General features: G+C 57.6%; 3 protein-coding genes across 15 annotated transcripts; 2 read left to right on the top strand and 1 right to left on the bottom strand.

Moving 5' to 3' along the window:
• Window positions 1-18035: 18035 nt before the first annotated feature.
• EVI5L (ecotropic viral integration site 5 like) lies at window positions 18036-47858 on the top strand. Of its 6 annotated transcripts, none has more exons than XM_053898046.1 (21): window positions 18036-18212; window positions 22489-22543; window positions 30269-30452; window positions 31624-31813; window positions 32192-32416; window positions 32520-32594; window positions 33204-33329; window positions 34675-34818; window positions 34955-35044; window positions 36170-36267; window positions 36349-36409; window positions 39673-39726; window positions 40677-40709; window positions 41789-41929; window positions 43735-43881; window positions 45196-45336; window positions 45425-45580; window positions 45684-45830; window positions 45918-46013; window positions 46094-46189; window positions 46364-47858. In XM_053898046.1, the coding sequence occupies exons 3-21, from the start codon at window positions 30316-30318 to the stop codon at window positions 46646-46648; spliced, it is 2442 nt and encodes an 813-aa protein (XP_053754021.1). In that variant the 5' UTR covers window positions 18036-18212; window positions 22489-22543; window positions 30269-30315; the 3' UTR covers window positions 46649-47858. The 6 variants fall into 6 exon arrangements, with proteins under 6 accessions (XP_053754021.1, XP_053754020.1, XP_053754024.1 ...); XM_053898047.1 differs by lacking the exon at window positions 18036-18212 and adding an exon at window positions 21385-21493; XM_053898045.1 differs by lacking the exon at window positions 22489-22543.
• Window positions 47859-50720: 2862 nt separating this feature from the next.
• PRR36 (proline rich 36) lies at window positions 50721-56032 on the bottom strand. Of its 3 annotated transcripts, none has more exons than XM_053898041.1 (6): window positions 55380-56032; window positions 54555-54829; window positions 54336-54435; window positions 54020-54132; window positions 51771-53918; window positions 50721-51587 (listed from the first exon to the last, which is right to left on the bottom strand). In XM_053898041.1, the coding sequence occupies exons 1-6, from the start codon at window positions 55727-55729 to the stop codon at window positions 51061-51063; spliced, it is 3513 nt and encodes a 1170-aa protein (XP_053754016.1). In that variant the 5' UTR covers window positions 55730-56032; the 3' UTR covers window positions 50721-51060. The 3 variants fall into 3 exon arrangements, with proteins under 3 accessions (XP_053754016.1, XP_053754018.1, XP_053754019.1); XM_053898043.1 differs by having other exon boundaries at window positions 50721-51572; window positions 55380-55785; XM_053898044.1 differs by lacking the exon at window positions 55380-56032 and adding an exon at window positions 55244-55336.
• Window positions 56033-60118: 4086 nt separating this feature from the next.
• LRRC8E (leucine rich repeat containing 8 VRAC subunit E) lies at window positions 60119-66507 on the top strand. 6 transcript variants are annotated; one of them, XM_019427917.2, is made up of 3 exons: window positions 60119-60211; window positions 63219-63361; window positions 64122-66507. In XM_019427917.2, the coding sequence occupies exons 2-3, from the start codon at window positions 63224-63226 to the stop codon at window positions 66363-66365; spliced, it is 2382 nt and encodes a 793-aa protein (XP_019283462.2). In that variant the 5' UTR covers window positions 60119-60211; window positions 63219-63223; the 3' UTR covers window positions 66366-66507. The 6 variants fall into 6 exon arrangements, with proteins under 6 accessions (XP_019283462.2, XP_019283463.2, XP_019283465.2 ...); XM_019427918.2 differs by lacking the exon at window positions 60119-60211 and adding an exon at window positions 62227-62832; XM_019427920.2 differs by lacking the exon at window positions 60119-60211 and adding an exon at window positions 62227-63051.
• Window positions 66508-67578: the final 1071 nt, after the last annotated feature.

Below are 67578 nucleotides of genomic sequence, written 5' to 3'. Positions count from 1 at the left end.
GTGCACAAACCCCTGTGCGTACAGGTGACCTTTCAGATCCCAAGAATATATCAGAACTTTTCAAAGCCCCAAGGACATCTCTCATTCCTTAACTTTTCCTTTTGAGACTTTTGACTAGGCTGGTATTTGCCTCATTGCCTCAGGCAGCGGTCCTGTTAAAACATTTGAGGAGAGTCCCCTGGAGAGAGGCTTTTAGCACTGGGCAAGTTCAAGCAGGGTCAGTTAAAGACTAGCCTTCCAAGTGTGGGCTTCCAGGGAAATCAGACAGATCAAATGATGACTCCTGCTCAGCAGTGAGGATTTTTAAGAGCTCCAGCTGTGTTCTTCTCCCTCCAGAACCAGCTATCCAGACTGTTACTTTTCAGGGCTACTTCTGAGTTGGAGGGTGGGGAATCGAACCAGAGTAAGTTAAGATTCTCCTGAGCTCACTGTTCTTTACTGAGATTCAGCTCTTTTTCTGGACTACATGCTCCCTGAATTATTGTGAGATTTTGGTTGATTTCCAGAGTTCTAAAAATGCTGATTCTGACAAATTTTGCAGTTTATTCCATCGCTTTCCTAGAAGGACAAAACTTACTGTGGCATTTTTGCTGATGCTGCTTCTTCCTCCCATATTTTTGATGCTTAAATTGTCTTTGATTTGGCCAGTGGAAGCCTTTCAAACTGGCTTCTGTGTCCTCTTGACATCTGCTTATCCGTTTTTTTGCCAATCAGTTTTCCTTCCTGTTGGTCTGCAACCTCAGGACTTTCCCTGGGTGAAATCTGAAACTAGTCCCCATACATATAGGGCAGGAAGAAAGAAGAAGGCCACTCCAGATCGGTAGGTGGCAGTTTTAATAAGCAAAGGAATGACATTTGAGGCTTGTCTTGGGTGTCTGCAAGACGAGTAGATCTCCACACCTGCCCACCAGAATCTTAAAAGTTTATGTAGAGACCTTAATGGGACCCATTCGGGGCTCCTGGGTGGCTCAGTTGGTTGAGCGTCCGACTTCGGCTCAGGTCATGATCTCGCAGTCTGTGAGTTCGAGCCCCACGTCGGGCTCTGTGCTGACAGCCCGGAGCCTGCTTCGGATTCTGTGTCTCCCTCTCTCTCTGTCCTTCCCCTGCTCATGCTCTGTCTCTCTCTCTCTCTGTCAAAAATACATAAACATTAAAAAAAAATTTTTTTTTAAGGGACCCATTCATATATACCATCCAGATGGTATATCTCAGCACCACATCGCTATCTCAAGGCTATGTCCTTGGGGCAGCCTCTGGGAATAGAAAAGGCAAGTGGAACCCACATTCCAAGGATTGAGGAATGGGAGAGGAGCCTCTGAGTGCCCAGGTCCGGCTCACAGGTCAACCAGTGGTCCTCCTGATGACCTACTCCAAAACTTCCTTTCTATTCTAACTAGATGTTCCAGGCTTTCCCTGTCCCAACTCTGGAGTCAGCCATTTCCCAAAGAGGCTGGGTTGCTTTTAAGCGGAGAATGGCGTTTCAGAAACCAGGACCTGGATGTTAAGTGTGCTCATTTCTTTGAAGCATCACTGGTCCCAAGACCCCTCAGTAGACAAATGGGAACACACACACGCGTGCACGCACGCACTTCTCTAAATATTTTGAAAGCCATGATTTTATACCAACACCTCCAATTAAGTACAATGGGGTTCATTCTAGTTTTCTTTCTGTTCAACTTGGCAGTACCCTGATATCAGGTGCTGATATCTGATATCGGGAAACCTGATTCCCATTATCCTGAATGAATGAATGCCCCGATATATAATCAGTCTCCCTTTCTGACACCATTCCTCTACCTGTATGGATGTCTTCCTTACTTTGCTTGGACATTGACTCCTCCCACCAGGTAGACTGACCACCGTGTTGCCCTTACCTCGCCTGGGTTCTGACCCCCCCATACCAGTACAACCCTCCATGTGGATGTCCCCCTCACCAGGTTTGGACTCCAACACTCTAGTGGCCGCCACTTGAAACGTTAACTCTCGTCTTCCAGTAACTGGCTGATTTCCTCTGTCCCTGAAACATGTCCTTATCTCTGCAAGCCTTCCCATACCCAGAATTGGCGTCCGCCTGCCCCTGGGTATAGAAGATGCCACTGCTCTTGACTCACCTACAAAGGGCTCATTTTATCTCTGAAAACCAGCTCATCAAAACTCCCTTTCATCCACCACTCTGAACTAGCTCCATCGGAAAGAATGGGTTTTTCTAGTTGTCGCCATGATAGTGAGGGTCTTTTGGGTTGTTCTACATTTTTTTAATTTTTAAAAAATTTTTATTTTTTTAGTGTTTTTACTTATTTTTGAGAGAGAGAGAGAGAGAGAGAGCACAAGTGGGGGGGTGGGCAGAGAGACAGGGAGACACAGAATCCGAAGCAGGCTCCGGGCTCCGAGCTGTCAGCACAGAGCCCGACGTGGGGCTCGAACTCACAGACTGCGAGATCATGACCTGAGCCGAAGTCGGACGCTCAACTGACAGAGCCACCCAGGCGGCCCTGGTCCTTCTGCATTGTAACCAGAAGTGAAAATCCTACCAGCATTCCTTGAGCACTTAGTGCTAAATGCTTTTTTGGACGTGATCTCAGTCAATTCCCATTACACAGCCACTGTTGTTCCCAGTTTACCTGGGAGTAAAAAGAGGACTGTGTCACCTGCCCATGAATGCTGGAACTGCGGGACAGATCTCCTCTTCATTCGGCTCTGTGCCCCAAACTCCGACCAGCTGAAAAAAGCGGGAGGGGGGATTTGATAGTGCTGCCTCTCAGACTCAGGAAGTCTGAGGGAAGGAGGAAGGCAGGGGGAGGGGAGGCGGCAGATTCAGGCTCCAAACTTGTGTATCTGTCAACTACCTGTCTCCCCCAGAATGGAACTTTCTAGACCAAGGGGGCACCTAGTAAATACTTGCTGGCTTTGCAAGGCATACAGTCTCTGCCACAACGGCTCAGGTCTGCCGCTAGGACGAGGAGGCCCCACTGACAATATGTCAGTGAATGGAGAGGGGGCTGTGTTTCACCAAAGGATTTATAACAACAGCAGGGGGCTGGCTGTTCAGAGGGAGGAGACTGAGTCTGTTTTCTTCACTGCTCTGTCCCCAGGGTCAAGAACTCTCATTCCATCCGTGGCTGTTAAAGGTCTGCCTAAATGAATTATTATCGCTTGTACATTTCACACATGGGGACGGCCGGAGGCTCAGAGAGTGGAGGAGACCTGCCCGTGGCTGCACAGCAGGAGAGGCAGGGCTGGGGTCCAAGTCTGCCTCCATTAGGATCCTCTTGGTGCCCAGCTGGACTTTCAGAGGAGACGCTGACTTCCCATCTGCAGACACACGAGCGGAGCCGTGACATCAACCGCTCGTCCGAACGCCAGACAAGATACTCTCTCTTGGGCGGACCAAGTCCTACCATCTTTGTGATTAACCCTTCCGTCTGCGGCTGAACACCTCGTGATGGATCCCAGACTAGTCATCCAGTTTTCCCTCCTGGGACTTGGAGTCCTGCTGAAAGACTTTCAGTTCCCCTGGGAAGTCACATTCTGCCTCACTTCCTGATCTTTGCATGTGCCAGTCGCCCCGACGACACTCCTCCTCCCACCTCCCCATTCCGTCTCTGTGCAAGCAGTTCGCCCTTCAGAGTGTAGCCTTTCCCCCAAAGCACAACCGCCTTCTTTCTGGAAGTTCTGCGTGTGCTCCAGCGTCACCAAACTGTGTTCTAAGTCTCAGCCGACACCAACTGGACGTCCCACAAATTTCACTCCGTGATGACATTATCAACCTGGAGGTAGCATCGGATCTGATTAAAAAAAAAAAAAAATTCAACTGAAGACCTTATTGCCTTTTATCCAATTATTCATGAATTGAGCAGCATCTAATATGGGGGATAGAAAGGAGTTTTGAGGAGCTTAAAGGGCAAGAGACTTTATAGGCAGAAGAGGGCAAGAACAAGGAAATTGTGCCAGGCCAAAAAGCAGGTTGATTAGGGGCAGCTGGGTGGCTCAGTCGGTTAAGCATCCGACTCTTGATTTCAGCTCAGGGCATGATCTCACAGCTCATGGGTTCAAGTCCCGCATTGGGTGCTGGGTACTGACAGTGCAGAGCCTGCTTGAGCTTCTCTCTCCCTCTCTCTCTGCCCCTCCCTCACACACACTCTCTCTCTCAAAATAAATAAATCCACTTAAAACAACAACAACAAAAAAGTAGGTTGGTTGCTGCAAGTTTCCTTGCCGTGTAGGGGACAGCAGGGGTCCATGAAGCAGGTCACCTAACTAGTACTGATCAGGTGATTCTGGACTGGCTGGTTAAGATGCCACTTCTGAGATGGGGCGCCTGGGTGGCTCAGTTGGTTGGGCGTCTGACTTCCGCTCAGGTCATGGTCTCACGGGTCATAAGTTTGTTTGTTTGTTTGTTTTTAACGTTTTATTTATTTTTGAGACAGGGAGAGATAGAGCATGAACGGGGGAGGGTCAGAGAGAGGGAGACACAGAATCTGAAACAGGCTCCAGGCTCTGAGCTGTCAGCACAGAGCCCGACGCGGGGCTCGAACTCACTGACCGCGAGATCACGACATGAGCTGAAGTCGGCCGCTTAACCGACTGAGCCACCCAGGCGCCCCTCACGGGTCATAAGTTTGAGTACCGCTTGGGACTCACTGCTGTCAGTGTGCAGCTTTCTTGGGCTTCTCACTCTCAATCTCTCTCTCTCTCTCTCTCTGCCCCTCCCCTGGTGGATCTCTCTCTCTCTCTCTCAAAAATAAAATTAACATTGAAAAATTTTCCACTTCTGAGAGAGCAAAACAGTGATTAAGTTAAGCTTCCATCCCGTGCCGTGGGGCTTGGCGTGTGTGGGGCCTGTTGCCTTGTTTTTAACAGATCCCACAGGTTAAGGGCTCAGTGCCACTGGACTGTCCCCAACTTCAGACACCAATTGTAAGCCCAGGCCATGCATACCTCTGAGCCAGTGGCTATAAATCAGGGGTTCCTATGACCCCCTCCTCAGGACTCTTCAAATAACTTGCCAGAACGACTCATAAAACTTAGGGGGAAACTTACATATACTTCCTGGTTTATTATAAAGGATGTTATAAAGGACACAGATGAGCAGGCAAACGAAGGGGTGCCCAGAATGAGTCCAGAGGGTCCCCATGGAACTGAGCTGCACAGCCTCCCACATGCGGACACCTCACTAACCAGGAAGCTAACCAAGTCTTGTTGTTCAAGGATTGTTGTAGAGCTCAACCTCCAGCCCCTAGAAGCTCCAACCTTCAAATCCCTTGACCTTCATGGGGACCAGGCCCGTCCAGGCCCTCTGCTGAGTCATCTTGTTAACATAAACTCAGGTATGATGCAAAGGGGCGCCTTATAAATAACACATGATCCTTTTATCACTCAGAGAATTACCAAGGTCTTAGGAGTTTTCTGCCAGGAGCCAAACACAAAGACTAACTATATTTCTTCTTCTATCGGAGAAGCCATCTTAGATGCCCACCAGGCTGGGGCAGGTGCTTCCTCCAGGCTCTTCCTGGATCTGTCTTTCAGATCTGCCCCCCCCCCCCCGCCCTGCAGACCGAGTTCCCTGTAGAGAAGCTGGCTCAGATGAGGTGTTCCATAAATGACAAACGGAATGAGCTAACGTTGGCTCTCTCCACTGCCCAGTTCAACTTCAACACCTCACGCGGCTGCTCAGTCCTACATCCCCACCCACATTCTCACCGCTCTTCCACTAACGAATCTCATCACCTTTCAATTCCACCTCTTCCAGGAAGTCTTCCTTCCCTACCTACTTGCAGCCCATTCCCAAACTAACCGGACTGCACGGACTCTGACACACTCTGTAAGCTTTGACTTGATACAAAATCTTCCCCCGAAGATCTACCCCAGGTCAGAGCCCACTTAACCTCTCATGGCTCAGACAAGTGACACCTGTGCTTTCAGAGATGTCATTCTCTCCTTCTTTGAAATGTTGGCCAGGCTGGGGCTGGCCTCTCAGGAACTCGCCAGCAGCAGAATTCCGTGAACCTCAGCTAACAGCCACAGACCAGAAGGAGACCACCGAGGGCTGGGGTCAGGAATCAAGAAATGGGCAGCCCGCTGGGTGTCTCACCAGGCTGGACAGTGCCACCCAGTGCCCAAGGCGGCTTCAGTGCTGGTTTACAGAAGGCATGCCACACGTCCCTGCCTCCTTGCCTTTGCACTGGCTGGGACCCCTTCTTCCTCCGCGTCTCCTATGTTTGCAAGTTCTTGAGAGTGACGTCACAGTCCTCTGGGTCTGCTCATTTTCCATGAGCGTTAGTCCTTCCTGGGCACTGCTGCCCGTGACAGCACCAGGAAGAAGGGCGTGGCCCCACTGCAGAGCTCTGCCCTGCAGTGAAGCCAACGCCTGGGTCCACTCTTGCTTCTGTCCTGAAAACTCGTTCCTGGGGATGCGGATGATCTGTGCCTCATGTCTTGGAACAGAGAAACTTCCAGGAACATAGGCCTGGCTTCTCTCATCACCTTTAGTCCTCTAGGTGTCACCAAACTTCTTGAAAAAGGGTTTTCTTCACTGCTGCCTCCCCTCACTCCGTGAACACGACCAATGACAGTATCTACTTTTGCCTTGGGAAAACCAACAGACCCATTGTTGTCGTGGTCCCACCCCCTAAGAAGAGCTTCTTCCTTCCTGCTTGAAACTCCACTCTCCCAGGACTTCCCTCCCTGGTCACGTCCTCTCTGGGGTCTCCTCAATCTCCCCAGCCCCTCCTCCATCCCCTTCACAGGCTCCTCTTCTTCTGCCTGACCTTGAAATGCACCTGGCATTCATGAGTCTTTGCTCTCCAAATCCCCTTCTGCTCTTGGGAGGTTGAGGACAAAAGGCGGCCAGAAACTGGTCCGGTTTCCAGAAACTCCAGTTTCTCTAGACTGAAGTCAGCCTGGGTCTACAGGGACAGCAAAGTCAGAGGGAGGCACCAAGGCCATTACTGAAGGAGAAACTCTCCAAGATCCAACAGGTTGAGAATGAAAGTGCAAACTGGTCATAGGAATCAAATGGTGAAGCTAGGGTATAGGGAGACCAGGGTGAGGCTATAGAACCACCTTGGCCCAGTGCTATTTCACATATGAAATCTTCAATTACCTTCCTTTCCAATGTTTCCTGTGATGTTTAGTCTGTTCAGGTTTCCCCATTTCTTGGGTCCTTTGTTTTGTTTTTAAGTTTATTGATTTATTTTGAGAGAGAGAGAGAGAGAGAGCAGGAAGGGCAAAAAGAGAGGGAGAGAGAGAGAGAGTCCCAAGCAGGCTCTGTCAGCGCAGAGCCCAAGGCAGGGCTCGGACTCACGAACCACGAGATCATGACCTGAACTGAAACCAAGAGCCAGATGTTCACCCGACTGGGCCACCCAGGCACCCCATTCTTGTAGCCTTTGGATAGCTTGTATCACTCTGTGATTTATTTCTGAATTGTTCATTTATTTATCCCAACTCCCCTCACATTGTCCATTACTGTAAAAGAGATTGCTACAAACCAAATGGATTAAAACAACACACATTTATCGTCCCAGGTTTTTGTGGGTCGGGAATCTAGACATGACTTTGGGATCCTTTGCCTGGGGTGTTTCATGAGGCTGAGATCAAGGGAATGGCCAAGATTAGGATCTGATCAGAAGGCTCACCTGGGGAAAGATTTATTTCCAAGCTCACTCACATGGTTTTTGGTTGCATTCAGTTCTTGTTGCACTAAGGGGCTCAGCTCCTAGCTGACTGTTGGCCAAAGGATGCCTTCAGGTTTTTTGCCACATGAATTGTTCCAATGTGGCAACTTGCTTCATGAAAGCCAACAAGGGAGAAAACGTGCCAGAGAGATAGAAGTCAGAATCTTTTGTAACCTAGTTACAAAAATGACATTTCTTTCAATGATGAGGTATTATATCAGTTAGAAGCAAATCACTCCTTGGAAGAAGATTACACAAGGCCATGAATACCAGGAGGTGGAGACCTCTGGGAACAATTTTAGAAATTGCTTACCGTATCCCACCAGAATACAAATTCTATTACAGAAGCAACACTTTTTTCATGTTAACTATCACTTCTCCAGTATTTTGAAGGGTGAATGGCCTGTTGTAGATGCTCCTTTAATATTTGTAAAACAAAATACTGAATGGAGTAAGCTGTATGGACCAAGAGTAGAATGGTTAGGGATTGTTCAATTCAACGTATCTTTTATTGTGTTCAGGGGTTCTGTTAAAAGGATATTGAAATGAATCAAAGAACAGTGGGATGGATGGAGCTTTTACAGCAGTTAAACCAGGGGTGGCAGACTGTAGGGTGAACACAGACAGGGAGGAGCCACTGGCCTACAGAAGCCATGGGTCTGCTCACCTGCATCACCTTGTAGGGCTCCAGGAAGTGATCAGCTGATATTAGGCTTGATGAGTGTGATATACCTGCCAAGATGTGTCAGTTAGCTATTGCTGCCTAACAAACCACCCCCCAAATCAATAGTTCAAAATAAAAATTATTTGTTTCACATTGTGTGGTTCAGAAATTTGGGTCAGGCTCAGATGAAAAGTTCTGCTGAGCATAGCAGGGCTCATTCACACATCTGTAGGTTAGCTAAGTTTGTTTACTTAGCCAGTGAATTTTTTTTTAACTTTTATTTATTTTTGAGAGACAGAGAGAGATAGAGCATGAATGGGGAAGGAGCAGAGCGGGAGACACAGAACTTGAAGCAGGCTCCAGGCTCTGAGCTGTCAGCACAGAGCCCGATGCGGGGCTTGAACCCACAAACTGTGAGATCATGACCTGAGCAGCAGAAGTCAGATGCTCAACTGACTGAGCCACCCAGGTGCCCTGCCAATGAAGTTTTAAAACATAACTGAAAATACTTTGACCAAGAAAATACTTAGACAATCAAAAGAAGAGGTCACCTTGAATCTGAGTGTGGTTGGACTTCTTCAACCAATAGGTATATCCAAAGCAATACTATATGACTTCCAATGCTATATCATTAAAAACCATGCAAGCTTCTCCCTTGTTTGCTGGAAGATTCACTTTCAGAGGCTTGGGGCATCATGTAATAAGTCCAACTACCCCAAGGCTGCCATGCTATAGATGTCATGTGGGGAGACTGCATGGAGGTTCCTGAAACTACAGTGAGAGTAGTACAATGAGACCCCAACCATTTGAGCAGTCCCAGCCAGGAACCAGACATGTGAATAAAGATGACCCCCAAACAATTTCAGCCCCAAACCACTCAGGAACGCCAGCCCTTTGAGTCTTCCCAGCTTAAGCCCTAGATGCCATGGAGCCAAATAAACCATCCCCCGCCCCCCACCCCCCACAGAATTCTGTCCACAGAATCCACAAACATATTTAAAAGAAAAATGGCTACTGTTTTCTACTGAGTTCAGGGTGGCTTGTTACACAGCCATAAAATATTGGAATAGATGGCCTCATTCATAGCTGGAGGTTGATTGGCTGGTGATATATATATATATATATATATATATATATATATATATATATTTATATTGGCTGGTTATATATATATATATATATATATATATATATATATATATATAGGCTGGTCGTATATCTTTCATGACCCAGGCTAGCTTGGGCTAAATCAGAGTAGGCAGCCTTCATCCATCCCCAATAGAAACAGCAAAAAACAAGTATAAATTGTCATCACCAAATTTTCAGAACTCTGGAAAACAGTCAAAGATTCAGAGCAACCAAGTAAATCCTGAATTAATAATAATAATAATAAGGGCAACTCCAAAATGGTAAAAGGCTTTGTGGCATTTTTATTTGCCCTTGTCCCACCCTCTCCCTGGTATGGCATTGTCTTAAAAAGGGAAGCCCATGTTCCCAGTGTGAGACCCTTGTCCCTGGTTCTGGAGGGAACAGAGGAGGCTTTATTCAAAAATTATAATGAGTGCCTGTTCTAACCTGTCTGGAAACTACCTGAAAGACTGACACAAAGTACACATCTCTGTTTTACTTACTTGGCATTCAAGTAAACTTGGCTTAACAACCTGTAGACATCTGAGGCAAAGATTATGGTCAAACCATACACTACATTGCCTGGGGCTCAGGATCAAAAGCTGGGGAGAGTGTTTTTGGAAAACTGGGATATTCAGAAACACCTGTGTATCAACTGGGATGTAGAAAGTCTGGTGCATGCCCAAGGCAAAATACATGCTCCGAAAAGACCTGAGAAGACCCCAAGGTTTACTTCAGGCTGATTCTAGCCTCAGTGCAAGCCTGGCTAAGTGTTGAAGGAGTGCTCTGGCACAGAAGCCATTTGTGAAGACAGAAAGGTGGGGTTTTTGTTTTACTTGCTTGCTTTTTTAGCTCCTGGTGTTTAAAGCAAATCTCTGCAAAAACACCAGCTGAACCACAAACTAAGCAACAGAGACTTCAGTGACCATGCACATGAAGGAATATGGTATTTGCAAGAATTGTCAGAGGAAGTCACTTACTTAAAAAATGCATTACTGGAGCTCTCACCAATCAAAACACAAAAACAATAACATCCAACATCAAATTCTGGAGCCAAGGGAGAATCTGATATCCAAAGTTGCCACATTATAAACATACAAATGTCCAGTTTTCGACAAAAAAAAAATCAAAGGCATACAAAGAAACATAAAAGTATGGCCCATTCAAAGGAAAAAAACAAATTGACAGAAACCATCCCTGAAGAAGTCCAAATACTGGACTTACTAGAAAAAGATTTCTAAATAACCGTCTTAACTGGTCTCAACAAGTGAAAAGAAAATATGGATAAAGATTTAAAAGAAACGGGGAAAACAATGTATGAATAGAATGAGAATGTCAATAAAGAGATAGGAATTATAAAAAAGGAACCAAACAAAAATCATAGAATTGAAAAGTTCAAGACTGAAAATTAAAGATCACTAGTAGTGTTCTACAGTATATTTAAGCAGGCAGAAGAAAGAATCAGAAAAGTTGAAGATAGCACAATTGAGATTATCAAACCTGAGGAGCAGAAAGAAAAAAGAATGAAGAAAAATAAACAGAGTCTAAGGGACCTTTGGGATACAATCAAATGGACCAATACACACATTATGGGATTCCCAGGAGGAGAAGAGAGAGAGAGGTAGAAATACCATTTGAAAACAAAAACAAAAAGAAAGCAACAACAAAAAACAAACAAACAAAAATACACAATGATTGAAACTTCCCAAATTTGGTAAAAAACATGGATCTTCAAATCCATGAACTTCAACGAGCTCTAAATAAGATTAAACTCAAAGAGACTGAGACCCATCGTAATCAAACTGTCAGAAGACAAAGTGAAAATCTTGAGAGCAGCAAGAGAAGTGATTCATCATCTCCAAGGGATCCTCAATACTAAGAGCTGACTTCTCACCAGAAGTCATGGCAATCAGAAGAGACTGTGGTGACATATTTAAAGTGCTGAAAGGAAAAAAAAAAAAAACTATCCACCAAGAATTCTATATCTGGCGAAACTATCCTTCGAAGATAAAGAAGAAATCAAAATATTCTCAGACAAACAAAAGCTGAGAGAGTTCATGACCACTAGACTTGCCCTGCAAGAAATGCTAAAGAAAGTCCCTAGGGACTGAATCTACCACTACCTTGATCTAATTTCCAGCCTCCAGAACAAAAGAGATAAATTTCTGTTGTTTATAAGCTACCCATTCTATGGTATTTTGTTATGAAAGCCCAAAGGGACTACAACAATTCTCAACGGTGAGAGACCAAAAACTTTCCCCCTAAGATCAAGAAAAGGAGGGGCACCTGGGTGGCTCCATCGGTTAAGCACCCGACTTCGGCTCAGGGCATGATTTCACAGTCCATGAGTTCGATCCCCACGTCAGGCTCTGTGCTGACAGCTCAGAGCCTGGAGCCTGCTTCGGATTCTGTGTCTCCCTCTCTCTCTGCGTCTCCCCAGCTCACGCTCTGTCTCTGTCTCTCTCAAAAATAAACATTTAAAAAAATTGTTTTAAATAAAAGAGTAAAATACCTGAGAATAAATTTAACCATGGAGGTGGAAAGTTGTACATTGAAAAACTACAAAATAAGTTAAAGAATACATAACAGGTGGAAAGATACCCTGTGTTCAAGGATAGGCAAACTTAATATTCTTTTTTTTTAATGTTTATTTATTTTTGAGAGAGACAGAGACAGAATGTGACTGGGTTAGGGGCAGAGAGAAAGGGAGGCACAGAACCCGAAGCAGGCTCCAGGCTTCGAGCTGTCAGCACAAAGCCCTATGCAGGGCTTGAACACACGAGCTGTGGGATCATGACCTGAGCCAAAGTTGGACGCTCAACTGACTGAGCCCCCCAGGCGCCCCAGCAAACTTAATATTCTTAAGATGTCAATACTACCTGGGCTCAGTTGGCTAAGTGTCCAACTCTTGATATCGGCTCAGGTCATGATCTCATGGTTGTGAGATCGAGTCCTATGTCAGGCTCCACACTGAGCGTGGTGGAGCCTGCTTAAGATCTCTCTCTCCATCCGCCTCTCTCCTTTCCGGCTTGTGCATTCTCTCTCTCTCTCTCTCTCTCTCTCTCTCTCTCTCTCTCTCTCTTAAAAAAAAAAGTCATTCTTTCCCAAAGCTATCAACAGATTAAAAAATACCAACCTTCCAACAAGTCCTTTTAGCAGACTAGAGATGCCAATTCTCAAATTCATATGAAATTGCAAGGGGCCCCAGAAAGCCAAAACAATCTTAAAAAAAAGAGACACAAAGTTAGAAGACTCACATTTTCAGATTGCAAAACTTAATCCAAAGCTACAGTAAGCAAAACACTGTGTCCTGACATACGGATAGACATATAATCAATGGAATTGAAATAAAAGCCCAGAGACAAACCCATACATCTATGTTCGGTTGAGTTTTTACAATGGTACCAAGTCCATTCAATGGGGAAAAATAGTGTCCTCAATAACTGGTGTGGGACAACTGGATCTCCAAATGCACAAGAATGAAATTGGGCCCCTACTTCACACCAGATATAAAAATTAACTGCAAATTGATCAACAACCTAAATATAAGAACAAAAACCAAACAACTTGTAGAAGAAAATGTAAGGTTAAATCTTTATGATGCTGGATTTGGCAATAGATTTTAAGATACGATCTCAGAAGCACAGACAACAAAAAAGAAACAGATTAATTGGACTTCATCAAAACTTAAGATCCTTGTGCATCAAAGGACGTTCTCAAGAAGGTAAAAAGACAACTGACTGAATGGGAGAAAATATTTGTAAATGATATATCTAATAGGGGCTTAATATCCAGAATATATAAAGAGCTTCTGCAACTCAACAACAACAAAAAGACATACAACTCAGTTTAAAAAATGGGGAAAAGACTTGAACAACATATCTGCCAAGATGCTGTACGAATGACCAATAAGCACATGAAAAGATGCTCTCTCCCTGTTAGTCACTAGGTAAACACAAATTAAAACCACAATGAGATAACATTTCACACCTACTAAAACAGCTATAAATTTTTTTCAGTGAAAAAAAAAAAGCAAGTCCTGGCAAGGATGTGTGGAAATAGGAACCTTTGTGCATTGCTGGTGGGAATGTAAAATGATGCAGCCACTGTGGAAAAAACCCTTTGGTAGTTCCTCAAAGAGCCAAACACAGAATTACCATATGATCCAGCAATTCCACTCCTAGGTAGATAGCAAAAGAATTGAAAGCAGGAACTCAAGGAGATATTGGCATATCCATGTTCGAGGCAACATTATTCACAAAAGCCAAAAAATATGGGAATGCAAGCTGGTGCAGCCACTCTGGAAAACAGTATGGAGGCTCCTCAAAAAACTAAAAATAGAACTACCCTACGACCCAGCAATTGCACTACGAGGCATTTATCTACAGGATACAGGTGTCCTGTTTCAAAGGGACACACGCACCCCCATGTTTATAGCAGCCCTATCGGCAATAGCCAAAGTATGGAAAGAGCCCAAATGTCCATCGATGGATGAATGGATAAAGAAAATGTGGTATATATACACAATGGAGTATTACTCGGCAATCAAAAAGAATGCAATCTTTCCATTTGCAAGTACAGGGATGGAACTGGAGGGGATTATGCGAAGTGAAATTAGTCAGTCAGAGAAAGACAAAAATCATATGACTTCACTCATATGAGGACTTTAAGAGACAAAACAGATGGACATAAGGGAAGGGAAACAAAAATAATATAAAAACAGGGAGGGGGACAAAACAGAAGAGACTCATAAATATGGAGAACAAACTGAGGGTTACAGGAGGGGCTGCAGGAGGGGGGATGGGCTAAATGGGTCAGGGGCACTAGGGAATCTACTCCTGAAATCACTGTTGCACCATATGCTAACTAATTTGGATGTAAATTTTAAAAAATAAAAAAATTAAAAGCCAAAAGATGGAAACAACCCAAGTGTCCCTCAACAGGGGAGTGAATAAACAGCACGTCGTGCACACACACAATGGAATATTACTCAGCCACAAAAAAAGGAATGGAGTTCTGACACATTCTACAACGTGGATGAATCTTGAAAACATTATGCTAAGTGAAAGAAGTCAGGCACAAAAGGACAAATATTGGGTAATTCCACTTATATGAGGTAACTAGGAGAGCCAAATTCATAGAGACAGAAAGTACAATCAAGGTAATCAGGGGGCTAGGGACGGGGGGGATGGGGAGTTAGTGTTTAATGGGGACAGAGTTTCTATTTGGGGATGATGAAAACATTTTGGAATGATTTGCAATGATTGCGCAACATTGTGAATGTACTTGATGCATCGAACTGTAGTCTTAAAAAGGGCAAGTGTTGGGGTGTCTGGGTGGCTCAGTCGGCTGAGCGTCCAACTTCGGCTCAGGTCATGATCTCTGTTTGTGAGTTCAAGCCCCGCATGGGGCTCTGTGCTGAAAGCTCGGAGCCTGGAGCCTGCTTTGGATTCTGTCTCCTTCTCTCTCTGCCTCTCCCCACTTGTGCTCTCTCTGTCTCTCAAAAATAAATAAATGAAAAAAATTAAAATTACAATTAAAAAAAGGGTGTGTCGATATATATATATATATATATATATATATAATTATAATTAACATTTTTCAAAAAAGAAAAAGAAGTCACAACACCTGTTAAGGTGTTAAGGTCTAGGCTTAGAATTACCCCAGCCTTATTTCTGATGCATTCTGTTGGTCAGAGCATGTGACAAAGCTAGGTCAGAGTCAAGTGATAAGAAAACACACTTCACCTCTTCATAAGAGGAGCTACAGATACTGTGGCTTTCTCGGCTCTCTTTGAGACAAATAAATTCTAGGCTCCCATGGTCAGTATTCACAACAAATGAATTTTGAGTCCAAAGTTTAAGCCAGAAAAAAATTGTTATTGTGCTAAAACTGGTTATCAGAAAAATACTGAGCGAAGAGTCTTTTAATAAACTTGAATGTGCAAAATTCAACTCTGAAGATATGACAGCCACACACCAAAAAAATCACAGTGGTAGAATTGACAGTTGGTAAAAATTGGACAAAATGAGCCTCATTAATGAATCGAATGTTTCCAAAAATCACATGGTAAAAAATGTTCCCGATAAAGATGATTTCAATCAAGTAAAAATGAGCATAGGGAAAAAAATTGGGAACGGTTTAGCTCCACTAAATAGAAAAAGGATCCAGGAATCTAATTGGCTAAATGCAGTTTGTGATTCAAAAGTATTTTCCAACAGAAATGTGTTGGATTTTTTTCCACTGTGCTTATAAAAATGGAATCAAAGTGTCCCCAGAATAAAACCATCCTTTGTGAGAAAATGGCCATGTGAGGACAAGAGGGTCAAATGTCCTGTGCATCCTTCTTGTGTTTGACTTTATTCACCAGACACCAGATGCTGCTAATCTCCCAGGAAAGACCCCAGAAATGAACTGGTCATGACCCCTTTCCGGGGTACCCCGGACTCCACCCTGACATGTGCCTCCACAGACCTTTTTGTTTCTCACATCCTGGCTAGCTGTCCAGGTTTTTCTGTCCCTCGGAAGGTATGGCTCACACCAAACTGTTCTTTTCTGAGGGGATCACTAGTGGGGAAGACCTCTGGAAACCGGGGCAAATCCCAAGACTTTGGCCCTTATGATGGCTCCTCAGTCCTCCTCCCCCCGCCCCCACCCACTGAGGGACCATGGACAGCCAACATAAGGATTGTCCCTTGCTGGTCAATTGATCCTTATCATGTCCTGGCATTACTCTTACCCTCCTGACTTAACATCCTGTATCACATTTCTAACCATGTTCATGCAGGTCTGTGGCCCCCTCTCAAGCCCACCCAGGAAATCAGGGGACAATGTCGATGAGATTCATTTCAGCTTCGTACTCTGCAAGTCCAAAGTCACCTTATAACTTTGTCAAGACTATGAAATGCCCAGCACATAAGCTGACTTTAAACGAAGGGAGGTAAAGATCTGTTCTTTAAAAAAAAAAAAAAAAAAATTGGGAAAGGGGATATGGGCATGTGGGGAGAAGGAATGCATTATATTTATTTTTACCACCAGAGTTTTTAGAAATATGTTTTGGGGCTTTTCTTACAATTCCAGAATTTTAATAGATGTAATGTAGATAGTAAGGGAGAGAGAGAGAGACAAAGACAGTGTGGACAGAATCAGAGTGTTAGGCAGGGGCAGAGAGAATACACAGTGGCAGGGAGAATGCAGGCAGAAGCAAAATGTAGGTAGAACAGAGCGTAGACAGAGGCAAGGAGAGATGACCAGGGGCATGGAGCGAACAGATGTCAGTCATTGCTCCCAAAACCAGATAGAAGCCCCTGGTATTTAGAAGGTTGAAACCTCAGATCTTAGAAAGTCCTGATAACGGCCCACTCTCCATCCCAAGCCCCCCCATACCCATTTCTGTCTCCCCATTTTCAGCCCCCATTCGGAACCTACAATGTCACCCTCTCTTCGGTGACAGGGTCTTTCCCTGCCCCACCCCCTCCAGGGTCCATCCCTTGGGGTGGGAACGTGTCCTTTTTGCTAAGTCTTGCCTGCCATCAGTGACTGTCCCTACATGCTCCTCTTCAGCCTGAGTGACACTCCCCCACCGTTTTTCTTCCTTGTTGAGAGTCTGGGGGCTACCATTCATTCATCCCTTCATTCATCAAGCATTTATACTTAGTTTCCAGGAGCCAGGCCCCTTGCCTACGCCCTGCATCATCCACTCACGCCCACACCCCACGTGGGGCGTGGGAGGGCCGTATAAGCAGTGGTAACAGCCTGATCAGAGTTTTGATGGGTGAACATAAAGCACTGTGAGCCCCAGAGAAGATACTTAACCCGGCCTAGACCAGGTTCGGGAACCGGCTTGAGCCTTGGATGTGACCCCACCCCCAACAGTCCCGCCCCCCAGCATAAAGCCGGTCTCAAAGGTGCGGTCCCATCACCGCCCCCTCAGCCTGCCAACGCCCCTTCTCGGCCCCGCCCCATTGTTGGTCCAGGTCACGCCCCTCTCAGCCCCTCCCCTATTTCATTCAATCCAGGCCTCAAGCCCCACCGCCCGGGAGACCAACCTCAAACCAACCTCACGATCCCATTGGCCAGAGAATGTTAGTGCACCGCCTTCCATCGGTGTTATTGGGTCCCGAGGCGTCAATCTTCTTTATAGAGTCCCAACAGTTGCCATGGCCGAGATTTGAGGGGCAGATAATAATGGACGTCTCAAGACGTCTCGTTATTGGGCAGAAAGCCCGGCTCTGGGCGGGGCTTAGAGCCAAACGCTTGGCTGCCTCTGTCTGGGGTTCTTCAAGGCTGCAGCCTTTCCTCGGAGACACACCCCTCCCTCCTTGTTATTGGTGCCGCCAGGTGTTGCTCAACAGGATTCCACATGTCGATAGGAAAAACTGCCCGTCCTTCACAGCTTTCCTAATTTCAATTTGCTTCTCTCCTTAGAGGCGGCAACCTTCTGGCCGTAGCCAGGGCCCTCCTCACGGAATGGCCACGGATTGGCCCAGCGTCCCGTCACTCCTGGACCGTGGGCGGAGCCAGGGTGCCTGGGGGCGGCGAATTGGCTGACGGGGCCTCGGGGGCGGGGCAGCCGCTCCTGTCAGCGGGTGAAATGGCAGCGGCAGAACCGGCGGCGGCCGCGGTCCCGGGGGGCGGCTGAGGGGGCCGGGCCGGGGCTGCGGGGCGAGCGGCGCGGCGGGGATCCAGCGGCGCGGCCCGGGACGGTGAGGCTCGGCACGGCGATGGCGGCGCGCTCGGCGCAGGTAGGCAGGCGGCGCGGGCCGGGCCTCCCGGGCGCCTTCTCAGGCCGCCGGCTCCGCGCTGCGGCCCGCGGGGGGCCCGGCAAGACCGGGGCTCGGGCCGTCTCGCCGCGGAACCCGCGCCGGGGGCCCTCGGCACTCCCGGCACGGACCCCGGCCGTCGGCCTTGGGCCCCGGCCCCCGCCCACCCTCGTTCCCGGTGCCTCCGGACCCCTCGGGGCCCCTCCCCGGGCCCTTCCGGGCGCCCCCTCCCCCATCCCGCCCCCTCCCCAAGAGCCTGCCCCCCTCTGCCGCGAGCTCCCGCCCACCCCTTCCACAGACGCGCAGGACTCCTCCCGGACCCTTCGGGGCTCCCCCAGCCCCCACCCCGCAGACCCGCCCCCCACAGGCGCCCCCCCCCCTTCCCTGCAGGCCCAGGACCCCCGCCCTCCCTCTGTCCGGATCCCTCAGGACCCCTCCCATCTGCAGACCCCTTGCCACCCCTCCCTCCCCTCACTTGGCATCCTATCTCAGGGCCCAGGCCTGCCCCCAGCCCCAAGGGTGTTAGCCTCAGAGCCCTACCCCTCCCTTCCGACCCCACAGGACCCCTCCCCTAGCCTCTGTGAATCAGGATTCGTACCCACAGGCCTGACCTCGGCCTGCTGGCCCATCTCCCACCCCCAGCAACCCCATGCCCAAGGGCACCCGGAAAAATCACTCCTCGGGCTCCTCCCAGCGCGTTCCAGCAGCTGCACACACACCCCTGAGCCTGCTTCCTGAGCATCCACCCTCCCCTCATGCTCAGGACCTCCCAACAGATAGATATTCTGAACCCTCCTCCCCTCCCAGAGACACATCTTTCTGAGAGCCCCACACGCGCCCGTGCGCGTGCACACACGCACATCTGGGAGCCAACAGTTCTCTCGCGCAGAGAGATGACCACGAACCCTCCACAACGCGTCGGGACAGACATCCTGCCCCCGAACACACAGGCATCCAGGAGCCCCCTGGTACGCGGGCGTGCGCGCTCTCGCGCACACACACACACACACACACACACACACACACACACACACAGAGCTAGACACTCGGATCCCCTACGCACACGGAAAAACTTAGGACCTCCAACACAGACGCAGACAATTGGTACCTCCCCCCACACACTCGCACACGCAGGACTCCTTAGCACTTTCACACGCCTCCGTAGATGCCACCTGCCCGGGTCCTCCCGTAGTGCCCGAAGCTCCCAGCGCAGGCAGACTTGGAGACAGGAGCTGTTTGCCCTGCCCCAGGCGGCCAGCCTGCCCGGCGTCCCCGTTGGGGCCCTGAAGGGTGGCAGGGTGACCCAGAATCTCCCAGCACCCCTGTGGACACCTGCCCCGGGCCTCTCTCCCCGTACCCGTCTCTCCCTGCTTTGCCCTTCTTCAGAGGGAAGGACACTCACTCTCCCTCCTACACTGAAGTCTCCCAAAGGGAAGCCCCCCCTCCCCACTGCCTGCCCCCCTGATTTATGCCACCCCCCTGGTGGGGAGGGGGAGTTCAGGCTGCTCCTGAAGTCTGACCAGACCGGCAGGACCAGCTTCCGGACCCCATCATGCACGCGCCAGGGGCAGCCCCTCATAGCCCGCGTGAGTTCCTTCACCCACCACCCGCGTGTCATGCCAAAATGAAACGGCTCCCTTCTCCCCTGGCATTTGGGACCCGGTGGGGCCGGGCTGGGGCCTGCCAGAAGCACACAGCTCTTTGTTAAGGAATATTTTCAGAAGGGAAGAATGTGCTGAAGAGGCTCGGGTGGAACACAAGTGAGTAGTCAGCTTGGTTTGTCCCCGGGCCGGGCTTTGGTCAAGCTAGAGGCCCCAGCATCCACGGGTCTTCCCGGGTCATGTTGGTTCCCTCCGCCCGTCCTGCCACCCTACAGCTGTCACCCTCAGGTCCAACCTGTGGGCGCCCCTGGGCTTTTGTGGTCACCCCTGTGGGCGGTTTGGAAGGAGCTGCAGGTGGCTTGGCCCTGGCACAGAGATGAGGAAAGGAGATCACAGAGCGGGCACGATGGTGTGGCCAGGACTGCGGGGGTGAGGAGGAGTCTGGGTCCCGCCCGCGCCGAATCCAGATCAGTCCAGCCCCCGCACTGCCTGTCTGGGCTCCTTTGACCGACATTAGCCTGGAAAGCCCCAGAGAAACAAGCCCAGGCTTCTTTGTGGATATTCACCAGTGGACTCTGGACGGCCCTGAGAAGGAGCCCATATTGGCTCGGGGCGTCAACTTCTCCATCTGGAAAATGGGGGGAAAGATCCTTAGATCCTCGCTTTGTACTGCAGGGGAGCCAATGAGGTTAGGATGTAGTCCTGAATGTCCCCCTGGGCGCCATGTGGAAGGGGCCGGTGGGGTCCAGCAGGGCAGTCATCCATCCATGGGCGCTGGCAGGATCACTGGCCACCCTCGTCCCCTGGTTGTAATTCGTTGGCACCTCTCTGGATGATGGCCATCTCTCTGTGGCCCAGCTGCATCTCAGGAAGCCGGCTCAGGTGGGGGTTGAGAGATGGTCTGTTGTGGGATTTGTGGCCACACAGAAGCCTCCCGTGGGGATGGAGGGTAGGATGGGGACTGCTTGCTGGCAATGCCTCTGGCCCGCGTACACCTCTGATGCATAGACCTGGGTAGGGAGAGGTTTGCTCTGCCCACTTGCTGAAGGGAGAGGTGGTGAAGACTCCTGAAGGTCACGAGGTACACAGGAAACAGTCTCCACCTCCCCAGGGTGGGACCTTGTGCAGATCCAGTGGGCTCAGAAGGCTCCTCAGAAGAGGCTGGGTACGAACTCCTTGGGAAAACACGAGAAAGCTGCTTGTGAACAGCATCGGTGCACTCTTACCCTCGCTTGGGATACAGGCCTGTGTCTTTGTGTCTATGTGCTTTGGCAGGTGCAGGGGGGCAAGGAGGAACGTGATCTCAATTTCCTCTTGCAAAATAGAGGCGCTGATTGTTCTAGGTGAAGCCCTACCAAGTATTAGGCACCGAGTCAGCTGCTGGGGTATGAAAGAATGTCACATGTGGTCCCTGCCCCGCAGCTAAAGACCCTCCTGGCATCGGGAGGCAAGAGCTGAAACCAGCGGTGTGCCCTGCGATCAGGCCCGTGCCACATGCTAGGCCCTGTGCCAAGCTCCATTTACATATTATCTCATTTAATCTTCCGAACAACCTGGAGGAACCTAGATTCCAGTGTGTGCCCTTCCCACCACATCCTGCTGCTTGCCCTGTGGAAGCATGAGATGGAATTATGCACAGCGTGCGGCAGGAGCACAGAAAGGGTCCAACGCATCCCTGGGGCGTCAGGGAGGGTGGAGCAAGGATGACGTAGAGGCCCAGAGAAGAGCTCACCGGGCAGGCATGGCAGGGAAGGGCGTGCCAGGCAGGCAGAGTGCTTGGACAGAGGCCCACCAAGCAGGAGCCAGCGTGGTGCATTCAGGAAATCGTGCCTTGTTTGGTGGGCCTCATCCTGCAGGTCCTGTGTCCCAGATGCTATCCATGGGGCGTACCCTGTGTGCTGCTCCCTGGGAAAAGGGACCCGTAGCTGGAAGAACTTGGACAGGCAGCAAGCCCCACCTTGCCCAGGGGAGTCTGTAGCACATGGGCTCCGGTAGCCAAACAGGGGCAGTGAAAGGAGTGAGCACGAACTCACCAGACCCAGGGAAGCGATGTATCCCTTCCAGGGAGATTTCGAAGGCCCCATCCGCACAGCACAGCTCGCCTGCACTTTTCCTGCATGGCTCAGCGTGCTGTGATGTGTGGTGAGATGGTTTCATTGAGGTCTGCCTCCCACAGGAGACCACTAGTCCCACGAGGGCAGGGTGCCTCTCTGTTCATGGCTGAGTCTCAGGCGACTGGATGCTCGGTAAATACTTGCATCGTTTCAGGATCTGACAGTCTTCCCTACTCAACCCACTTACGAAAGAGCACCTAAATCTCTTCCCCAGAAAGAAGTCGACCCGTTGGCCTTGGAAAGCCCCCAAAGGCAGGGAGCACCCACCTCGCCCCTGCCCCCTGGCCCAGCGAGCCTGTGCAGCTGACACGGGCACCAGAAAAGCTATCATCCTGGCTTTGAAGAGCCAAGTGCCTTGCAAGATGTCACTTGTCTTATTCATGGGTCCCTGGAAGGCTCATAAGGGCTTTAAATGTTCCCCTTTGTCATTCTCAGGGACCTAGAGGAACGAGGGGTTTGCAGGAATGAAGCTGTTTCGGTGGCAGTAGGAAAGTTGGAGATGATACAGGGTAGTAAACATTTTATTTTATTTTTTTTTTTTAGGTCAGAAGGGATTCCACAGGTCATACTGGTCCACCTCTCAGATTTTAATCTGAAGGTATTTGCTGCTGCTATTATTACCAATAATGATAATGATAGTTTTACTGCGTTTAACTTTTAAAGAGGGCCACCACACTGGGGGTGGGCCTGCTGAGGAGGGGAGGTTTGGTTATTCATCCCACAAATATTGGATGCCTGATGCTGTGATGGAACTCTGGGGATCCAGGGGTGGGCTAGACAGCCCCGGCCCTCATGGAACTTTCCATCCCACAGGGAACAAATACTATGGGCCGGCTCCTGTCCTAAGCACTTGACAGGTTTAGCTCAGGTATTCCTCCCAACAAAACCTGGGAGGCAGGTACTGTTTAACAGTTAACCCTGTTTTCAGATGACAAGACTGAGGCAAAGTGTATCTCAAAGATAGAAAGGGATGTAGGAGGGATTTGAACGCAGGCTACTGGCTTTGAAGTTCTCCCAGGAGGCCAAGAGATCTGGGAACAGTTATACACACACCCACAGAGCCATGGAAGAAGAGACACGGATATGGAAACATCTAGAGCAGCATGGAGTTGCAGCGAGAACTGGGGGAAAGAGGAGGATAGACAGTAAGCCCTGAATTCCAACTGCTGTTCTTGTTATCCAAGGTTACAGATCAGTTGCCCGCCCCTCGCCAAGGGAAAGGGCCCAGACACCAGGCCATTTCCCCAGGAGCTGGAGCCAGCCAGGACCATGCGGTCTGCGGGCCCACAGTGACCGTCCTGGCAGGCTGGGCATCTAGGGTCACATGGCATCTCCTGAGGCATCAGATTCAGAAATTTTTCTGTGTCCCCCATAACCATTCCAAGAAGAGGATCACAAGCCGGCGGGGGGAGGGGAAGTGGGGAGCCAAACTGGAAGGAAACTTGGGGTCTTTATTCTTGCCTCTGAAAATGCCAGGCTCTGAGAGAGGGCACATACACACTCACCCCCTCTCCCCATTGAAAGCCAACGACTGCACTTTCCTCAGTGCCCAGTAAATTGGGCATTCGAGTTTTATGTGTATTATTCCTAAAGTGAAAGGAAGCAGGAAGAAGGCAGAGGTTCTGGAGTCAGAAATCCAAGCACAAGTCCTGCCTCCCCCGCGGCCTCGTCGGGGGCCCTGGCACCTGTCCTACTTGCTACGGCACCTGGCACGTGTTACAACTGTGCTTTACTTTTCTGTCCATGCTGATATGGCATCTTTTTCTCAAATTGTTTTTAAAATAGGGTTTATTTTTTCGAACAGTTTCAGAGTTACAGAAAAACTGAGGATAGTGGAGCATCTTGTCGGCTCAGTCAGAGCATGAAACTCTTGATCTCGGGGTCATGAGTTCAAGCCCCACATTGGGCATGGAGCCTACTTTATTATTATTTTTTTAATGTTTAATTATTTTTGAGAGAGAGAGAGAGAGCACACTCCAGCAGGGGAGGGGCAGGGAGAGAGGGGGACAGAGGATCCAAAGCGGGCTCTGCACTGACAGCGGGTGAGCCCCATGTGGGGCTCAAACTCACGAACCATAAGATCATGAGTCAGACCCTCAACTGACTGAACCACCCAGGCTCCCCAAAGCCTACTTTATTTATTTATTTAAAAAAAATTTTTTTAATGTTTATTTTTGAGAGAGAGAGACAGAGACAGAATGCGAGTGGGTTAGGGGTAGAGAGAGAGGGAGACACAGAATCCAAAGCAGGCTCCAGGCTCCGAGCTGTCAGCACAGAGCCCGACGCAGGGCTCAAACTCACGAGCTGCGAGATCATGACCTGAGCCAAACTGGGACGCTCAACCGACTGAGCCACCCAGGCGCCCCTCCCCAAAGCCTACTTTAAAAAAAAAAAATTGAGACGATTGTACAGAGAGTTCCTGTAGACCCCACACCCAGTTTCCCCTATTAGTCCCGTCTTCAGTTAGTCTGGCACATTTGTTATGATTAACAGACTGATGTTGATACATTAACTACAGTCCACGCTTTATTCAGGTTCCCTAATTTCCTTGTCCTCTTCCAGGATCCCATCCTGGATCCCACGTGACATTTTGTTGTCAAATCTCCTTAGGTTCCTCATGGCTGGGACAGTTTCTTAGGCTTATCCCTACTGCTGATGACCTTGACAGTTTTGAGGACTGGTCAGGAATTTTCTAAAATGTCCCCTCGTCTGGCTTTGTCACATGTTTTTCTCATAGTTAAACTGGGGTGATGTGTTCTGGGAGGAAAGACACAGAGGTGACCATGCCCTTGTCATCTCATCACGGGCCCAAGCTCTCACTATGACTTATCACTGTCCATGTTGACCTTGATCACTTGGCTGAACAGCACAGAGATTTTTGTCTTCATTTGGCAAATGTTTACCGAGCACCTGCTAAATTCCAGATGTGTTAGGATCTTGGAGTAGAAAATTAAAGAAGTTAGGCCCAGGGCTCCTGGGTGACTCAGTCAGTTGGGCGTCCATCTTCGGCTCAGGTCATGATCTCACGGTACGTGAGCCCGAGCCCCATGTCAGGCTCTGTGCTGACATCTCAGAGCCTGGAGCCTGCTTCAGATTCTGTCTCCCTCTCTGGCCCTCCCCTGTTCATGCTCTGTCTCTCTCTGTCTCAAAAATAAAAACAAACATTAAAAAAAAAAAAGAAAAAAAAAAAAGAAGTTAGGCCCTAGCCCTCAGCACGTTCATGACCCAGTAGGGCAGGCTGGCACGTATAGAAGTAATTGCCATAGAATGTGCCTTGGGCTGGGTTGTAGGAGATATTTGCAGAGAGGAGAGAAGTGAGCCAGCGTGCTGGAGGTGGAGGTTGACAGGAACAATTTCACAGGAAAAAAAATATTCAAAATGTTGGAGAATGCCTTTCCAGCAAGAGGGAACAGCATGTGCAAAGACACAGGCAGAAAGAAGCAGGTGGTCACGGAGGGCTGAGCCTGGTGGGGCTTGGATAACGGAGAAAGGGAGGCCGGCAGGGCTGTGAGCACCAGGCAAAAACATTTGGTCTCCATCTCCAAGTAGGGAGTGGCTGAAGGGTCTGGGCAAGTGCAGAGGGCTAGCGCCAGGCTTGGCCTGAGCAGGTGGGTGGAGGGCAGCACCACGGACCCAGCGAGGCCCCTCTGCATCAGGAGGAGTGGCGGGCTTTAGGGAAGGTCTTCCTAAAATGCAAGGCCAGCCAGGCTCCTGCCTTGGTCCACAGGGCCCGGTGGGGGTCTGGCCTCTGCAGAACTCTCCAGTCTCCTCTAGAGTAGCATGCCTCCCTCCTGCTTCTGCCCTGTGGTCCCTCTGCCATCCCATCCCACCCCATCCCATCCCTATCATCATTTTCTCTGAGCGATCATACACATAACATAAAACTCACCCTTTCAAAGCGAATGGTTCAATGGGTTTCAGTATATTCACAACACTGTGCAACTGTCCTCACTGTCTAATTCCAGAACAGTTCCTTGCTCCAAAAAGAAATCCCCCATTCCCCCGTTCACCCTAAGCCCTGGCCCCCGGCCACCACTATAGATATGCCTCCTCTGGACATTTCGTATAAATGGAACCATGTCACTTGTGGTCATTTGTGTCTGACTTCTTGTACTGAGCCTAATGTCTTCTGGGTCCGTCCACGTTGTAGCAGGTGTCAGAGCCTCCTTCCTTTTTTATGGCTGAGTAATATTCCATTGTATGGATGGACCACATTTTGTTTGTCTGTTCATCCATCAACGGACATTGGGTTGTTTCCACTTTTTGTCTGTTGTGAATAACACCGCTGTGAAGAGTCATGTGCAAGTTCGCGTGTGGCCGTGTGGTTTCCATTCTTTTGGGTAGATATCTAGGAGCGGAATTGCCGGGTCATAGGGTAACTCCGTGTTTAACTTTGGAGGGAACTGCCAGATTGTTTTCCGCGCTATCCGTTCTTCCAAGCGTGCCTCTCAATCTGTAATAGAAAGTTTGGATGGTCGTTTCTTACTCCCTATGCTCTGTACGCTCTGGGAGGGCCGCGACTGTATCGGTGTTTGCCCAGTATGGTGCCCAGCACCTCGCAGGCATTCAGCAAATATGGGTGGGTGGGCAGGTGGGTTCAATTTCTCAACTCCTATGTTGTAGGCTCAGTGCAGGGCACCACAGTGGCAGGGACCCAGACAGTGGCGATTTTTACCCTGGTGGGTAATATTCAGGAGCCAGTTGGCAATCTTGGCTGGTGCTCAGGAGAAAGGGAAAGATGGGGAAAGGAGAGTGTCCCAATTGGTGGCATTTATTTGATCATTTAAGCCTCGACAGTGAGACCACCAGGGGCATGAAGGGACAGGGGCCGAGGCAAGGCCCATGGAGGAAGAGGTGCCGTGTAGGACACTGAGAAGCCCAGGAAGAGAAGTGGGAGAGAAGCCAGGAGCCTGATCTGTCTGAAGCTGGGTGGAAAAGGACTTCAAGAAGGAGGGCGCATGGCTGGCAGTGTCTAAACAGCCCGGAGAGGGGGAGGGAAGTAGAAAACGCCCAGCATCTGGGCCCTTCTGCCCCCGCGCCCCCTGCCCCCAGCACACTGGCAGTCTCTTCCCACCCCTCTAGGTTGGCTCAGCCATGGGCTCAGCCTCATAAGCCATGGGCCACCCTGTGGCCGTGTGGAGGGTGGGAGTGCCAGCAGGCAAAGGGGTAGGCCGCCCACTGCCTGCTCTGCAGGGTCCAGGACCCCATTCAAGTGGCTGAGGTGGAGTAGAGGCAAAGGGGCTTGAAGTGAAGGACGCTGAGAGGCTGGCACATCAGACCCACTGGACCCGCATGTGCATCTCAGGCCGGTGGCCCCTCAGCCCTCGAAGGGACTGCCCCATCTGTGGGTCTCTGTACCCATTAGGCAGGGGAGGCGGTGCCTCATCCGCCTATTTCCCCCCATTTCCCTGTGCCCAGAACAGTGCCTGGCCCTCAGACGGCCCTCAGTGAGCATCAGGGAAGGACAATGAGCCGGGAAGAGTTGGGCCTCTCTGGAGGGGAGGCAGGGCCACCCGCAGAGCTAGGAGGGTGGCGGGCCGGTGTCCGTCCCAACCTACTCAGTCCCAAGAGTGGCAAGATCTGGTCCGTGCAGGAAGTGCGTGCATGTGTGTGTGTGTGTGCACACGTGAGAATGCGTGGGTGTGAGACGGACTGTAGACGCGTGTGAGTGGGCCGTGTGTCCGAGTGTGTATGCATGGGTGTGGGTGCAAGAACGTGTGTGTCGCCGTGAGTGCAGGGGGTGTGAGGTAGTGTGTGAGTGTATGTAAGTATGTGTGGGTGTGTGCGGGTCAATTGCATGAGTGTTTTAGTGTGTATGGTGTGTGTGTGTGTGTGTGTGTGTGTGTGTGCATCAGGAGGATGGCTTCCAGCGCCAGGCAGTGTTTAGAGAATCTGGCGACGAGTCAAGAGAAAGTTCCTGAGGGATCAGAAGGTTCTGCCTCTCGGACTGCAAATTTCAGCCGTGTGTATTGGATCAATTTTACTTCCTGTATGAAGTCCACATTAATATGTGATAAATATCTGGACAAGCCCTGCTAGTGGCTGGTTTTGTTTTGAAATCAGAAGGCCAGAGTTGAAGCAGTCCCTCGGGCCCTTTGGGGGTGGCATCGTGGACACCAGGGCACTCCAGGCCTCCTGAGATGGCGGGCCCGGACCACCACCCTGGCCACGTGTGGTCTCTTGCTCCAGGGCTCCCACTGCTCCCCCACCCCAGCGGTGCTTAGGAGGCTCCCGTGCTTGCCTCCCCCACCTCTCTCCCACCTCCCAAGCCTGCCTTCCCAGCTCCTCCCTGCCCAGAGAGATCCTTCCAGGTCAGGGCTTCCTGTGCACAGCCCGCCTCTGCCCTGGCTGGTCACAGACTCTGACTCGGTGGTAGGCCCGGAGCGGGCCCCACCTCTCTCCGGAGAGGTTAACTCCTGGCTAGACGGTGCAGAGTGGCCCGTTCTCTGGGGCAGTTGTCGCTGGCCAGCGAGGCCATGGGAGGAAGAGATCTTCCAGTTCTGCTGGGGTTCGCCACCCAGAGTTTGTACCGCCCACCCAAGCCAGAGCCCTCGGCACCCAACAGAATCGGAGAGGCTTGGGGAGCCAGAGGCAGAACCAGTGGCCCTGAGGAGCCACAGAGACCTGGGAAGGGAGGGTTCTGGGCCCCCTACAAGGTGAAAAAAGAATGATGCCCCCTCGCTCCCACCCCGTGACAGGGCAGCACAGTGCAAGGAGGCTGGAATCAAGTGTATGGCCAGGGTCAAGCCCAGCCACCCAGTGGGCCCTCAGGTGTTGGTTGGGGTCTGAGTTTAGGCTGCAAGTAGGCGCCCAGTGACCTGATGGCAGGTGTGAAATGACCTACTCTTGTCCTGTCATTGTCCTTCTGCTGCCTAGGGGACCAGATGCCCCCTCTCCGGGGCCTGGCCAAGGGCCCCTCCGGGCGGAGCTGTCAGAGCCAGGTCACGTGGGGTCCAAGGGCAATAGTGGATTCCTGTCACAGACTATGCAGGAGAGTAGGGGGGTGTGAAGGAGCCGTCCAAAGTGACAGGGAGGGGAGGAGCACTTTCTTCCTGCCTCCATGGCCCTGGAGATCCCCATCCTCTCGGACCGTTGATGCTTGGGCTTACCAGAAACATGACTGAGTGGAAAGAACACCGCCCCCGGCCCCTGCCTTCGCTCCCCTAGCCACCCCCACCCCTAAAACCTCCCACCAGGGTGATGGCAGCTCCTGCCAGCAGTCCCCACACCAGGCATAGCAGAACCCTGGAGGCCAGCTAGATGTTGGCCCTGGCCCTGGAATGAATGATCAAGGCCGCCATCTAGAGAGCAGTCATTAAGTGTCAGGCGCCGTTCTCCCATGTTCCATGCGGTGGCACACTCAGGTTCACCGCCACCCTCTGGAGCAGGTCCTGTGTGATCCTCAGTCTTTGGAGACTCAGAGAGGCCAGGGGACTGGCCCAAGGCCACCCAGCTGGTTGAGGGGGAACCACGGTTCAGACACAGATTCGTCTGAGTCCAGAGCCCTCGCTTTCGGCACGGTGCTGAGCTGCCTCTCCTGAAGCCGGCAGAAAGCAAGAGGCTAGTGTTCTGGAAGCTGCAAGGAGGGCAGGGCCAGATCCTCCCCAGGAAAAATCAGACAAATGGGCCTGGCACCCGCCCGGCCAAGATCGGGGTACTGACGAGAGCCTGTGGCTCTCGCTCTGCATCCGCCGGGCCACACATTCCCAGCACTTTGATGCGTCCATCCCCGGCTTCCCAGCCCAAGGGGAGTTGACTCTTCTGGCCGTTGGCAACACCAGCCAATCAATGGTAGAGAATAATTGTTTCTGGCTGTGCCAGCCGCCCACTTTGGTTGATGAGACGGGGAAGGTCGGATGCTGAGGCAGGACTCCCAGGACAGGATCTAGCCAGAGACAGGGACCATGGCCATCAGGAAGGGCCACTGGAGCAGGGGCTTCTGTGCCTCCAAGGCCTGAGTGACAGGGAGCCTTTGCCCCTGGTCCTGCTGAGGACTCAGGGATGTCAAGTTGAGACCTGGCCTTTATGCCCAGGGACAGCAGGGCAGCTCGGGCCCTGGCTGCGGTCCTTCTGTCTCCATCCATGCATCTGGACCCAGGCAGGGATCATGGTAGCTGGTGTCTCGCATAGAAGGAGCCAGCATGGCCGTCCGCTGGGCTGGAGTACGTGGGGATGGGGGGTGCACCGAGCGGACAGACCAGAGATGGGCAGCCCGAGGTGAGGAAATGTCCACAGGCGAGCAGCAGGCTCAGCCGGCCAAGAGCCAGCCAGACAGGGTAGGCGCCCCCACCCAGTGCTGACCATACATGTCTCCGGCCCCCAGACAGAGCTGTGACCTGGCCCTGCTCGCAGCAGACGAGCCTGCCCACCATGGCGAGCCCCACTCTGAGCCCCGACTCCTCATCCCAGGAGGCCCTGTCGGCCCCCACCTGCTCCCCCACCTCTGACTCCGAGAACCTCAGCCCCGATGAGCTGGAGCTGTTGGCCAAGCTTGAAGAGCAGAACCGGTGAGTTGGGGCCTGGGGGGCGGGGAGTGGCCTCAGGGGTGCAGCCTGGGCCCCACACAGAAGTTCCCGGGGGCCCCCCCTCACACTAAGAGCTGGGCCCAGCCCTCGGCAAAGTAACAGCGCCCACCAGAGGCTTGACAAGGGACGTCTTCTGCCGTCCTCCAACCCCGGATGATCGGTTTCCCCATTCCGATGAGACCAAGGTTTCAAGAGGGCCAGTGAACCTGGCCTTCGCTGGCTGAGCCTCTGTTGGAGGGAAAAACAAATCCTCTGACTCTGGAGCCAGGCCTTCCCACCTTTCTCCTCTGGCCCTTCCCCTGGTTTCAAAATGTAGGCGCTATTATTATTAGGATACAACGAGGCCAATGGACAGAGAGTTTGTGAGTCACCGCCTCTAAGAGGAGGGGGCCCGGCACACCATGTGGGGCTAACCAGGACAGCACCAGGGTCGGTCAGGGGGCAGAGGGAATGAGGCAGGACGTGAGCAAGAGCCTTCGTTGTGGTTCCTGTAGGAAGGAACAGCGAGACCGACTGGCTAGCTCGAGTAACCTCAGCGGGCTCGGGGGTGCAGGGCCAAGCCTCGTTGGCCTGGCACCTGGCCCTGGGGTGATCAGAGCAGGGGAGGGGGTTGGTTTAGGGGTTCTAGATTGGTTGGTCTGCATAGGAAAACTGCACTTGGCAGGCAAGTCCTTACCCATCTCTAGGAATCTGCTAGGCTGACAGAGGGTGGTCCTCCCCGGGGTCAGCGAGGCCCCAGATGGCAGAGCAGCAGAAACACACGGCCACACAGCTGCTTGCCAGCTGGCCGAGTGGCTCGCCCTCCCTACACCTGGTGCGTAGAGCGTAGATCTTAACCAACCCTGCCCTGCGGTGCTGGTACGCGACTGAGTCCGCCAATGCGCGGGCTTCTCAGCCCTGTGCTGGACACAGACGGGACACAAAGACGGCAGCCTCTCTGGGGGCCCGGGAATGAGGACCACGGCTCAGAGAGGGCAGAGCACCGGCTAAGGCCCCTCAGCGAGAACAACTTAGACCCAGTCTGGGACTCCTGAGAGGAGGGGCCGGGCTCCCCCGGGGGTGCCCTGTCCCCAGAGAGTCACTAGAGCCCAGGGGCGGGGGCAGGAGTTGGCCGCAGCCGGGGCCCCGCCTCCACCAGCCCCTCTCTGCCCAGGCTCCTGGAAGCCGACTCCAAGTCGATGCGCTCCATGAACGGCTCCCGCCGGAACAGCGGCTCCTCGCTGGTGTCCAGCTCCTCGGCCTCCTCCAACCTGAGCCACCTGGAGGAGGACACGTGGATCCTGTGGGGCCGGATCGCCAACGAGTGGGAGGAGTGGAGGCGCAGGAAAGAGAAGCTGCTCAAGGTGGCGGGGCCTGTGGGGCTGGGCGGGGCCGGCCGGGTCACTGGGCCACCGGAGGGCAGCACCAGGGTTACCAGGGGGGGGGGGGGGGGGCCCGGGCCGCGGTGCAGGGTGGGGCCGGCCAAGCTAGTGGCTGTCACGCCGGTGTCTCAGGTACCCGTTTGTTTCCTGCCCGCTCTGTTCCGTGACGGACTGGGGACCGCGCATTAAGCAGCATGGCTTCTGTCCGCAGCACGGGGGCTCGGCCAGCTCTGGGCCTCAACCGAGCCACAGGCCAGCCCCGTCTCAGGGCTGGACCGGGTGGCCGTGGGGAGGCCGCCCTGGGACAGGGTCCAGCCCGGCCTCCCGCCCCCCCCCCCCCGCCCCCCCCCGCATTGGCAGGAGCTGATCCGCAAGGGCATCCCCCACCACTTCCGGGCCATCGTGTGGCAACTCCTGTGCAGCGCCACGGACATGCCCGTCAAGAACCAGTACTCGGAGCTGCTCAAGATGTCCTCGCCCTGTGAGAAGCTGATCCGCAGGGACATCGCCCGCACCTACCCAGAGCATGAGTTCTTCAAGGGCCAGGACAGCCTGGGCCAGGAGGTCCTCTTCAACGTCATGAAGGTGAGGCCCGGGGCCGGCGGGTCTCCACCGCCCAGACCCCGGCCTGTGAGGGCCCGCCGGCCCGGAGGGCCCCTGCGGTGATGCACGTGCGTCCCCTTTGCAGGCGTACTCCCTGGTGGATAGGGAGGTGGGCTACTGCCAGGGCAGCGCCTTCATCGTGGGTCTGCTCCTCATGCAGGTAGGCCAGGCACCAGCCACAAGCCCGGGAGGTGGGCCAAAGCAGAGCGTGCCCCCGTCCAGGGTCCTCCTGGGGTCAGACCTCCCTCCCCACCCACCTACGACCCCCACCAGGCCCCAGGCCAAGCCCCCCATGGGTGGGCTCGGAGGGGCTGGCTGCCTGTCCTGGTCCACCGTCCCCTCCGGGAGCTGCCCGGTCACCGCCCAGGGCTGGCACTCAGGCGGAGGGCTTAGGTCAGCCAGTGCGGTGTTAGCTGGGCCAAGGGTTTCCTCCAGAGAACCCAGCAGACCTAGGAGGGGAGAATGGAGATAGCTGGGGCTAAACGAGAGGGTGTCTCACCTTGGGCGCTGGGGGTGGCCAGCCCTGGGCTTCAAGTCCCAGCTCTCTGTTTCCTGCCAGGAGGCCTGTGGCCTCAGCCTCAGGAGTTTTCCCATCAATGAAACCGGGATGATGATATTTACCAGGGGTTTGTTATGAGGGTCCAGGCAGCCTACGCAGCCCGCGTTCTGTAAGTCTAAACGTAACAGAGGCAGGTGAAGCACCACGCCCCAGGGCCATAAGAAGAGCCGCGAGCGCCCCCTCCCACCCTGCCTGTCCCCACCCACCCAGATGCCCGAGGAGGAGGCCTTCTGTGTCTTCGTGCGGCTGATGCAGGAGTACCGCCTGAGGGAGCTCTTCAAGCCCAGCATGGCCGAGCTGGGGCTCTGCATCTATCAGTTCGAGTCCATGCTACAGGTAAGCGGAGGCCGGGTGGTCTGCACCCGCTCACCCCACGCCCATGGGTGCTAACCTAGACCTGCCCCGTTCCAGTCTCTTTAGCTGAAAGTTCCAGGGCTGGGAAATTGCACACAGAGGTTCCAGCTCAGAAGGGGTCCTGTGCTGCGACAGGGCCGGGGCAGGGGGTGGATGGGTACTGCCCCAAAGGGTGCTTCAAGCAACGGGGCAAGGGCCAACCATTGATGGTGGGCACCCCTGAGAACATGGGGCTCCCAGAGCCACCAGGGCAAGAGGGGTCAGGCTGGCTCTTGTCAGGTACACCCGCAGCCCCTCCTTGTCTGCTCCCCAGTGTGGCGGAAGGAGGGAAAGTGTTGTCTGCCTGCCTTTGCTGATACTGGAGAGCAGCCGCCTCTGTTTATAAATAGCAGCCCCCGCAGGGCCCGCCCCTGGCTGGCAGACAGAGACTGGGCGTGCGTGTATGCGTGCGTGTACACACACACACACACACACACACACACACACACACGGCCTGCTTCAGAAGCTGGTCACAGGTGGGGCTGTGTAGCTCTGCATAGCAGATGGCAGGGAGGTGCTGTCGCTTGAGGGGACCGGGTCGTGTTGGCAAGCAGGTGGCCCGGGGCCACGGAGAGGAAGTGACCCCACCCTGGCCTGGGTGGCCAAGGCCTTCCTGGGTGAAGTAGCTGGACAGCACCAGAGAACCCCCAGCTGTGGAGGAAGCCCCAGGGCAGGTGGGGAGACAGCCCCAGAGTCTGTTTTGTCTTGGTGAAGGACATCCAGGGGGTCCTAACACCTGGTCCAGCCCCAGTTTCCCCGGGGCCTGTCACTTGCCAGCCGCCTGAAGTTCAGGCCAGGCAGACAGGCATCCCCTGAGCGTCGCTGGGCACAAGTACCACGCAGGGGGCGGTGGGTGGACACAGCAACCGGCGGGTCACAGAATATGGGGCTCACGCCACAGCCCACCTCTCGCTCTCTGGGTGAACTTGGGGAGTTGTGTTACCACCCACCTCCCCCGAGCCCCAGAAGCTCCCTCTTGAGGCAGCGGTGAGGACCCCACGGGTGGTTGTGCCAGTGCGGCCCCCCGTGCATCCCCAACACCCAGTAGCTGCTGCTGCACCTGCCGCCCCTGCCGGTGTCCCCACCTCGTGCTACTCAGAGCCCTGGGGTACCTCAGCCTCCCCCAGACACAGTGCCACGGGTCGTCAAGGGCAGGTGGGTAAGACCCCCTGGAGGCCGGGGCGCCGAAGCCCGGCCCTGGCTGGTGGAGGGGGCCCCGGGGGGGCCCGGACAGCCATTCCTGGCGGCCTCCTCACGGCGCCTGGCCTCCCCCCCACCCCCACCCCAGGAGCAGCTCCCGGATCTGAACACCCACTTCCGCTCCCAGAGCTTCCACACATCTATGTATGCCTCGTCCTGGTTCCTCACACTCTTCCTGACCACCTTCCCGCTCCCTGTTGCCACTCGTGTCTTTGACATCTTCATGTACGAGGTGAGGACGCCGAACACCCCTTCCTCTCCCAGATCCCCAGCCAGGCCCGGGCTGAGGGAGGGCCGGGACTCGGGGAGGGGTCGGAGACCCCTGGGACGACAGGACCCGAGATGCACCGCCACCATCACCTTTGCAGGGCCTGGAGATTGTGTTCCGGGTCGGCCTCGCCCTGCTGCAGGTGAACCAGACGGAGCTAATGCAGCTGGACATGGAGGGGATGTCCCAGGTGGGCCAGAGGGGCAGGGTGGGCGGGATTCCCTTACACTAGGGGCACCGGGGCAGGTGAAGGCCTCCTGAGAGATGGCAGGGGGCGGGCAGTTGCAAGGGCGGAAGGTGTCCCGAGCATCCTGACCCTTTGCCATGGCCTCTGTTCCCCGAGGCCTTCCTGGAGGACCCAGACGGGCTCTGAGGAGCAGCCTGGGGGAAATGACGGAAGGTCTAGGCTTAGGCCAAGCCCTGGGCGGTCCCCTTCACCCCCCCCCCCCCCCACTGCCCCGACCTCCTGCTCCCAGCCCTGGGTCCTCCAAAGTCTAACCCGGCAAATAGTAATACCAGCCAAACTACAAGGTCTTGGGTGTGGTTTTGGTCCCAGCACGTGGGCCAGGCGAGGGCCCGGGAGGGAAGGAGGGGTCCGGGTAGCTTCACACCCGCCCTGGCCGTCCCGCCTGCTGGAGAAGAGGCCAGCCTGCTTTTCCGCCATGTCCCCATCATGCAGGCCCCTGCCCCTCCCCGCGTCTTCCAGCTGGTGCTTCGGGGAAGAATGCACAAAGGCCACGGCTGTGTCCATGAACACGGGCATCCATTGTGCGCAGCTGCCAGAGGGGGCCAGCTGGGCTGGGGAGCGGGAGCCAGCCTGGCCCCGAACCGCAGCAAGCTGTGTGCTCCGTCAGGGCTTACGCTTAACCCTTTGCCCGGGCTCCCGGGCGCAGGCGTGCAGGCCGACCAGCGAGGGGTCTTCCCTCCAGGCTGCTCCTGCCGCCCTGATTCCTCACACCCTTCGGCCTCCTCTTACTGCCCCCCGGGGGCAGCGACATGCCTGCCCCTTCCCCTGTGGAGGTCCCTGTGCTCAGACCCCTCTACCGCCTGGCCTTTGCCGGCAAGAGCTCCCGAAGCCCTGCTTTTTCCCTTCGAACTGAGGTCCAGGCTGTGGATGCTGCTTCCCCAGCCCCGCTTCTCACACTCACTTGCTCGCTCCACACACCCTGACAGAGCGCCCGCAACAGGCTGCACCCTGAGCTGGGCCGCGGCCGTGCCCCTGGCAGACCAGCTCCTCCCGTGGGGAAGCAGCATATAGCTCTGGCGGGCCCCGCACTCGGGGCCTCTGTGTCAGTGACCGCCTGTGCCCCCACAGTACTTCCAGAGGGTGATCCCCCACCAGTTCGACAGCTGCCCGGACAAGCTGATCCTCAAGGCCTACCAGGTCAAGTACAACCCCAAGAAAATGAAGAGGTCAGTGCCGGGCACCCAGGGGACTGGCACAGAGGGGGTCCCCGAGAGTGGGACGTAGCCTCATCTGACTCCCCTCTGCAGGCTGGAGAAGGAGTACGCAGCCATGAAGAGCAAGGAAATGGAGGAGCAGATCGAGATCAAAGTGAGTCGCGGGAGTGGGGGCAGGGACGGGGTGCCCTTGGGAGGGCAGCCTTGCCCAAGCCGCACACAGCCTGTGCTTCGAGTCCGAGGCATCTGCCTCCACACACCTGCCCTTCCTTCACCAGCGGGTCAGCGTGTGAGCAAGGGCCCACCCCACTGTCAGAGACCGGTGGCAGATAAAGTGGATAGGTCCCTGCCCTCATGGGACGCCCTCCTCATTATGGTGGGGAGATGGTCGGAGAACAAATGGTACAGGCTATGGACTCCAGAAAGTACTCTGGATAAAAACGCGCAGAAGAGAGGCGGAGCTGACCCAGGGAAGATTGCTCTGGGCCCAGGGAGTCAGTGCAAAAAGGCCGTGCAACAGCAGGCCTGATGGACCGGAGGAATATCAGGAAAGCTGGCCCTGATGGGCGGAGCCCTGAGGTCAGGGGCAGGCACGGAGGACCGAGGACGGCGCCCATTGTGGCCCCTCAGACCCAGACTCGCCTCTGTCTCCTTCCTTCTGCTTTCATCCTTCTGCATGTGATTTTAGTTATTCATGCAACAAGCATTTATTGAGCATCTACTGCGTGCCAGAGTCACAGCAGAGACTGAGGGTCCCCCCAGTCCAGTGAGAGGGACAGACACAAACCCAAACCCCAACACACCTGGCTTTGTCCTCTTCGGGATTCACTTCCCAGCTCAGCGGTGGACCAGCTGTATGACCCAGGAAGGTGGATTCACCTTTCTGAGCCTCAGTGTCCCCTTCTGCAAAATGGGAATAACATTTGCTCTGCTGTTCAAATTATTATCGTTGTTAATTTTAGTTTTATTATCATCACCACTATCAACGTCTCTGCCCCCTTTAGAGAGGCAGAGGCAGAGGCAGAATCTAGATTAGAAGCCAGGTCACCTGCCACCCATACCTGAAGGGGAAAGAGGGCATCGGTGTCCTGGTCCTGTTTGTTGGTTTTCCAGAAAGTTTTGTGTCCTGAGTTTGCAAGCATCCCCCTTTCTCAAGAATGGCAGCTTGACTGATGCACCAGTCCCAACGTGTGTGCCTGTCTTGCTCATGCACGGTCATGGGCCTGCGCCCATCTGGTGACTGTGAGGGCCCAGTGGTAGGTACGTAGGGACACAGCAGACACTCAGACTACATGCCCAACCTGGAAATTTCCAGGAGAGGAGCCTGAGAGCCCACAGACCTTATAGGATCCAGGCAGATGCCTTCTTTCATGGATGGCCCTGCCCTTGGCACTTTCACTTTTAGCCTGTTTCAAAATGTACCTGAAATTTGTGGGGTTTTTTAATTTTTTTTTAACGTTTATTTATTTTTGAGACAGAGAGAGACAGAGCATGAACGGGGGAGGGTCAGAGAGAGAGGGAGACACAGAATCTGAAACAGGCTCCAGGCTCTGAGCAGTCAGCCCAGAGCCCGACGCGGGGCTTGAACTCACGGACCGCGAGGTCATGACCTGAGCCGAAGTCGGACGCTTAACCGACTGAGCCACCCAGGCGCCCCTGAAACTTGTTTTAATCAGGTGGTCAAGTGACAGACACAGAGACGACATTGCCCTTGAAAGAAGAATTTATTACTCCTAGTTGCCAAAAGGAGGGGGCACGCCCCACCACACCTGGCCACGTGGGGAACCACCAGAGTGGGTCAGAGTGGGTCAGGATGCAGAGGGTGAGAGAGGGAAAGCGTGGGCCAGCTCCTTTATTGGGCATCCCCAGGAAGGAATGGGCAAGGCAGGCAGTCAAGTTTGAGTTCAGGATTGGTTGGTCTGAACAATTTCAGCAGAAGCTGTGGGCTACAGGAGAGTCCTCGGTTGCCCTGGGACAATTTGGGGCAGGGAGAACGCTGGCTGGGTGTGCGAGTGCTATAGGGAAGGTGGGTGGCTGTGGGCTCTGTATTGGCTGGTTTGCATATGAAAGGCTAGTCGAGGGCCAGGCAGTCTCTCCAAGATTAGCAAGGTGGCTGGATATCAAAGCATCAAAAATACAGAAAATTTAAAAGAAAAAAAAAAAAAAAAAAGCCCAGCGTATGCATTGACCCTGTAGTCCCTGTTCACTCCCTGTCTCTTATTTTCCCTTTGGGGTAAGCAGGAGAGAGGGGAGTTGTCAGTCGGGCACATGCGGCTTCTCAAGGATCTCTGCGATTCTGCGGTGGTGGGTCGTGGCCGGAGAGAAGGCAGAGTAGTGCAGGGGCCGGGGGCGAGAATCAGGACCCTGGAGCGCAGATATGGGGCAGAGAGCCCGCCCGAAACAGATCGAACCCAGGCCAGCTGGGAGGCCCGGCAAGCCACCACCCCCTTGGGACTCAGTTTCCCCACCCGTGACATCAGTGAATGACCCTCAATCGAATCTGATTCTCTCTGACCGCAGTTGCCTCCTGGGAGTGTTCTGAGTGTTTCCATCACCTTTTTCTCCCGGGAAGAAACCAGGAAAGGTTCTTTGTGATCCACAGGGAGGCGGGGCCCTCACTAATAACGGATGAATGTGGGGCCTGGGGCTTCAGGAAGACGCAGGATCTGGTTGGTGTTCATTCAGCACACACTCTGGGTCCAACTATCTGTACCCGCTTCGTAAGGGGTACCTAGCAGAGGCTACGATGCAAGGCATATATAAAGCTCACCTGCTTCCCAAAAGGCCACGGGGAACTTAAAACCACAAATATCTAACCCAAATCCATCAGTGCAGGAGAGAAGGCGGAAAGCGAGGGAAACTGCCTCCAGAACCGCCCCGCTGGAGGGAAGTGACAGCTTTTGAGCACAGCTGATTTTTGTGGCTCACAGAAATGTAGCTGTCCCGCTGAAGGAAGCATGTGTGTTCAGCAAGACCCCCTCCCCTGGACCCAGACTCTGAGAACAGTTCGTTCTGGTGCCCGAAGCAGAGCCATGAGGGGCGGGGATTGACAGACCCAGAGGAAGGGTCTGCCCGGTGATAGGTGTCACATTGGCCTTTGGCAGGCCCCCGTGTGGGGTGGAAACAGACTCCAGAGAAAGTGGGTGTGGGTGCTGACTGCTGACCCCTGAAAGCGATCACATTGTTTTAAGTGAACCAAGGATTCTTTAAAAAAAAAAAAAAAAAAAAAAAAAAAAAAATCTAATGGGCCATTCTGAACAGGGATTGGCCCTGACTGTTCTCTGGAATCACTGACCCAGAACATTTGACCATGACTCCATCTTGCCTGGAGGCGACCTGGCCCTTAAGGGGACAGACCTCTGTGTGTATGGGGAATGGGGCGGGGTTCTGACACACTCCCCCCCTCTCCCCACATAGAGGCTTCGGACGGAGAACCGGCTCCTGAAACAACGGATTGAGACCCTGGAGAAGGTTAGGAGCGTGGCCACCAGCCTGTGGCACCAACTCCTCCAGGCCCCAAGCAGGATCCAGCAGCCAGAGGGCCGGCCAGCCCCCCGCCCGGGCCCGGGTCCCACCCTGAGCCAGCAGGCCCCGAGGAGCATGGTGTAAATCTCACGGAGCCCCCACCCCCAGCCCCACTGAGATGGGGGCTGCCATATACTCAGGGGTTCCAGGGCCGCTTCGCTTGGGATCGGGTGTGAGGTTACAACCCAGTTCACTGCACACACTGGTCCCTCCTGAGCTGCCTGCATGGGGCGGAAAGAGGCAGAACCACAGCTTTGACTGAGGTGCCCGAATTAGGCCGCAGGCTCCCAACCGTGGAATCTGGAAGCCTCCCCGTCAAAAGAGAGGAGAGGGGAGGCCTTACCATTGGCGACGTGGTGGGATGGCACAACCTTGACCCTGGCCCCCAGCCTACTTTTAAGGACAGGAGTAAAGGCGGGGGGCCCACCTTCCTGCTCCTCTCCCCACCTCACTTGGCCCTCCACTGCCCACAGAGAGTAGCCCCCCACCAGATTTTACTGCCCTTGCCCCAAAGTCTCAGTTCTTGCTTAGACTCCACGGGAAAACACTTTGTCCTGGCCCAGCACTGCCACCCCACCCCTCACCCTCCGGGGATGGCGCCGCCTCCCACGCTGAGTTTTCTGGGCCCTGGAGGGTGTAGCCGTGGGCACCCCCACGTCCCCACCCACACACAGACCCCTCTCCAGGACGGAGCTAGCTCTGGCTTTGGTCTTCCTCCGGGGCCTCTCCTGCTGGTTCTTTGGTTCTCTGGTCTCACTCCTCTCTCCCCTGCTTCTAGAGATAGTCCACTGCGTTAGTGACAAGTCATTCTTGTCTGTCTCTCCCCCTCTCCTGTCCCTGTGCGCCTTCCGCTCTGCCTCCTCCCCCTGTCGCTCGGAACCCCCTCCGCCGGGTAGGAGAGCGCTGCTCTGGCTGATAGGTTAATCCAGGTACTGTAGCTTTTCGTCTCCCTCTCCCGTTTCCTTCCCGGTCCCTGCACACCACAGCCAGGGACGGCCTCTTCCTCGGCCACTGCCATGGGGGGGGGGGGGGGCATCGGGGGTGGGGGGGGGGCAGGCCTGGCACCGTGCATGGGCGTGGCTGGGGCCCGCTTCTCAGGAGAAACAAAGGTTTCCCTAGGGGGGAAGAGGGGTGTGCGCGTGACAGCACGGCGTGTGTGGGTGCGTGTGAGCGTGTCTGAGTATAAGCCCATGCACGTGTGCAGAAAGCCTCCGCCCTCCGGGGGACACAGGTGGGGGCCCTGAGGCTGTATCAGCAACAGGCCCTGGTGTGTGCACTGCACTGAGCCTCTCTACCACACACACACACACCACCACCACCACCACCACCACCACCACCCCCCTCTGACCCCTCACGCTCCTCTCTGCTCCTACCTGCAAGGCCTACCATCTCTCACCTGCTTCTGCTGCTGCCTCACCTTGAATGGCTTTATCTGGAAGCTTCTGCCCACCACCTGGTGGCTCCGAGCCTGGAATGGGGGGCAGCCCGAATTGGTTGGGGCGGGGGGATCAGGCTGGGGGGGGGTTCTTCGCCCTGGGTAGATGGGGGCCCCAGATGCCAGAACCGGAGAGTTGTAGGAGAGCTACGTCCCACCTCCCAGCCCTGCCCTGAGGGGCTGTCCCTGAGTCCCTGGGGCCCTGGCTGCCTCCAGACCCCCACCTTCACCAGTGGGGCCCAGACTCTGCTGTGCCATCGGCCTAAGTAAAGATCCTTTCTCCCCACCTGGGGCAGGGGCTGAGAGCCAGGAGCTGGCAGGGGAAGGAGCTGCCATTTGGGCTTTCTCCATTTAGGCGCCACAAAGCCTGGGCCCCGGGGTGGCTCTCCCCCTCCAGGCTCCTCCCTGTGCCCCTCCGCACGTGCCCAGGCCCGGCGGGGCTCCCCATCCCAGGCTCTGAGTGCGGGAGACCTCGTCCCCTTCCTTCCCTCTCTGGGCCGCCCCCTGAGGTGGGCCCGAGGGGGGGCCATGTGTGAGCGGAGGGCCACAGCATCCGGTCCTCGCTGTGCTCAGGGCCAGGTGACGCGGGCGCAGGAGGCCGAGGAGAACTACGTCATCAAGCGGGAGCTGGCAGTGGTGCGGCAGCAGTGTAGCTCAGCGGCGGAGGACCTACAGAAGGCGCGGAGCACCATCCGGCAGCTTCAGGAGCAGCAGGTACCCGGCCGGGTGGGGCCCCGCACCACAGCCGCCCGGCCTTCCCGACCCGCCCGGTTACTTCCTAGCAGGCAGGGTAGGGGGGACGGAGAAAGCCGGAGGGGACGCGGCTCGCCCCACAGCCCCACACCCACGTCCCACCCGCCGGTGAGGCGTCTGGCCTGCCACACTGAGAACGAGGCAGCCTCGGCGCAAGGGCCCCTGGGAACCAGGCTGCACCTGCAGGGCCCCCTCCCTCAGCTGACGTGGCTGTGATTCCCTAGGGGAATGTCCAGCATGTCCCTGAGGTCTGAAGGGCTGTGGGCTTCCCCGGGGGCCAGCCATGCGGGATGGGAGCTAGAACGAGAGACAGAGAGGGTTCCCCGCTCCAGTGCCCGGCACTTTGCCCTCAGAAGAGGGTCCGGTCTGTGCTCACCGCTCTGAGCTGGCGGAGTCGGGGTGAGGGGGCAGCCCGATTCTTTTTTTTTTTTTTTTTTTTTTTAATTTTTTTTTAACGTTTATTTATTTTTGAGACAGAGAAAGACAGAGCATGAACGGGGGAGGGGCAGAGAGAGAGGGAGACACAGAATCGGAAGCAGGCTCCAGGCTCTGAGCCATCGGCCCAGAGCCTGACGCGGGGCTCGAACTCACGGAGTGTGAGATCGTGACCTGAGCCGAAGTCGGACGCTTAACCGACTGAGCCACCCAGGTGCCCCGGGCAGCCCGATTCTATTGTGGGTCATGAACTCTGGGTCAGTGACGGGGGCAGGGGGTGCTCAAGCGAGAGCACCGTGAAGAGTCCACTTCTCCAGGAGGTGGCTTTCGGGTTTTCCTTTGGCTCTGCCCAGGCCACCTTCCTTTTGCCATGACCTGCCAGCGGCACCGTAGCCCTGGCGGCAGCAAGGCTGATGGGGAAACCAAGGCTGGGCTCATCCCAGCCTTGGCACGATGACCCCTTTCAGGCCAAAGAGACTGCCACCTGCCACCCCTGAGCTGCAGAGGCGGGTGAGGCAGGGAGATAGCTGCTGGGGCTGGGGGTGGGGCTCAGCGTGGGGCCCGGGGCCCACACTAGCCAAGGGAGGGCCCCTCGCATCCGTGGATCTCGGAGACCTGCGGTAGCCACGGGCGGCGAGCAGGCCCTCCCCTGGGAAGGGGCCAGCAGCCAGGAGAGGCTGGGACCACCTCCTGGAGAACCACCCTCCCGGGCCTCCAAGCATCGAGATGGGGCCATGGCTCCAGCCCCAGGGCTTGCTTCCCTCACCCACCAGGCGGGTATCCACTCCCCTGGGGCTCACCCTGGGGTATGTGCGTTGAGAAGCCTTCTGGGCCCTGAGCAAGAGCCTGATCCCAGCAGACTCCCCACCCCTTTCTGTTTTGAAATGAGGGTGCAGCGAGAGGAGGGAGGTGGAGGAGGGGCAAGAATGCCCCAGCCCCATGCTGCTCCCACCCCCACTTTGTGCTTAGGCGCCGACTTCACCTTGGGGAACGTGCCTGGGAGAACCCGTCCTCCACCCCAACCCCAGCAAGCCTGGGAGCCAGCCTGAGGCCCTGGAAAGAGCCCTGCAGAAGGTCCCCACTTTGTGGCTTTCCCAGCAAAGAGGCTAAGCCAGGCGGGCTCCACCCCTAGGCACCGAGCATCAGAAGCCCCATGATGGGGTTCAGTTCCCTCCCCACGGGGGCAGAAGGCACAGGGAAGGGGATCCAGGGCTTCTCCTCACCACCGCAGCCGCGGCCCCCTCTGCCAGCCCAGGGGCTCTGAGGAGGGGGGGGGGCAGAGCCCAGGCCTGCGGCCAGCTGGCAGGAAGGCTACTGACCCCCAGCTGCAGCCCTCTGCCTGCCCCCAGGACAACCCGCGCCTCACTGAGGACTTTGTGGCCCACCTGGAGACTGAGCTGGAGCAGTCACGGCTGCGGGAGACAGAGACGCTGGGGGCCCTGCGGGAGATGCAGGACAAGGTTCTAGACATGGAGAAGGTGCGACTGGGCCAGCAAGTGGGCAGATGTTGGGGAGACCGTGGAGGAGGGGAGGTGGAGAGACCAGACGTGCTTCTGGAGGTGCATGAGCAGGCCCTAGTTGAGAAGGGGTGACCAGACAGACCCAGTGGGGCGTGTCAAGCCCCCCTGCCCTGGATATCTACACACACACACACACATCAGGGCACACACAAAGCAGCGTGACTCCTCAAGGGACAGCAGTGTGGTGGCTTTCACGGGCTTCCTGGATAGCCAGTCCCACCTGCCTGTGTCTCCACAGGCCCTGGGGTCCAGGATGGAGGTGGGAGGGAAGGCCAGGGTCCCTGGGGGTTGCTCTCCCCCTCCCCACCTCCATACAGAGACCACCTGCTCCCACCTGCTACTCTGAAGGGCGCCCCAGACCTCCTGGGCCCTCCTCAACTGCTGTCACCCTGACTCCATGTTGACTCAACTCCCACAAAGCCCTGGGAAAGAGGTGCCCCAGCCAGCAGGGGGCAGCAGAACGCACTCACACCAGGCAGAAGCCGTGCCCCACCTCCCTCAAGCCTGCACTATCTGGGGTGCCCTCCCAAGTGGGTTGTCTCCACCCCGCCCATGGGCCTCTCAGGCTCCACCAGCTGGCCCAGAACCGGGCTTTCCTCCCACCTCCCTCCACATCAGAGGGAAATGTGCACACCAGGACACCCTGCCACCGTCCCCCAAGCTCCCAGACTCAAACTGGGGACGGTGAGGACCTCTAGCAGCAAGCTGGATTTTGATCCAAGGGACTGGAGCCCTTGGAACCGCCAGGCCTAGGCCTAGGCCTAGACTGTCCCTCGGCCTGTTCCAAGGAAAGGGGCTGCCTGTCCTGGTCTGGGGGAGAGAGGAACAGGGACAGGGAGCTGTGACCCACAGCCTTCTCGGCTGTTGCTGGGGCAGGTTCCAGGTCTGACCATGGGCCCCAGGGGGTGATCTCGGGTTCCCACGTGGCGGGGCACCCGCCCTATCCCAGCCTACTTGGTGTTATTAGCAGTAACATTTATGGAAGACCCACGCGTTAGGCGGTCACCCTGAGACAGTCCAGTGAGAGCGGGTGCCGTTCCGCCGCAGGATTTCTGCGGCTCTAGGCCCGGGGCCCCGTGGGGTCGGGTCTGCTCCCCAGGGGCCTGGGCCGCCTTCCCAGTGTATCCCGGGGTCTGGGGGCGAACCCCTCCTCGCCGGGGTGCCCGGGGTGGAGCTCAGAAGACCGCGAGGCAGGGGTGTTGGTCCCGCAGGCAGGGCCGCCCGACGCGCGGCTTCCCCCGCCCCGGGCGCTGACCGCCTCTCGCCCCGCAGAGGAACAGCTCGCTGCCCGACGAGAACAACGTGGCGCGGCTGCAGGAGGAGCTGAAGGCGCTCAAGGTGCGGGAGGGCGAGGCCGTGGCCTCGGCGCGGGAGCTGAAGCTACAGCTGCAGGAGCTCTCGGACACCTGGCAGGTGAGGGCCCCAGCCCGACGCGCGCGGAGCGGCCCGCGCGACCCTCGGGGCTGGAGACGCACCGCCCGCCTCTCCCCGCCCCCTCCAGGCCCATCTGTCCCGCGGCGGCCGCTGGAAGGAGTCCCCGCGGAAGCTGGTGCTGGGCGAGCTGCAGGACGAGCTGATGAGCGTGCGTCTGCGCGAGGCCCAGGCTCTGGCCGAGGGGCGCGAGCTGCGGCAGCGCGTGGTGGAGCTCGAGACGCAGGTGGGCCCGAGCGCCCGCGCCGCGGCGGGGGCCGGGGAGGGGGGGTGGGTGGCGGGGTGGGCCCCGCGGCTGGGCCGTGACCCCGCCCCCCGGCCGCCCTCAGGACCACATCCACCGCAACCTGCTGAACCGCGTGGAGGCGGAGCGCGCGGCGCTGCAGGAGAAGCTGCAGTACCTGGCGGCGCAGAACAAGGGGCTGCAGACGCAGCTGAGCGAAAGCCGCCGGAAGCAGGCGGAGGCCGAGTGCAAGGTGCGCCCCCGCCCGCCGCCCCGGCCCGGCCCGGCCCCCGCCCCGCCGCGCGCCTTGACGCGCCCTCGCCCCCTCTGCCCCCCCCAGAGCAAGGAGGAGGTGATGGCCGTGCGCCTGCGGGAGGCGGACAGCATGGCGGCGGTGGCCGAGATGCGGCAGCGCATCGCCGAGCTGGAGATCCAGGTGAGCGGCGGGGCGGCGGCGGGGGACGGGCCCCGGGGCGGGCCCGGCCCTGACCCCCCGTGACCTGGCCCGCCCCGCAGAGGGAGGAGGGCCGCATCCAGGGCCAGCTGAACCACTCCGACTCGTCGCAGTACATCCGCGAGCTCAAGGACCAGATCGAGGAGCTGAAGGCCGAGGTGAGCGCGGGGCCGCCCCGGCTGGCGCGGGACGGGCGGAAGCCCCGCGTGTCCTCGGCGGGTGACGCTGGGGCGTCGGCGCCCGGGAGGGCGCGGGAGGAGCGGCCTGGCGGGCCGGGCTCCGTCCGTGGGCGCGTCCGTCCGCGCCTTCAGCGCGCCGGTTCCCCGCCCCAGGTGAGGCTGCTGAAGGGCCCGCCGCCCTTCGAGGACCCGCTGGCCTTCGACGGGCTGGGCCTGGCGCGGCACCTGGACGAGGACTCGCTGCCGTCGTCCGACGAGGAGCTGCTCGGCGTGGGCGTGGGCGTGGGCGCGGCGCTGCAGGACGCGCTCTACCCGCTGTCCCCGCGCGACGCGCGCTTCTTCCGCCGTCTGGAGCGGCCGGCCAAGGACAGCGAGGGCAGCTCAGACAGCGACGCCGACGAGCTGGCCGCGCCCTACAGCCAGGGCCTGGACAACTGAGGCCGAGCCCCGCGTGCGGAGCCAGGGGGCCACCACCCCTTCCGCCGCCGCCTGGGGCCGCACCTGATAAACTCCGTGCGCTCCGTGGTCCCGCCCACCCGGGGGCTAGGCCCAGAGCGGCTAGGCCCAGAGGGCAGGGCTGCGGGCTGAGGATCCTCAGGGTCCCCCGGCAGGCCCACTCTCCACAGCAGTGTTTACCCATCTTGGTCTGTACCCCTCCGGGTCCAGTTCCCGGGAGGGTCTGCCCCTCTTAACAGCCAGGGCAGGGGACGACCCGGAGGTCCCAGGACTGGACGCGCAGGAAGCTCCCTCCTCCCAGCAGTCCCTCTTCTGGGACACGGTGGCCCTGCTGGGAAGGGCCCAGGGGCTAAAGGAGGCCTGAAGAAGAAGGGGGGCGGCTCTGGGCTGGACATTACCACCCCACGATGCCCCTGGGGACCCTTGGCGGCTGGGCACAGATGGCCAGGCTGGCCTTTCCTGCCTGGTGCAGGCATCATGGCCCCTGCAGCAGAAACCAAAGTCCCCCCTACTGTGTGCAGGGCCACCTGGGGTGTGAGCGGACAGCGGAAACCAGCCCAGGCGTGGGCAGTGACTGTCCCTGCTTCTTGGGGGCCAGAGCAGCTGCAAGGAAGTGAAGAGACCCCCCTCGCCCCAGCGCCCCCCCATATTCCTGTGTGAGACACTCTCATCACCTTGTCTTGGCCAACGATGGAGAGGCTCCCCCACCCAAGCTAGCCTGCTCTCCAAGGGGGTCCCCAGCCTCTTCATCCCTTCCTTCCCTGTGGCCCCAGCCCCACCCTCCCCAGGGGAGGACTCTTCCCAGTGGTTACCTCCCCTCCGCTGCTCATGGTGGTCCCGTGGTCTTTGCAGAGTCGGAGCTGAGAACGGTGCCAAAGTCCAACGATGCCCCCAGCCCCTTGCCCCCAGGGCCTTGCGACCCTCGGGCCTGACCCTGTCGGTGCTCCTGGAGCCCGGAGCAGCATCAAAAGCAATCTCCCTGGCGCTTCCTGGGGTGGGGACCCATGGTCAGTTCCCCCGTCCCGGTTGCCCACTCCTCAGTGTTACAAAAGCCTGGGGACCAGGGTGGGCGCCCACGGGGCTCTCCCACGTGCCCCCCACACTGCCCACCACCATTTTGCACACTGCCTGTTCACACTCCACACGTCGCCCAGGCGGGAAAGATGGAAAATAAAGTGTATTTACACAGTCACAGACAAGGTGCGACAGGCCTGGGGGGCTTGCAAGCAGCCGTGAGTCCCCAGCCCCTTGTCCTGAAAAGCAGTGTAGAGGACATCAGACTGCCCCACAGTTTAAGAGAACCAGCAGGGGTGCCAAAGAGGCTGCCTGGGATGGGGGACAGCAAGGGAGAGGAAAGGTCACTCGTTGGCTCAGTGTGAACAAAAGTGTGGGGGCTGGGAGAGATAGTACGGTGCGGGGGGGGGGGGGTGGACAAGTTGCAAAGGACTTCAAGTGTCAGGCTGACAGATGGACGCTTATGTCTTGCTATTTTCAGAAGGGTGGCTCTGGAGACGGTGACAGGGGGGAGGTATTGGATGGGGGGCCTGATTTTCCACCTGGACAATATGCTTGGGCCTCCCAGGAGAGACGTGGAGGCATGAGGGGCCCCAGGGCTTCAGGAAGATACAGGACCTGGTTGGGGTTCGTTCAAACTCACACCCATCCTCAGGCCTTCCAGGTGCTCTGCCTTGTGCCCAGCTCTGCGGGGTCCCCAGTGTGGTGGAGACAGACAAGGGGGTGGGGGGCTGAGCCTGCCTACCAGTGGGGTGAGTACCCAAAAGAATCCAGGAAGGCTTCCTGGAAGGGGCGGGGTGGGGGGTGGAGTTCTCTCCAAAGGCAAAAGCAGAAAGCGAGACTTGGCGGGGTCAGAGGAGGCACATGATGCCTATGAGGAAGGAACTGGAGAGAGCGGGCATGGCCAGACTGAGAATTGCTTCTCCAGTCGGGAGCCAGAATTTGTGCTTTGAACTGAGGGCACTGAGGAGACATGGAAGGCTTAGGTAGGGGAGGGGGCACCAGCAGATTGACCACAGTGTTGGGGGTCAATCAGGAGGCCAGGGCAGAACCCAAACAGCTGGACAGTAGGGACAGTGAGTAGGCAGGAGCTCTCCTGGGGGAAGGAGGCCCGGAGAGGCAGAGTCCGTAAGGGGTTTCTGCACGGAGCTGAGGCAGGTTCCTGGGGCGGGGGTGGGGGGGAGCGGCAGAGCCAGGGATGGCAAAGGGAGGCTTCCCAGGGAGAGAATCTTAATTGGGTCCAGGCAGATGCCAACCAGGCCCTGCCCTCTGCACCCAAAGTGCCCCTACCCACTGCCACCTGGTACCGGCCAGGGAGCAAGGCGTGACACCGGTTATGCACCAGCACAGCCAAGTCCCCCATATTGACCCATGGCTCAACAATGGTGTCTCCACGCACCATTCCCAGCCTACAGATTTAACACTGAGACACCCTCCCCCCAATGGCTGCCACCCCTCCTGCTCCCACAGGGTCACCCACCCCAGCTGGCTCCCCAGGGTGGGGCAGGGCCCTGGGGGAAGTGTCTGAGGTTCTGCCCTGCTCCATCTTAGAGGCGTGGTCTTGATGCCCTGGTGCCCAACATGTCAGGATTCAGCCCCTACCCTTGACTTTGTCCTAGCATCTGGAAGCAAGGCCACCTGGGTCCTTGCAGGGCCCAGCTAGAAAGAGAATCTCTGTGGCTTGCCACTGAACCGAGCTTGAGCGCGGGAGCGTGCTGGTTCCCCCCCATACACATCGGCCCCTAGGGGTGGAGGTGCCCGGTCCCACTGGGAGAAGGCCGACTTTCTCCTAGGACTCCAGACTGACATGAGGGTTGGGGACAGGCAGGGCTTAGGGATTAGGTCTAACAGGAACATGGCTATAGGGTGGACTACAGGGACTGGGTCTAGGGACAGAGACAGGGCTAAGGGTTCGGCACAGGGTCCCACTCTGTCCTTTTACCTGCTCTGTGGATTGTGGTCCCCCCCCACCAGGGAGGACCCTCAGGGAGAAAAGGCCTAGGGGCTGCATTTTCTGGAGTGACACTGGGGAGGGCGGGTCTGGGTGGGGCTAAAGGGGTCCAGGGTCGAGGTGACTCAGTTGCAGGAGGAAGGACAGGAATTCTGATGGGGGAAACAGGTGAAGACAGATTGGCGGTTTTGTTGAGGACTCTCGACTGTGGGCCCAGGCAAGGTTGTCTGGCTGGAGGGGCTTGAGGAGGACACCCTGAGATGGAGGGGAAGATGAGGCCCAGGGGTTGGGAGGCACAAAAGGGCCTGGTGAGGACTTCCTGGTCTCCCACCCGACCTTGGGAGAGGCTGCTCCTTTCCCGCAGAACCCTCTCAGCACAGTCGGCTCCCCAGGGACAAGGAAGCCTGACGCCGGAGGATCCTGTACCCTAGAGTCCCGGGGCCGGAGGAGTCCTGGGCGCAGCTGCAGACCTACCTTCTGCATCGGAACCTCCTCGGTGAGCGGAGGGCAGTGTGCCCGCGGGCTGGGAGGGCGCAGGAGGGAACGGAGATCGCCACTGGGTCTTAGACGACCCCCTCCCTTCGGCACTCCAGGGCGTGCGAGGTCAAGGGGCGCGCACCGTGACGAGGGGGCCTCAGGAAGAGGTCCCCCACCCTCGCCCCCGGACCTGGGCGAGCCCTTCCTGCACGTCTTTCCCCCTCCCCGCAAGAGCTGCCGGCTCCCTTAGCGGAGTATAGGAAGAGCTTCGGTCGTTCAACAACGCTGGGCACGTCTCAGCTCAGCCATCCGGTGGTCGGGCAATTCCACCGGGCCGCTCCTGCGCCTAACTGGTCCACCACGAGTCAGACAAAAAAAGTCCACGTTCACGCACGTGCGTGGGGGCGCCGCGCCGGGGACTCAGCACCAGGTCCCACCCCAAGCCTGCCTCACGCGCCCATTTTCCTTAGCAAAGAGGCACATCTGCGTGGGGCGCGGGAGGCCTTCATCCGGAGCTACAACCCGCTCGCGCACAGCCTCCAGCACCGGCAGGCCCAGCCCCTCTCGCCGCCCCGCGGTAGACCCCCTAGGCGACTTCGAAGGTGCACAGGCTGCAGCGTCCCGGCTTTTATTGCAAACTCGGGCAGCGCGTGGTAGACAATACACAGGACGCGGGGCGGAGCCTAAGCGGAGGGAGGGGGCGGGGCTCGAGGGGAGTCGGCGTGTTTCCAGGCCAAAGGGGCGGGGCTCGAGGGAAAGACCTCGGCCACAGGCGTGGGTGGGTCGAGAGCCTGACCCAAAATCTAGGGCTCTAGGGGGCTACGTCCAATCCAACGGGAGCCAGACTCCCGAAGGAGAGCAGACAGGCGGGCAGTCTAAGATACAGAGGCGTAGCCAGAGGGGCGGGTCCTAAGGCAGGGATGGGTATGGTGGGCGGGGCCAAGGGTCTGGCTCAGTGGAAGGTCTCCACCTCTACCACCGTCCAGTCACCCTGGGGGGAAGCCACGTCGTCCGGGGAGAAGCTGGTGACCGAGGTGATGCTGGCGCGGGACTCGTCCAGGGGAGACAACAGTTCAGCCCAGCGGCCCAGTTCGGCGTCGCTGAGCGCAGTCCGGGCACCCCCCGCGACGCCACCAGCCCCCGCAACCCCTGGGCCACCGCCGCTGCCGCCCGCGGCACCCTCGGCCGCAGCTAGCAGCAGCGTCCGGCTCAGCAGGTGCTGCACGACGCTCGCCTGCAGCGCCCCCAGCGGCAGCTCGCCCAGGCGCGCCGGCTTCGCGCCGCGCGAGGTCGCCCCCGCGCCTGCTCCAGCCACGACCTTCCCACCACCCGCGCCGGGCCCAGGACCCGAATCCAGCGCGTCTGGGGCGGGGGTCGCCGACTCGGGCCCCTCTGCCTCGTAGATGGTGCACAGGCCGTCAGCGGAGCCTGGCCCGGCAGAAGGAGGCCAAGGCAGAGGCGCTCCTGCGGAGAGAGAGGCTGGACTGGGCTCAAGGGGCGGGCACCTGGGCTCCAGCCGCAAGGCCCCGCCCCTCCTCCCGGTTCCGCCCCAGACCCGACTGCCCTGCCCGCGAGCTGGAAAGCCCCGCCTCCCATCCCGCCCTCCTACCATCCCCGGACTTCGCTCCTCCCACAGCTCGGCGAGGTCAGGGGGCTGCTTACCTGGGGTGCTGCGCACAGCCAGCGGCGGAGGGGGACCTCGGCTCCAGGAGGCCGGGTGGCAGGCGGCGAGCTCCGCGTCGGCGGGAGGGGAGGCGGCGGCGCCGCCCTCCGGCCCGCTGTCGTAGCCGCGCAGCTCTTCCGGCGTGCTGGTGGCACTGCTGCTGTGGCCCGCCAGATCCGGGCCGCTCAGCGTACTGGACGGGCTGCGGGAGGGCGGTGGCGGCGGAGCTGGGGCCAGCGCCAGGGTCAGCCGTGGGCCCGGGATCGGGGCATCGGGACCTGGGGTCGGGGGGCGGCGTGGGGCCTGCAGAGGGGGTGAGTCCAGGGGAGAGGGAGGGACCTGCAGCGGGGGCAAGGCCAGGGAAGGTGGAGCCTGAGGAGGGGGCGTGGCCAGAGGCGAGGGAGGAGCCTGCAAAGGGAGAATAGAGCCCTGCAGAGGAGGTAGGGCCAGGGAAGGTGGAGTCTGGTGAGGGGGCGTGGCCAGGGGCGGGGGAGGAGCCTGCAAAGGGAGCGTAGAGGCCTGGAGAGGAGGCAAGACCAGGGAAGGTGGAGCCTGAGGAGAAAGTGTGGCCAGGGGAGAGGGAGTTGTCCGCGGAGGGGGTGAGGCAGGGGGAGAGGGAGGAACCTGAAGAGGAGGCAAGGCCAGGGAAGGTGGAGCCTGGAGAGGGGGAGTGGCCAAGGGAGTGGGAGGGTCTTGCAGAGGTGGTGAAGCCGGAGGGGAGAGAGGGGCCCGCAGAGACGGTGGGGCCTGAACTGGGAGCAAGGCCTGAGGGGGTGCGGCCTGTAGAGGGGTTGTGGCCAGGGAAATTGGAGTCTGTGGAGGAGGCGTGGCTAGGGGAGAAGGTGCCTGCAGAGGTGGTGAGGCCAGAGAGGGTGGGACCTCTGTAAAGAACCGGGTCGGAGAGGGAGAGGCCTGTGGAGGGGGTGTGGCCAGATGAGGTGGGGTCTGTGGAGGGGGCGTGTCCAGGAGAGAAGGCGGAGCCTGCAGCGATGGTGAGGCCAAAGGAAATGGAGAGCACAGAGGAGAACCCTGCAGAGAGAGGGTGGTCAGAGGGCAGGGAGAGGTTTGTAGAGGGTATGTGGCCAGAGAAGTGTCCTGCGTGGGAGGTGTGGTCACTGTATAGGGCATAGCCTGAAGTGGGGAAGGTGATAGGGAAGGACTGGTCCGTGGAGGGGGAGTAGTCAAAGCAGAAAAGTCCTGCAGAGGGGGTGTGGCTTGGGGAGAGGGCGGATTCAGCAGAGAAGTTGCTGGAGTCAAAGAGGCTTGTAGAAGGGAAGTGGCTGGTGGTAGAGGAGCCGTGGCTGGTGATCCAGGAGCCGACAGAGGAGGTGTGGCCAAGGGAGAGGGGAGAGTCAGAAGAGAGGGCAAAGCTGGAGAAGCTTGGGTTGGGGGCATACTCTGCAGAGGGGGTGACACGGATGGAGAGAATGAAGCCTGAGAAGCGGCCGTAGGAGAGGTGGATGCCTCCAGAAAGGAGGTACCCACGTGTGTGGGTGGGGCTTGCGAGGGGGGTGTGGCCGGCGGAGAGGGGAGGGTCTGCAGAGCGAGTGGAGCAGAGGAAGGAGGGGCTAGGGGAGGGGGCGTGGCCAAAGGGCAGGTAGGAGAGCGAGGAGGGGGCGTGGTCGGTGGAGACGGAGGGAGAGTGGCCGGCAGGGGAGTGCCTGTGATTTGCGGAGGCGGTGCCAGTTGTGCAGTCAAACCCGGTGGAGAGGGTGTGGCTATTGGAGGAGAAAAGCCCGGCGCGGGGGTAGCGCTCTTCCTTGGGGGTGTGGACTGGCGGGGGCGTAGAGCCTGCAGCCCTTTCGCCTTGGGGTGCGAGGGCTGCGAGGGCTGCCCGGGAGCCCGGGGTGTTCCACCCGGCGAGGCCCCGGAGCGGGCAGGGGAGGACAGGGGAGTGGCGTTGGAGCCTAAGGGGCGTGAGGCTGGCCTCTGGAGACCTCCGCCGGCGCTGGGTCGCCTCCTGGTGGCGGGGCTCGGCTCCGCGGCACCATGCTGCGGGGTACTGCTCACGGATTTCCTGGAGGCCTCGGTCGGAGGCCGCGGCCGGGCATTCGGAGCTGCCCGAGGGAGACCCACTTCAGCTCCTGCAGCCCGGGACCGACGGGAGGTGGCTGGGGAAGGGGCGCCTGGGGAGGGCCCGGAAGAGTCTGGGGACGAAGTAGAAGGCCAGAGGGTCACCGATACTTCCAGGCTGGTCCCCTTCACTGCCCAGGAACCCCGTTCCCCACCCCACCCCCAGGCCACGTACCTCTCCGTGCCCCGGCGCTCAGCGGGCTCCTTCTAGGTGTTTCTGGGGCTTTTCCTCTGGCCACGGGTTCCTCAGCTGGGGGCCGAAGCCCTTTCTGCGCAAGAGTGCCTAGCCTAGGGACAGGAGCGGCCCCGCTCAAGAAGGAACTCTTTGCTTTCTCCCAAGCCTGTATGTTCCCACCAATGCCCTCTCTGGGGACACGCAACCTGTGCCCAGCGACCTGCAAATGCACCCACTCCCCCAATTCATGTGTAAAATTGAAAGTTTCCAGTTAGTGACAGTAGCCCTTGCCAAAGGGACTGGAGAGGCATTTTACCTGGTGGTCCCGCTGGCACGTCCCGGGCTAGAGACAGAGCCTGGGCCTGGGGTCTTGGCAGAGGCCCGCTCCCCTCTCCCAGCAGCTGGGGGCCTGGAGGCTGCGGGGAGAAGGCCAAGTCAAGGCGGTGCCTCCGGAAAGGAAGGGGAGGCAGCAGCCTCACAAGGAAAGGGGGGACAGAAAGACGGGGTCTGAATGGGGGCAAAGAGGGCGGGATACCTGGACTCCGGGGGCCTGTCCCAGCGCTCCGAGTTGATCCCACCCGGGGAGCAGCCTCCGGGAGAGCGGCTGCCCGGGTACTTCCAGCTCGCTCGGCCAGGGGCCCTCGCCCTGCAGCTCCCGCTGCCCCCAGAACTCGGAGCGCCGCGCTGGTTACTGGGGGAGGGGGTCGAGGAGACCCCGGGGGTCTGGGGGTGGGAAGGCCGGGAGGGCGAGAAGCCGGAGTCCTTGTGGCGGCCCCCGCCCTGGCCTTGTCCCTCTTGTCCATCCCGCACCTGATGAGGAGACAGACAGATCAGCATCCCAGCTCCTGCGCTGCTACGCTGCCTGCAGGGACCCGGGTCCCGGCACCTCGCTGCTCCTTCCCCACCCACAGGCGCCCACACTTCGGCTTCGATCCACTTCCCTCCCACCCACACACCCACTCACCAGCCCAGCTGCTCACGGTGGTCCCCTGGTCCCACCCTCACCGCCTTCCTCCAAAGCTGAGAGGCCCTGCCTGCCCCAGCCCACCCGCCTCGGCTCCCTTTCAGGACCCGAGACCCACGCCCCTACCCCTCGCCCCTTCAGAGACCCGGACCACCAGCCTCGGGGACGGGGGTCTGCCACAGGCTCCAGCTGAGGGGGACGGGAGCGCAAGCCCTGGTCCCCTCCCCGGCCCCCAGCGCCCTCCCCGAGGATGCGGGCACCTGCCAGGGGGAGGAGCGGCCCGGGCGGCCCGCGAAGGGGTTCGCGGAGACAAAGAGCCGCGTCCGGAGCCCGTCCCCCTCCCCCAGCCGGGCCCTGGTCCGCTCCGCCCGCTCCACCTGCTCGCGCCGCGCTCACCTCGGGCTCTGGCCGCCCGCCTCTCCACGCTGGGTCGCCTGGGGTGGGGCCGGGCGGGAGCGCCGGGGCTGGCGTGAGCCGCCGGCAGGCGAGGGGAGGGGGCTGCGGGCGGTGGCGCGGGGAGCCGGGCCCGCCCCTCGGCCGCGGAAGGGGAGACGGGGGCGCGCGCGCTCGATCCAGCCCCGGGAGGCGGCGGGCGGGAGCGCGCCGGGGGCGGTGGGGAGAGGCGCGGTGGAAGGAGGGGCGGCTTCTCCGCGGCCGCGCCGCAGGGCCCCAGACTCCCAGCCGCAGGGGCTTCGGGAGGGAGTCCCTTGGGGTCCCGACGGGGCCGGGCCCCTTCCTCCAAACATACACACCTGCCTTGGCCCCCACCCCAACCACCTGGCGACCGATGCCCGCCTGGACGCGGATAGGCCGGGCCCTGGCAACCAGGGGGCGGGACCATCGTGCCTCGTGCCCAGTCAACCAATCCCGCCGCTCAGTGTCCCTGGTCCCAGTCCTCGCCTTCTCGACAGCGGAGGCCTGGCCCCCCAGGGTCCCCGCGGGCCTCCGCCCCTCTCATATCCAAGGCTTTTCCCAGACCCCAGGAAGCCCCTACATTGGTTGCGGGAGGCGGACCACGGAGAGAATGCAGCCGTGGGAATTTAGGGGTAGGCTCGGATTTGGGAGAACACAAGAAGAGAGGAAGGCTGGGGAGGGCGGGGAGAGAGAACTGTGAGAGGCTCCGAGCCCTCGGCAGGGCAGGGCACCCCCCTCCCCACATGCTCCTATGTCAAGTCAGCAAAAGCAATTAGCAGAGCCGAGCTTTGGGCGGGGGGGGGGAGTCAACCGGGGGGGGGTGTCAAAACTGGTGCCTGAAGGAGCAGAGACGACCCTGTCGGAGGCTGCCCAGCACAGCCGGTGGGAGTGGGAGGTGCCTTTCCCAGCCCGCGCAGGGGTCTCCGTGGAAGGACCTCCACAGGGGACTGGGGCAAGGGGGAGGTAGGAGTGGGAAGACAGAGCCGGCCGCCCTCCTTCATCTCTGCTTATTGCTAGGACACCTACCCCCCCCCCCCCCACAGTGCTTTCTACCTCTGATACCTCCTCTGTCCAAACTGAGCCACCCCCTCCCCCATCCCAAAGAGCCAGCGCCCTCTGCCCCAACCCTTTGCCCATCACATGCCTGCATGCCCACACAGGAGCAGTTCACTACTGTCTGGAACTGGGGGGGCTTCATGCACAGGACGGGGCGTGGGGGGCTTTGGCACCTGGCTGAACCTGGACAAGGAAGATAGACTTAACTAGGGTGTGGCCGGAAGCAGGGGTTTGGCTTTCTCCCCTCAGGAGTTGCGCCTGAGTTCAGTTGAGGTTCGGGGAATGGAAGAGAGAGGGGGCAAGGTCAAAACCCTTTGGAATTTGTCCTTTCAATGGCCCCTCCCTCCAGTCTGGGAGAGGTGCCCCCTCACCATTCCTCAGGGCGCTGCCCTCCAGAGTAGATCATTCTGGCCTCACCTCCTCCCCAAGTCTTCCGAGCATCACCTGTGTGAGCCCCTTCTGGCATGACAGCAGCCTGGTCCCCCCCCCCCGCCCACCCGCCCATTCACCAGCAGTGCCCTTCCCAGCAAGTCACATCCACTGGCCACCCCCAGATGCCTGCCCCTCACCTTTTATAGCGCAAGGCCCCTCCGAGGCTACACTGAACCCACTCTGCATTTCACTGGGATCTGGGCTCCTCCTTCTTTTAAGAACGCTCTTCAAATGTCCATCAACAGGGACGGATTATGCAAACCAGAGAGTACCCTACAGTAGAATACTCCTCGGCCAGAAAAAGCAACAAACTACTGGGGCGCCTGGGTGGCACATTTGGTTAAGCCTCGACTCTTGGTTTCGGCTCAGGTCATGATTTCACAGTTCATGGGTTCAAGCCCTGCGTCTGGCTCTGTGCTGACAGCACAGAGTCTGCTTGGGTTTCTCTCTCTCTCTCCCTCTCTCTCTCTGTCTCAAAATAAATGAATAAACTTTATTTAAAAAATTAAAAATAAATAAAAAGCAACAAAGTACCAAGCCACTCAAAACAGGGACAAATCTCAAAAATATCCTGCAGAACAAAAGAAGCCACACACACACACACACACACACACACACACACACACACAACGTGCTGCATGATTCCATGTATATAACATTCTGGAAAATCCAGGCTAATCTGTAGTGTCAGAAAGCAAATCAGTGATATCTGGGGCCAGTGGGAGAGGGAGGTGTGAACCACCCATGACACTCACTCTCAGGTTCCCGACCCTCAGAGATTGTGTGAGACAATAAATGCTAGTTGTGTTAAGCTCCTAGGCTTGGGGGTGATTTGTTTGGCAGCGATCGATAACTACCTCCCATTCACAAAACCTTAAAAGCTGAGTGTTAAATAACAAGTGTCGGTGAGGATGTGAAGAAATGGGAGCCCTCGTGCACGGTTGGTGGGAACATGGTGCAGGTGCAGCCGCTGTGGAAGACCGGGCGGCGGTTCCTCGAAAAAATGAAACGGACTTCCCATGTGATCCAGCAATCCCACCCCAAAGAATGGGAAGCAGGAACCTGAAGAGATATTTGCACCCCTGGGTTCAGAGCACCACTATCCACGACGGCCAAGGGGTAGAGGATCCATCGACAGATGAATGGATAAACAAAATGTGGTCCAGCCACACAACGGAATATTTTTCAGCGTTAAAAAGGAAAGATATTCTGACACCCGCTACAACACGGATGGACCTCGGCAACGCGTGCTCGGTGGCAGAAGCCAGTCACGGAAGGACGAACACGGTAGGATTCCCCTTACGCGGGCTCTCTAGGAGAGGCCCGTTGGTAGAGACAGACAGCAGGTGGCGGGAGGCAGGGGGCCGGGGCCAGGGTTTAATGGGGACAGAATCTCGGCATTGGAAAATGAAAAGCATTCTGGAGTCGGACGGTGGAAATGGTTTCAGAACAACGTCAGTGCACTCAGTGCCGCTGAACTGCACACTTCACCGCGGTGACAGTGGTAAGTTCTACGTCATGGTATTTTACCACAATGCTTTTTAAAGGCTGGGTGTGATCGATGGGGGGGGGGGGGACTCACGCGCCACCAATGGGGGTGTGAAGCAGACGGTCCTTCGGGAGAATAACTGGAAGGCGTGGTGCGTACGTGTGTCCCGTGACCTGGCTGTTCTCCTGGGGCGTCTACACCTGTGGCAGGTGCCGCAGAGTCCCCTCCGCCCCCCCTTCTCCAGAGCAACCCGCAGCCTGACAGGAGCTGACGGGTCAGCCCTTTTCAACCCCCTCGCCCCTTGGGTTGGACAACTTGGCGGTGTGTCCTCCACCGTCTCCCAGCAGAACAGAGCCCCAGCTGCCTGTGAACCTGTTCCGTTTACCCTCACGGATGCCTGCTGGCCTCCTTCCTTTCCCAGGGTCACTTCCCAGCTACCCACCCCCCCCCCCCAGGGCGCCCTGGGATCACCTTCCGGGTGGACCATTTGCCTCCAATTCCCTGTGTCAGGGTCTGCACCTAAGGCGACACCTCAGTCATCCACCCACCTGTCATTTACTGAATGCCCCCCCACCCCGTGTGCCAGGTACCATCCCAAGGGTTGGGGACACAGCAGTCATGGGGCTGCCGTCACAGTGACCTCGGCGATTTGTACAAGTGTGCAAAGCCATGTGTATCAGGATGGTCACCCCGGCGTAAAGCTGTAGACCAGGGCATGGGCACTCTCAGAGAGAAGAGGGCCTCCTGTCTGTCTGTCTGTCTGTCTGTCTTCGAGCTGCCTGTGGTAGAACCCACAGACACCTGAAAGAGGCCGGGTCTCCAAGGGTCGCGCCCACTACAGGGCTTCGCAGAGGAACCCAAGCTTAGAGGGGGTCTCAATCTTCGAGGTTTCAAGCCTCGGGTCTCAGACTGTCTCCAGTCTAGTGGAAGTCGTGAGCCTCCCCGTGGGGGAGGGATCTCATTCCCCCACTTTGTCAAGGTCCCCTCTCCCTTCAGTTTTGCAGACAGAACGGGTCAAAGTTCACCGGATGCCTCCAGGCTGAAAGGGTGCTTTGCCAGTGTAAGACCCAGCTCAGGCCTTCTCGGCCAGGGAGGGATGAGTGGGGGTGGGGAGGCAGCCATCCTCTCTAGAAGCTGCCCTCCCAGACCGGACTCCAGCCCCAGATCCCAGAGCCTTCCAGCCCTTGTGCCGCCCCCAAGACCTGGGAGCAGCTTACCCATCCTCCGAAGTCCGGAGAAGGTCTCAAGGCTGGGCAGGGCCAGACAGGTAAGCACCCCACTCTGCTCATCCTCCCTTGGCTGGGTGGTCAGAGCAGGAAGGGGAAGCCCCCTCCCTTCCCCTGGACTCTGTTCCTCTGGATTTGGCAGCCAGGTGGCTGCCCCTTGGGGTGGGGGTGGGGGCAAGGATGAGGAGGCCCTTCACCTGTTCCTGACAGGGTCTCTACAGCTTAGATCCTGGAAGGGGGCCCACAGGCCGGCTTTGGGAGCCGCGCAGCGCCTCCGGGGGGGGCCCCCTAGTTTCCCTGACTGCAGCCCGGCCCAAAGTTCTAAGACCTCTGCCCTCCGGCCCGCCCCTCACCCTCCACGATCGTGGAGAGCTGGATTCGGATTGCCCTCCTCCCGCAATCCCTTGGCGTCTGGAGTAGGGGGCGACCTGGGAGGACCCAAAGGGAGGCGGAGCCGAGACGTCCCCGGGGCGGGCGGGCGGGGCGGCTCCCGGGCTCCTGTCCCGCCCGCCCGCCCTGACTCACCCAGGCTGGCCCGGGAACTCTGCGGGAGTCCCGGCTGCTCCGCTCCCAGGGACCCAGGAGTTGGGCCCAGCGTCCCAGCCAGAGCGGTGAGTAGGAGGCTCCCCGTCCCTGGGGACCGGGTGGCGGGGTGGGGGTCTGGCCCACGTGAGGACCGCCCCAGGTGCCGCCGGCACTGCCGCCTGAGCCCGCGGCCCGCCGGCCAGGGACACAAGGAGCTGGGGAGGGGGTGGAGGCGGCGAGAGCCTCGGCCTTGGCCAGACCTAGGGCGCCTGTCAGGGAGCAGGCCAGCCTGGCCAAGGACAGATCAGCAGGCTGGGGGAGACCCCCATGGGGTCTTGGCCATGTTCCCCTGGACGCCCCAGAACCCTACCACCGGGGGTCCCTACCAAGTTGCCCTCTCTGGGACTATTAAACCTCAAGACTCCCTGACTCCCAAGTCCTGGCTGGGCAGCTTGGAAAAGTACTAGGTGGAGAGTCCCCAGGTCTGGGGCCTGACCCAAGATCTGCTACTAGGGGACCCCTACCCCCACCCCCGACCTTAGTTTCTCTCTTGTGTAGAAGTCAAAGGTTGGACCTGTGTGCTTCAAAGCCCGTTTCAGGGCTGACAGTTACCCCTGTGTCCTCCTTGCCCTTTAGCACGGGTTGTGGGCAAGGAGGGGCGCTGGACCCCGAGCACCCACCACTGCCCCCAGGAGGCAAGCTGGGAGCCTGGGGAGGGTCTGAGAGGGGAGACGCAGGGGTGAGGCATGCATAGTAGAGCTGAGGCTAGGCGGGGGGCACGACCCCGTCCCAGGCCGACCAGAACCCCCAGGGCCTGCCCTGCAGAGCAGCCCTCCGCCCATCTTTTCTCTGCTAGAACATTCTCTGCTAGAACACTCTCCTCCGGGCTCCTTTTGGCAAAGATGCTGCATCCCAGCGAGAGGTTCTCACCCAAGATGAAGCAGACAGGGCGCTAGGGGACAGATGAGACTTGGGAGTCACGCCTCACATACCGCTTGTAGCTGTGAAAGCTTCAGCTGGTTCCTTCCCTCCCCTTGAGTCTGGAAAATGAGGGTTGTGGTGCCCTCCCTCCCCCAGAGTGGGGATTCAAGGAGGCACCGGAAGCATCTGGTGGCCATAAGTTGCGTATGGCCGTGCTGTTGTTTTCCTCTGGGCTCCCCATCCCTGGAGCCCTCTGCCCAGGGCCCTCCCGCCAGCCCTGCTCAGACAAAGGGGGGGCCAGCCTTGTGTCTGTGGAAGCTTAATGGCAGGTTCAGGCCATCGAGTTTGAGTCATGGAGACAGATAATGATAACCCCAGTGTCTGCCTCTGATGGCGTTGTGTATATACCTTGTTCCGTGGGAGCCACTGGGCCATCCACCGGGGACCCTCGGTGTCGCCGCCGTCTTGCCTTTGATTGTAGTCTTGACCTGGTGGATACTGCAGCTTCCGCCACTGCGAGATGGACCCAGGCAGGAAGTTGGTCCTCGCCTGTGTACGTGGCATTTCTGTCGCAGCCCCAACAGCTGTGTCCCTCACAGGTACCCGGGGCAGGGAGAACGGTGGCTGGCTGGAACAGGTCCTGGGTCTCCCCTCAGCCCAGTGTATCCGGCTCCGGGTACCCACCTGCATCCGTATGCACACTCCAGAATGCCCCCAGGTGTCCCTTTTGGTGGCTACATTGTTCATGTGGCCCCCAGGGTGCTGCTGATAAGATTCCCGGCTGACGGCACTGATACGCTGGGGCACTTCTACTCAGCTTTTCTTTTAGGACAGGGCATCAAACTGAGAGTGAGGAATGGGGCATTGTGGGAGGGAGCCCGTGCTCTGTCTGTGCACCCCCTGCCTGTCCCCGGCTCTGGGTGAGTCAGGGCCTGAGTCAGGGGGGCGCTGCCCCTGCCATCCCTATGTGAGGGCCTTTGAAGGGATTAGAAGGTGTGGTGGACTACCTCGCCCTCAGCCCGGCGGGCAGGGCTTACAGCCTGCATCCCTGTCCGTCTCTACCTCATCCCCGCCCGGGAGTCAACCCCAGGCCTCAGGGACCTGGGGACTGCAAAGGGAGGCAGGGTGCTGTGAGAGGCAGTCCAGCCTGGGAGCCCCCTCAAAAGGCAGTGGGGGCCTTGCGGCCTCCCTTTCCTTCCGTCCAGCCTCCGGGAGAGGGGGAGGGAGGCTCCCCAGCTGCCTGTTCTGGGAGGGTGATGTCCCAGCTTGTGGCCCATGCCCCCACGTGACTCGCTCCTGGCTGTCCCGTATCTGAAATAATGATACCTTGGTCTAAAGTGAAACCCAGGGACAGACAGAGCGGGCTGGCCGCCCAGGAGCCTGGCAGCCCAGCCCCAGCCCAGACAGTAGGTGTCACTCTGGCTTTGTCCCTGAGTTTTCCATTTCCTGATCCTCTGCCCTCCGGCCATCCTGGCGACCCCCTACCCTCCCAGTCAGAGCCCAGGTTTCTGTCGTCTGCCTCAGTTTCTGGGCACCGATCCCTCTAGAAACCCAGGTGTCCTAGTCCTCCTTCCCCTCCACTGACCAGCCTTCAGCTTTGCCCCTCCCTGCCCCTCAGGCCCTGTAACCAGAGCCAGGCTCCAGCCGGCTTTTCCGGTTGGAGGTTGGAGGTGGTGCCCGGAGCGCCCCTGAAGGGGGTGGGGGGCCCACACCCCGGAAGTCCTCAGCCTCAGACGCTCTCTGGCCGGGTGGCAGAGACAGCAGAGGCTAGCGGTCCGGACACCAGGTGTCTGGAGTCAGAGCGGCAGAGCGAGTGGTTTGGGCTCGTCATCAAGGGTGGGAGATGGCTGGGTTCTGGGAGAAGGCCACTCGGGCAAGCAGGGGGACAGCGGCTCCGTGGACTGCCCTTCCTGACCTCTGAAAGGGCGAGCGGCGTCAGAGGGGGGGCAGGGATCCCGGGGAGCAGATGTGGTGAGACTGGTAGTAGCTTGGCTTCAGGAAGAAGGTGAGGTCTGGGGGAGAGAGGGGCACACAGCTCGTGCCTTCTGCCAGATTCGGGCAGGGCAGAGCACAAACTGGGAGCAGAGGCGTGTGTCTGGCTCCTCTGGGGGTCCGCCACCAGACGCCCCTTCTCGAGGGTCTCTGCAACCCCCGCCTCCTCCTCTCCCATAGGAAAGATGATTCCGGTGGCCGAGTTCAAGCAGTTCACGGAGCAGCAGCCCGCGTTCAAGGTGCTCAAACCCTGGTGGGACGTGCTGGCGGAGTACCTCACCGTGGCTATGCTCATGATCGGGGTCTTCGGCTGCACCCTGCAGGTGAGGCGCGAGGCAGCAGCGGGGCCTGGATGGAGCGCGGCCTGTAGGGGTTGGGGCCTGGGTGCGTGGAGAGGGGCGGGGCCCGGATGAGCGGGTAGTTGGCGGGGCACGTAGGGGGCGGGGCCCGGGTGGGGCCCGTCTGTGGGGGCGGGACCTACAGGGGCGGAGCCTGTTTGAGCGGGTCGGAGAGGCGGGGCGTGTGGGGTCGCGGCCCGGATATTCCGGAGGGCTACCTGCTTCGATCCCACAGTTCCGGAGACTGAGCGTGTGAGGTCAAAGGGTTGACAGGGTTGTGTGTTTCTACGGGCTGTGAGGGAGCATGTATGTGTCCCATGCCTCTCTCCTGGCTTCTGGTGGCCTCGGGCCTTCTCTCATCTCCCTTCTGCGCACGGGTCTCTGTGCAAATGGCTCCTTTTTATACGGACACGGTCGCACTGGATTAGAGCCCACCTTAATGACCCCACCTTAACTTGATCACATCTGCTTTGCAAAGACTATCTGTCCACAGGTATTAAGGATTAGGAGGTCAGTATCTTTCGGCGGGGGGGGGGGGGGGGGCGGGAGGGAGAAGGAAGATGCAATTCAACCTAACTCCTTTTTTTCAGACAAAGATTGATTCTCAGAAGTTTAGTGACTCTTCCAAAGTCACAGCCTGCTGGGGACAGTCAGGGATTGGGGTCTCCCACTTTCAGCCTGCCTTTCTCCCCCCAACCGTGCAGGCCATCCCAGCTCCTTGGCCCTGTTTCCCCCTCATTCCCAGGTGACACAGGACAAGATCATCTGTCTGCCGAGTCACGAACTCCAGGAGAATTTCTCAGAGGCCCCCTGCCAGCAACTGCTGCCTCGGGGCGTCTCCGAGCAGATGGGGGGCCTCCGGGAGGTAAGCGGCCTCAAGAACAATCTGGACCTCCAGCAGTACAGCTTCATTAACCAGCTCTGCTACGAGACAGCCCTCCACTGGTACGCCAAGTACTTCCCCTACCTGGTCGTCATTCACACGCTCATCTTCATGGTCTGCACCAGCTTCTGGTTCAAGTTCCCCGGCACCAGCTCCAAGATCGAGCACTTCATCTCCATTCTGGGCAAGTGTTTCGACTCTCCGTGGACCACACGGGCCCTGTCCGAGGTCTCTGGGGAGAACCAGAAGGGCCCCACCACCGGACGGGCGACAGCGACCGTGGAGGCCTCGGCGGGGCCGGGAAAAGCCAATGAGGGTGAGAAGGAAAAGGTGCTGGTGGAGCCCGAGAAGGTGGTGACTGAGCCACCAGCCGTCACCCTACTGGACAAGAAGGAGGGTGAGCAGGCCAAAGCCCTGTTTGAGAAGGTCAAGAAGTTCCGCGTGCACGTCGAAGAGGGGGACATCTTGTACACCATGTACATCCGGCAGACGGTGCTCAAAGTCTGCAAGTTCTTTGCCATCCTGGTCTACAACCTGGTCTACGTGGAGAAGATCAGCTTCCTGGTGGCCTGCAGGGTGGAGACCTCGGAGGTCACGGGCTACGCCAGCTTCTGCTGCAACCACACGAAGGCCCACCTCTTCTCCAAGCTGGCTTTCTGCTACATCTCCTTCGTGTGCGTCTACGGGATCACCTGTCTCTACACCCTCTACTGGCTCTTCCACCGGCCCCTCAAGGAGTACTCCTTCCGTTCTGTGCGGGAGGAGACGGGCATGGGTGACATCCCCGACGTCAAGAACGACTTTGCTTTCATGCTGCACCTCATCGACCAGTATGACTCCCTCTACTCCAAGCGCTTTGCCGTCTTCCTCTCCGAGGTCAGCGAGAGCCGCCTGAAGCAGCTCAACCTGAACCACGAGTGGACGCCCGAGAAGCTGCGGCAGAAGCTGCAGCGCAACGCCCGCGGCCGGCTCGAGCTGGCCCTCTGCATGCTCCCGGGGCTGCCCGACACCGTCTTCGAGCTCAGCGAGGTGGAGGCGCTCCGGCTGGAGGCCATCTGCGACATCACCTTCCCCCCGGGCCTCTCGCAGCTGCTGCACCTGCAAGAGCTCAGCCTGCTTCACTCGCCCGCCCGGCTGCCCTTCTCCTTGCAGATCTTCCTGCGGGACCGCCTGAAGGTCATCCGGGTCAAGTGCGAGGAGCTCCGCGAGGTGCCCCTGTGGGTGTTCGGGCTGCGTGGCCTGGAGGAGCTGCACCTCGAGGGGCTCTTCCCCCCGGAGCTGGCTCGGGCGGCGACCCTCGAGAGCCTCCGGGAGCTGAAGCAGCTCAAGGTGCTGTCTCTGCGGAGCAATGCCAGCAAGGTGCCGGCCAGCGTGACCGACGTGGCCGGGCATCTGCAGCGGCTTAGTCTGCACAACGACGGGGCCCGCCTGCTGGCCCTGAACAGCCTCAAGAAGCTGGCGGCGCTGCGGGAGCTGGAGCTGGTGGCCTGCGGGCTGGAGCGCATCCCCCATGCCATCTTCAGCCTGGGGGCGCTGCAGGAACTTGACCTCAAGGACAACCACTTGCGGTCCATTGAAGAGATCCTCAGCTTCCAGCACTGTCGCAAGCTGGTCACGCTCAAGCTGTGGCACAACCAGATCGCCTACGTCCCCGAGCACGTGCGCAAGCTCCGGGGCCTCGAGCAGCTCTACCTCAGCCACAACAAGCTGGAGACCCTGCCCACCCAGCTCGGCCTGTGCTCTGGCCTCCGCCTGCTGGACATCTCCCACAACGGGCTGCGCTCCCTGCCGCCCGAGCTGGGCCTCCTCCAGAGCCTGCAGCACCTGGCCGTGTCCTACAATGCCCTGGAGGCCCTGCCGGAGGAGCTCTTCTTCTGCCGCAAGCTGCGGACGTTGCTCCTGGGCTACAACCACTTGAGCCAGCTCTCGCCCCAGGTGGGGGCCCTCAGGGCCCTCAGCCGCCTGGAGCTCAAGGGCAACCGCTTGGAGGCTCTGCCAGAAGAACTTGGCAACTGTGTGGGGCTCAAGAGAGTGGGGCTCCTGGTGGAGGACACCCTTTACGAGGGCCTGCCAGCGGAGGTGCGGGAAAAAATGGAGGAGGAATGAAGCGAAAGGTGGGGCAGGTTGGGGTAGAGGCCTTCTGGATGCTTCCGCCCCAGAATCTCTACTATCGTCTTCAAGCGAGGTGGCCAAGAGGGCCCGGGCCAGGAGACGAGGAGCAGACACATCAGCCTTGGGTTGGGGGGGGTGGGGGGAGGGTCCAGACAAGATCCTGGGATTGGTTTGTCCGAGAAGAGACAGGAGGCTGTGGATTTGGGGTGGACCGTCGTAGAGGGATCGACTCAGTCACAGGAGTCTCAGACCAAAAGCACACCCGTGTCTTTGGCTGGCTGTCCTGCCCTCCCCCTGGACATTCTAGCTCAATTAGTGCCGTATGTGGGGGTGAGGCACATCCCAATGGGATTTCAACCCTTTCTCCCCCAACCCGAACAGCTTACATCTGCGGTTCTCTCCCAAGGAGGGGACACAGACACGAGGGACCAGCGACCCCTGCCCCCAACTTTGATGCCAATCCCTTATTTATAAGTTGTTTGCTATGGACACGTGAACTCAGTAAAATGGTCCTCATGTTTGGCCTTGCATCAAAATCAACAGCCCCAGAACAAAACATCCCAGGCCCCACCCCTGAAAGACTGACTCAGGTCTGGCTGGAGGCCAGGAACTTGTCTGTAAATCAGCATCCCAGGTAATTCTGATGCAGGTGGTCCTAGGCCTGTATGTTGGGAAATGCTGACCTACAGAATCTGGATGTTCAGAGCCTGGGGTCTCAACCCTTTTGAAGACCTAGGACTTTTGAACATCTTATAAAAGTTGGGCACTTCCTTGCCCAGGAAAATGTACACACACATGCAAAATTCCAAAGCTACTTCAGGCGGTCAACAGATTCCCCCAGATTTCCCAGAGGGCCATTCATGGACATCCCAAGGGTGGCAGACTCCAGGGTTAAGAACACCTGCTGTGGAATTTACATGTTTCTGAGAACAGGCAGGGACTTTGTCTTTCAAATGTTCTCTGTGTGAGGGAGCATCTATCAGTGGGTGGTTAATAAATAATACTATGAGAACTAAAATTCTGATCTCTGGTATCCACTCCTGTTGTCTAAGCCTTCCATTTCATCCAGACCAATGACAGGCAAGCAGTGACACTAACGTGCCAGAATGAAGGGTATGAGTTTCGTCCTGGGAGCAAAGACAGACCTCAGCAGGAGAAATTAAGTGGCATCTTCTGCTTAGCTTTTTTTCTGGAGAACCCCTTTTCC

Source organism: Panthera pardus, unplaced genomic scaffold (genome assembly GCF_024362965.1).
Source record: "Panthera pardus isolate Hobbes unplaced genomic scaffold, ASM2436296v1 HiC_scaffold_8, whole genome shotgun sequence".
In the NCBI taxonomy this organism is placed as follows: Eukaryota; Metazoa; Chordata; class Mammalia; order Carnivora; family Felidae; genus Panthera; species Panthera pardus.
This window is presented reverse-complemented; position numbering and strand designations above follow the sequence as displayed.

Bases quoted from the DNA above. Each gene is read 5' to 3' on its own strand.
- EVI5L (XM_053898045.1), top strand. From the start codon at position 30,316: ATGGCGAGCCCCACTCTGAGCCCCGACTCCTCATCCCAGGAGGCCCTG. The intron at 45,581-45,683 runs GTGGGCCCGAGC...GGCCGCCCTCAG, and splicing joins TGGTGGAGCTCGAGACGCAG to GACCACATCCACCGCAACCT. The intron at 46,190-46,363 runs GTGAGCGCGGGG...TCCCCGCCCCAG, and splicing joins TCGAGGAGCTGAAGGCCGAG to GTGAGGCTGCTGAAGGGCCC.
- PRR36 (XM_053898041.1), bottom strand. From the start codon at position 55,729: ATGTTTGGAGGAAGGGGCCCGGCCCCGTCGGGACCCCAAGGGACTCCC. The intron at 54,830-55,379 runs GTGAGCGCGGCG...TCTCCTCATCAG, and splicing joins GCGGGCGGCCAGAGCCCGAG to GTGCGGGATGGACAAGAGGG. The intron at 54,436-54,554 runs GTATCCCGCCCT...TTCTCCCCGCAG, and splicing joins GACAGGCCCCCGGAGTCCAG to CCTCCAGGCCCCCAGCTGCT.
- LRRC8E (XM_019427917.2), top strand. From the start codon at position 63,224: ATGATTCCGGTGGCCGAGTTCAAGCAGTTCACGGAGCAGCAGCCCGCG. The intron at 63,362-64,121 runs GTGAGGCGCGAG...CCTCATTCCCAG, and splicing joins TCTTCGGCTGCACCCTGCAG to GTGACACAGGACAAGATCAT.